Source organism: Triticum urartu, chromosome 5 (genome assembly GCF_003073215.2).
Source record: "Triticum urartu cultivar G1812 chromosome 5, Tu2.1, whole genome shotgun sequence".
Lineage (NCBI taxonomy): Eukaryota > Viridiplantae > Streptophyta > Magnoliopsida > Poales > Poaceae > Triticum > Triticum urartu.
In genome coordinates this window covers 370628225-370700313 of record NC_053026.1, presented here as the reverse complement: position 1 = coordinate 370700313, position 72089 = coordinate 370628225, and positions in this window count along the sequence as shown.

Below are 72089 nucleotides of genomic sequence, written 5' to 3'. Positions count from 1 at the left end.
GCTAAGCGGAAGAGACATGTTTAAACCGAAAATACAAGGTGTGGTATATGTTTACTAGCTGCTTGATATTTGTGCAGACAGAGATGTCTGCCCGTTGCTATTTGGCAAACAAACAAAGTGTCCGCAATTTCGGTTGAACTGCACAAGAGAATAGTATAGTCACTACATGCAGTGCCATTTGAAAATAGACATAGAAAGATTGGATAGTCACTTCATGGACTACAGAAAAGTAGTACTATACTATTTATTAGCCAACACTAGGTTCTTCATTGCTTTGGTCTGATTATACAATGGGCATCATTTTGCCTAAGTTAAAGTTTGTATTCCGAAAATAGTCTCGCGATGTGATCGAGAGAAGACCAAATCATATTGCAGTGGATGTTCCTCCATCATGTGTGGTTCATTCTCATGGTTCCAGCTGTTGGTGAAACCACTTACGTTTGCAAGAGGAATTGTAGACTTCACAAACAAATTTGTCTTTCAGTCTGTACTGAATGTTGGCCAAGAGAAGCATCCATGTTAGTAGGAAGAACATATATTTTTTCTATATCTCTGCTTTTGGAGCTACATATTTGTATATGATCTGTGAATCATTGAGATGCATTAACATGTCGATCTTATGTATGGGAATCGCACTAGTTAGTTTCAGTTGCGATGCGAGATCCGAAGTGGCTGATCTTTGCTTTTGGAGCTACATATTTGTATATGATCTGTGAATCATTGAGATGCATGAACAGTTACTTATTTCTGTTCGCTCGGTGTTTACAAGTTACTAATCGATCACTAGCTAGCCTACAAATGCGCTCCTGGTAGTTTTATTTGCAATGCAAGATGCGAAGTGGCAGTTTTTTTGAATAAAATGCCTACCTCTGAAGAAACTGACATGCTTCACTATCGATCCTACACGGATAAAAATGCCTACCTCTGAAGAAACTGACAAGCTACACTATCGATCCTACACGGATAAATAGCGGATCACGCACGTACTACCACCTTTTCGGTTTGCAGGTCTCAATTCAAGAAACGACCTACTTGATCCTACACGAATAAATAGCGGATCACACACGTACTAGTACCTCCTTTCCGGTTAGCAGGGCTTAATTCAAACCTCTCGCCAACCAAGGTACTCCCTCCGTCCGGGATTTATTAGTCCCGTGAGCAAAGCAGCAAGACCAAGGCATGGTGTTGGGGATATAATTATTTACATAAGCCGCCCAGGAGGGGCCGGGTTACGCAAAAAGAAGCCCATCTGAAGCCCAAGACCAAGATGTGAAGATGGTGGTTCAGTAAAGGGTCTAAAGGCCCACAGACGATTTAGGGCCCATGGTGATAAACCGCCATGAGGGCGCGACTTGTATTGTAAGGTAGAAATAACTAGTCACCGAGTCGGACACTGTTTATGAGCCGGCCGGGACTCTGTAAGCTGTAGGGCGTCGACCCATGTATATAAGGGGACGACCAGCTGGCGGCTTAGGGAAGAAGAAACAAGAGATCGAGAACCGGGCATAGCGTATCTCGCTCCCTGGTCATCGAAACCTCAAGCAATTCCAACCCAACTAGACGTAGGCCTTCCTTCACCGTAAGGGGCTGAACTAGTATAAACCTCGTGTGTCCTTTGTCCCGATTAACCCCTTTAAGCTTCCTAGTTGCGATGGCTCCACGATCAAGTCCTTGCAAGAGGACATCTGCCGTGACAATTCCATGACACATGGCAATAATTAACGGCATGCAGAAATTTAAGCCTAATTAATTCCAGCGATTTAAGTGGCTGCATGCGTGCCCTCGGCTATGACTCGTTGCATGCTGCTTCACATACTGCCTGTGAGTGATTCTGAGTGCCTGCATGTAGCCGGTCGTAATTAAGGCAGCTAACTGATGCGAAAAAAGATACGCTTTAAATCCGTGGAATCATTATTGACAAGGAGGGAGATGATTTGAGTGCACTCGTTTGACCGCCATGCCGGCGTGCGACCCAGACGGGACGGGACGGCATAGTCATAATCTCAGTTTCTCTAGTTTTCCACGGCAAGCTGGTGCTCTAAGCCATTATGCATTGAATTCCGATGACCGTTGCGCTACCTTCCGCCTATAAGTACTATTTCCCGGCCTTCTCAGGTGCCACCGTGACCCAACTCGCCATATCCTCATAAGCCCCCACCGGCCCAACGTCGCTCGCCACGTCCGCCATGCCCCCGCCCGTCCGCGGTAGGCAACGCCGGAGGCGGTCACCGCCGGAACTAGTGTTCGGGTTTTCACCGGAAGGCAGACGGAGGGAGGAGGCATTCTATTTGTCTTTAGATGGCAATGCGGAGATCGAGGAGTTGTTGGAGCGCGACCGCATGGCGGAGGAGCAGGAGTTGTTGGAGTGTGACCGCCTGGCGGAGGAGCAGCGTATCGCCGATTTAAGCCGCCAGCAGGACATGGAGCAGCAGCGCACCGACGCTCTGAGTCGCGAGCAGAGCGCCCGCAACTGGGCTGACTACGTGGAGGCCGGCGCCCGAGAAATAGCCCTGGAGGCTATCGGGCACACACGCGTTCGCGACGCTGATTTCTACTACCAGCTCGTCAAGTGGGTTTCCCGCTTGGAAGCCGAAGCTTCGGTGGACCACGCCGGCATGGAAAGGGCCAACGCGCGCGAGCAACGTGCCCTATCGCACCTCTGGCAAGTCCGAGGCGAGGCGAAGGACGCCGGTGCCGGCGTTTAGCATGGACAGCAGATGGCGGCCGGCATCGTCTAGTTAGCTAAGAGTAAGTTAGTACTTGTACGCTACTAGAGTGTTAGTCGGAGTAGATAGTTAACTTGGCTATGATGGTTGTCAACGTGGAAGTTCAGTACTCTATATGTGGATCAGACCTGTTACTTTGCTCTGAATGTTGAACTTTCCGTTTGAACTTATGGAATGGGTTGTTATTTTTTTAAATGGGTTGTATTTGTCCTCCACGGTTTAGAGGCTGACTTGTGGGCCTAGCAAGTTGACGCGTACACAATCAGGAAATGATTGTACGTGGAGAGGATGACAGCAGGGACCCGCCAAGGTCATGGCAGTACGCAAGCAAGTGCCTAATTATTTCAAGCCAATAAAAAATGGCTCCTCCTAGTGGATTTCTGACATCTGGGTCCCATGCCATTGTCAACGTAGTCAATAAACGAGAGAATTGCACAAGGAGCGGCTGACACCAGGGACCCAACAGCTCACCCAATTATTTTTGTTTTGGGTTAATTTGATAAATGCCACTCCAAATCTGGTGTATCCAAGAAATGCCATTGCAATTTTCAAACTTTGAAAAATGCCATTTCATGCCATTTATAGTGGCATTTTTCAAAGTCTGGAGTGGTGTTTTTCAAAGTTTGCAAACTGCAGTGGCGTTTTTCAAAGTTTGCAAAAATTGCAGTGGCATTTTTCAAAGGTTGGAAATTGCAGTGGCATTTTTATGAATCACCATAATTGGAGTGGCATTTATCTGATTTGTTTTTGAGACGGAAGCAGGGTGTCAACTGGGCTGTGCGGGACACTCTGGCCTGTCTAGACAGCCTTTTCTTTTATGTTTACCACAGACCAGCCCAGTAGTTTTTTTTCTTTCTGAAAATGGCTAGCCCAGTTCTTTTGTGATTTGTCAAGTAAGTCGCTTTATCAGGCCTGTTGGGCTGCAAATCTTTCAAGATGAGGGGAGCTTCATTCGGCTGGCCGAGAAAATGGCCTATCAGTAATGAGAAATGGGCTGTACATTTTTAAAACACATCAAACTGGCAATTATTTTCAAATATCTTTTTTTTATTTTGAGATTTTAAATTGTATTGATTTTTATGCATGGACAGTTTATTGGATTTTATATTGATATACATTTATTTTTAAAATCAGTCTGAATGTGACTCAAAATTTCAGGATTAAAAACAGTTCAGACCGCACCGACATATGCAAAATTTCGTATAATTTTTTAACCGTGGCCACAATATGGGCTGTAATGCTAACATAAAGAATATGAGCTCCAAAAAAACCTGTAAGAATTAGCAAATGGGCTGTAAATTATTTGAAATAATGGCAGATGGGCTGTATGCTATTTTCCACAGATTTGAGGCTTTCCACAGATGGCATGTATACTGTTGGATGTCCATCCAACGGCCGTCGTGCTTCTTCAATCTCTGCTCTTCCTAGTCCAGCCGCTCAAACAAGCGCCGGCGGGACTGCCTGCTCCCTCCTCCCCGTGGCCGGCTGTGCTGCCGCGCAGGCCTCACTGCCCCACCGTACTCCCATCGCTGGCCTAGCCATCCCTCTACTCACCCACACTTGCTGTTATTCTCCGGCGATGGCAGACAAACCAGTAAACCCTCGTACAGTCGTACTCCCCTCCGCGTGGGAAACAAAACAACGCCCGAGTCTTCCCTGCCTCCGTGCCGTTCCCTTCCTAGGCCTCGCCGTCGTCCACCGCCCTGGTGCTCTCGGTGTGGCGTGGTCAACATGGTCAACAACCGACATGCATCTGCAGTGGACTGTACGTGGAGAGGCTGATAGCTGGGTCCATGGCCGCACGCAAGGAAATGCCTCCTTATTACATGCAAAATAATGATTTCCTCCACTTGACATCTGGGACCCACCGAAACGGCCTCCGTATTTCGCGAAAAAAACATTACCGCCGCTGACAGCTCGGACCCACTAGCTATATCTTCGCACGCAAGGAAGTGCCTCCTTATTACGCACAAAACAAATGAATACTCCCCCTGCTAGCTGGGACCCAGTATAGTGGGCCTACTAAGTTAACGGGGACGAAGGGCTTTGTCAACTTAGTCAATATGCATGATTCTAGCTTGACTGACCGTACGATGTCCATCCAATGGCCGTAGTGCTTCTTCAACCTCTGTTCTTCTTGCTCCAGCCGCCCAAAGCAGCGCCGGTCGTGCCGCCTGCTCCTGCCTCTCATGGCCGGCTGTGCTGCCGCGGAGGCCTCGACGCCCCCATACTACTCCCACCGCTGGCTAGGCCATCCCTCCACTCCACTCACCCACGCCCCCTGTTATTCTGCGGCGACGGCAGCGCATCCGAACCAGTGAACCCTCATACTCCTCTCCGCGTGGGCATCCACTGCCGCGTCTTCCCCGGCTCCACGTCGTCCCCTTCCTAGGCCTCACCATCGTCCACCACCGTGGTGCTGTCAGCGTGGCATGGTCAATGTGGTCAACAACCGAATTCCATCGGAAGAGTACTGTACGTGGAGAGGCTGACAGCTCGGTCCACGGCAGCCGCAAGGAAGTGCCTCCTTATTACGCGGAAAATAATTATTCGTCCACCTGACAGTAAGGACCCACCGGACGCCCACCAGTATATCGCGAAAAAACGTTTGCCCCTGACTGCTTAGACCCACCCGACGGGCCACCGTATTTCGCAAAAAAAACGTTCCCCCTGCTGTCATCTCGGACCCACCGGAAGTGCCTCCTTATTACGCACAAAAAAATGAATACCCCCTGCTAGTTGGGACCCACCTTGGTGGGAGGCTGACTTGTGGGCCTACTAAGTTGACGGGGATGGAGGGCTTTGTCAACTTAGTCAATATGCACGATTCTAGCTCCAGTGACCATACGATGTCCATCCAACGGCCGTAGTGCTTCTTCAACCTCTGGTCTTCTTGCTCCAGCCACCAAAACCAGCGCCGGTCGTGCCTCGTGCTCCTGCCTCCCATGGTCGGCTGCGATGCGGCGGAGGCCTCACCGCCCCCTACTACTCCCACCGCTAGCCAGAACATCCCTCTACTCACCCACATCCCCTGTTATTCTGCGGCGACGGCAGCCTCACACCGCAGCGAACCAGTGAACCCTCGTACTCCTCTACGCGTGAGCATCCACTTCCGCGTCTTCCCCGGCTCCGCGTCGTCCCCTTCCTAGGCCTCGCCGTCGTCCACCGCCATTGTGCTCTTGGCGAGGCGTGGTCAACGTGGTCAAGGAACGGCTTCCATCGGACGTGGACTGTACGTGGAGAGGCTGATAGCCGGGTCCACGGCCGCAGCAAGGAAGTGCCTCCTTATTACGTGCAAAATAATTATTCCTCCACCTGACAGTGGGGACCCACCGGACGGGCCACCATATTTCTCCCCCTTGACTGCTGGGACCCACCAGCTACATCTTCGCACGCAAGGAAGTGCCTGACAGTCGGGACCCACCTGGTCGAAGCGTACGTAGAGTTATCATTCTGGTCGCGAACATGTACGTACATATATACTGGTAGATGTAGAGGCGCGCACGTGTCGTAGTAGAGGCGGCCAGGGTGCAAGAAAGAAAATACAGCCACGTATGTGTACATACGGGTGGGGTCTCGAACGCCTACTCGCGCATACGTACGGCGAGGGCTCGTTGACATGGCTGGGTCAGAACGGAGAAACAACGTCATCGTCATGTTCACGGGGAGGCAACGGAATGCGTCGTGTTCATGGGGAGGCAATGTAATGCGTCGTGTTCATGGGGAGGCAACAAAATGCGTCGTGTTCATTGGGAGGCAACGGAACGCGTGGGAGCCAACCGACTGGGTCGGAACGGAATGTGTGGTCATGTTCATCGGGAGGGCTTGGACGGAACAGGTGATGGAAACGAGGCCTGGCTTACCGCACAACGGAGGAAACGGACCTCCTACGTTCGGAACGGGGTCCTATTGATCAGGAGGGGTCTGGCGTACAGCAAAACGGAGGAAACGGACCTCCTACGGTCGAAACGGGGGTCCTGTTGATCGGGAGGGGTGTGGCGTACCGCAAAACGGACGAAACGGACTTGTGTTGGAGTGCTACGGTCGAAACAGGGGTCCTGTTCATCGGGAGAGGTGTGGCGTACCGCAAAACGGGACTCCACGGGATACTGTTCATCTCCACCGTCGACCCGCTCCAGCCTCCACGAGCTACTGTTCATCCATCGTCGACCTCCTCCAGCCTCTACCCGCGACTGTTCATCCATGGGCTCCTGTTCATCCAGCCTCCACCGCGCGCTACTCCACCGGCTACTGTTCAACCAACCCTCTCCACGGGCTCATGTTCAACCACCCCTCCACGGGCTACTGTTCATCCTGCCCTCCACCATCTACTGTTCATCCTGCTCTCCACCGTCTACTGTTCATCCTGCCCTCCACGGGGTGGTCCTGTTCATCCAGCCCTCCACGGGGTCCTGTTCATCCAGCCCCAACCGGCTCGATCGATCGGGGTCCTGTTCATCCACCCCCACCGGGAACTGTTCATCCACCCCCCCCCCCCCCCGCAACGCTCACTGTTCATCCAGAGGCAGCATCGATCGGCTTCAGTTAGCAGCAGTAGCGAAGGAATCGCTCGATCGGGTTCAGTTAACAGCCATCGATCGATCGCTCGGGTTCAGTAACGCGTAGCCTGCAGTGCAATCGCTCGGGTTCAGTTAGAGCCCAACGCCTCGCTCGGGTTCAGTTAGAGCCAACGCCTCGCACACAAGCGCATACGTGTACGAGAGAAATGTGCATCGCTCAGCCCCCGATCTCCCACCGTAACCGGGAACTCCCCGAAATTTTCCTCCCCCTCGCTTCTACCACGGTTTTTTCCGTCATGGACGGCCCAAAGAATGTCATGCAGCTGCGTCTCCGGCCCACCCAGGACGAAAAGACCATTTTCTGTCATGATTTTTTGTCATAGAAGTAGGAGCCCACCACATCTATGATGATACCGGGTTTTGTCACAATTATCGTCATAGAAGTGTCATATGTATGACAGAAAAAAAATTCGTTCGGCCCAAAATGTCACGGATGTGTCTTTTTTTGTAGTGGTAGTACGTAGTAAGAGACAAATGCCGCCCAAGAGTTCCCTTCTCGACCTACTTTTGGGTGTTTGGAAGAGTGTATGGAGGGTGCATGAGTCCACACTAGTTTAGCACAAATACACTAGAAGCATGCATGAAGAGAGCATGCATGAAGAGGGGTGTTGAGTTGAGCATGCATGAAGAGGGAACAACTATGCTGAGACGAGAACGCAACCAAACACACCCTATATGCCACGCATGTTCATACCATTTGTGCCTTTCTACTTCACTTACTGCGCTACATTACTCAGGTTTGTACGTCCACTCCTGGGTACATGTTCGTCTCGTAGTTCCAGTCCCACATGTTCTTCATATAGATGGAATGATCCTTGCATAACACGTGCACCTTGATGCTAGATGTCTCGCGTGTTGGCAAAAGGACGAACAAAGCTCACGTAAAAAAATAGAGTGGAAGAACATAGGTTCTGGACGACCAAGAAGGAGCAAGGAACCTCGTGGTGGAGCGTCTGCACTCATAATATTTAATATTACTCAGCGATATAAAATTAACCAATCATCTCCACAGTGGACTGGAAGAGTACGAAACACAGCAGCCTAGTGTAGTATCATACTAGTACATGGCTAACCCACGCTATCACCATATTTCTTGGCTTCCGTGTGACACCTATCTCTAGTAATCCAGCAGCCTGTATCGCTTCTCCCTCGTCGTCTCTATCAAAGTGCGGCGGGCTGGCGTTTCTGCCGTCTATTGAGGTCGGTTAACTATCACATGTTAGCGACATGCCAAGAGCATTCTAAAAAAATTCCTTTCACGTTCCGTTTTCAAAAAGAAAAAATCCTTTCACGTACGAATTTGCATCTATGCTTTGAGCAACTTGCATGTCCTATACTGCTCATGTTTGATACTCTAACTTAGCTAGAGGTTAGACTAACGCATGACTAACCCTGAACTAACTGTAGCCAAAGTGGTGTTTGGGTGACAGGCTTAGATTGACAATAAATGCACTTCATGGAGAGAGAAAAGTGATTTTTCAATGGTCCCAATGAGAACTGTCCCCAGTTAGCACCTCTTGGGTGGGATAGTTTTTTTGGTGGGTTCGGTGCAACTTGCTCCAATTTAAACCCTCATGTTTGGATAGTTTAGGGCTATTTGAGCCCCAACTAGCTCAAACTAACTCTAACCCATGGATCCAAACAGGGCCTATGGCCAGTCTCGACGCGAAGCAGTCGTGTGCACCAGGAAGCGGCGCTCTCTCGGCCGTCGCGCCACTTCAAAGCCAGCGCTAGTGAGAGGTCGCCTCCGCTCTGGCTGGGCATTAATCCGGCACTGACACTCTAGGGTGACGCTGACCGTTTCACGCGGGAAGCGCGAGCTGGCAAGGGAGTATAGGTTTTGAACCGTTTTAGGTAAGTACTGGTAGTTTGCAAAACTACTCAATTATTGCACTCAGTTTCCTAAGAAATTGTGGTAAAAAACGTTACTCCACAGCCCGCTTCCCTTCTCCTTCCTCTTCCACCGCCCGCGCATGTCCGCGGGAAGTGACCGGTCAACCCTTATATAGGAGTGCTAGCACAAAAAGATGCATGCATGACCACTAAAATTTCCATATTAAAGCGCCGCTCCGGCGGGAGTATGGCGTATGTTGTTACCTTTGGCCGGCCCATGGCTACCGGGCGACGGCGACCAGAGAAGAGGCGGCGGGAGGGGAATGAATGCAGCTACTGTTTGGGTTCGCCTTCCGGCTTAAATAAATGCGCAGCATCACGTGTACCTGCGGGTGCACAAATTGTAACATACGTGTCTGCTTAAGTGGGCGTCACGTAACTGGTGTGTGTGTGTGAGAGATTCTGAGAGACAGAGTGCGTGTGTGCAACTCTACTCTTCGGACATGTACTCAACCTTTTGCATCGGGATATAAGTATAATGGTATTTACTTTAGCTAGTGATTTACGTGGCCATGTTAACGTGGTTGTGTCAAAAAAATGTCACTTCCTGCTCGTGATTTGCGTTATATAATTACAAGCAAGATTCTCGTGCATTGCACGGAACATCAATATGCATTTTTTTACAGAACACCTATTGTGATTGACCCATGCAGGAGTAATCCCATGTGTAAAAACTAATGATATCTCAAGAATTTTATCGAAAAACTGGTATCTCGAGAATGTCATCGAAAAAATGAAAGATGAGAGATAAGGCGAGGAGGAGTGGAGCGTGGTGGTGACTGGTGGTCAGAATGGGCGGAGGCATGTGGATGGACGGCGCCGGCAGGCGGCAGCGGCCACCATGCATGCTAGATTGTTCCAGAGACTTATTCCTTTTTAATTGCTGAGCAATGAGGTTGCGAGGGATAATGATGTGGAGAGAGGTGCCGGTATCTTTTGTAAAATTATCATAGTTTGCTTTCTATCCTCAGATATAGATCATACGGTCTGTATTACAAGATGGCAGGCACACCATGACCACCAACTCATTTTTCTATAAGGGTACGTATGATAAGTTTGCTGACTACTAAAGTAAAGTGGAATTTGTCCATGTTATGCAAGTAAATAAAGGTGATTGTTTATCATACGAGTAAGGTTGGATGAAGGGTGGTAGGAACAAATGCTCCGCCAAGAGCATGTGTGTGTGAGATGGAGTCTTAGTGTGTGTGTGGGGGGGTGTGAGAGAGAGAGGAGAGAGAGATGGAGTCTTAGTTTGTGTGTGTGTGAGAGAGAGGGAGAGAGATGGAGTCTTAGTGTGTGTATGGGGGGGGGCGTGCGTGCTTGTGTGTGTGTGTGTGTTTGTGTGTGTGAGAGAGAGATGGAGTCTTAGTGTGTGTGTTGGGGGGTGCGTGTGTGTGTGTGTCGTGGGGTCCTCTGTGGCGGATGTAATTTAAGTGTGCATGGCTTTCATCATAGAGAGGTGATGTGTGTGGCAGAGGCCACCAACGATGAGGTGCGAGAGAGAAAATGCCCGTAGATAGGGAAGAGAAGGTGTGTGCGCGTGAGAGGAGTCGACTTCGAGAGAACGTGTTTGTTCGAGAGACACCGAGGAAGACTACTATATATCGATGGTGCATGTAGGCGGGAATTAAAGTAAGGGATGGTCTTATTGGTTTCGGGGATATAGGGGAAGAGTGAGAGGCGGGGGGGGGGGGGGGGGGGGGGGGGGGGGGGGGGGGGGGGTAGCTAGAAGGAGATTGTTAAGTGTGAGTGTGTGTTTTACCCATCCAGGTGGAAGTTATGTGCACAAAAGAGGAGAACGATTCGATGTGGCATTAGGATTGAGGGTAATTAACTACGTATGGAGACAAAGAGACCTTGAACGTGCATGTGTGAGAGGTATACATGTATACGTGGGATGTGTGTGTGTGCGCGCGCATGATCGAGATAAAAGAAAGAAGACATAAGTCATAAGATCAACAACATGGGAGAGACAGATCGGTATGACAATATGCATGCATGTGAGAATGCATGGAAGAAGTCCCGACAATTGAGCATGTGTTTTTGTCTTTAAGAGATAGTGGTGTGGGCTGGAGCATGCATCTATGGAGAGCAGAGGGAGTGAGGCGCAACGATTGTGCAAAAGAGACCAACCTATAAATGCATATGTATGGAGAGACATATATAGTGTGGGTGATAGGAAGCAAGACTCCGTGCGAGAAAGAAATGTTGACGGAGAAACTACAGATAGATACAGAGATGGATATGCTAGCTAGAGGGACATCCGCTAGTTTGGGTGTTGGAGATGACCGTCGGGTGGTTCAAAGGGTGAAGTTATATATGTGTGTGAGAGGGCACTTGACTGCATGTAGAGAGAAACATATGTAGTGTGCATGATAGGAATCAAGAGTGAGGACGAGAAAGAAGGTTGATGGAGAAACATATAAATAGAAAGATAAAGATGCTAGCTAGTGTGCGTTAGAGATAGGAGTCGAGGGGATCAGAAGGCTGGGTTATGTGTGTGGGTGTGAGAGAGATAGAGAGAGGGTGCGTGTGAGTCACATACAAACAGATATCAGAGAGAAATGAGATCCAGAGAGACGGAGTTTCGTGTCTGCGAGAGAGAAAGATATTTCACAACGAGAGTGATAGCTAGAGAGACATACGAGGGAACGCAAGATATCTCTAGGGAGAGAGGGTGTGTGTGAGCGACATACAAGAGAACAATGGATAAATATAAGACCCTAGGAGACAGAGTTTGTGTTTGTGTGTGAGAAAGAGATATTGAAGAGGAAGAGTCGTAGGTTCTCATATCTAAGGAGCGAAAGACATCTTTGTATGAGGGGTGTGCGAGTGGCACACATGGGAATAGTAGAGAGAAATGAGACCCCCGGAGACAAAGTTTTGTGTTTGTGCGAGAGAAAGAGATTCCACATGGAGAATCATAGTTAGAGACACATAGCAGGGAACGAGATATACTTAGAGAGAGATAGAGTGATGAAGGTCGAGGGAGAGAGTACCGTCAGTGTGTTACGAAGATAAAAGATCATTGTCGACATACAGGTAGCACGAGAGATACCTGAGAGACGATGAACGCGTATAGGTCCAGAGAGATAGTCCTATATAAGCATGAGTGATAGCTATATGAGACGAATATCTGGATTAAAGGGGATTCAAATATTTAAACTGGAGATCACGACATTGATAATATCATAACGCAAATTGGTGTATCAAACATGCATATTCATTTGAATTTGGGCACACATGTAATGTTATATAGTTTATCAATATTGGTGATCCATAGACTCTTCAATTACAAACAATGCATGGTTTATATGCAATTAATGTCTAAACGGGATTACACGATATGTTGCGTGTGTGAAACACATTATACATGTTTGAGAAGTAAAAAAAACCCGCATGAAACACACATTAATTGGAGACAGTTAGCGAGGAATGCATACATTGGATTTCAACATAAAGTGGTTTCAAATATTTGAAAATCCAAATTGACGGATACAACCTTATGAATCTGAGATCATGCCATTTGTAAACCATATTTATGTATAAATGGTGTTGTGCTTTTGAAAGTATATATAAAAAAATGATGTATATAGAATGTAATTCCAATTGAAAATGGATCCCGCCCGAAAAAATAGAATACAAACGGCATTCGAATTGAGTTGGCACGGTAAACGTGCACTCTGCAAAATTTGAACGAAGGGGGGAAAGGCGCAGTAACCGCCCGAAACCAAAATCTGCGAGATGGAAATCACTACTGCCTATCCCTGCCACGCAAAGCCTATCTGCTGGATTTCTATAGGTTTCGATAGGGGTAGGTTTGTAATTTCACCCAAACGTGACGTAACCGCGTCTCACCCGGATTCATACACGGTGGGTGCCAAAACACAGTGTGTCCTCGGCCGAAATCGACTCCCTCCCCGATTCATATTCATACACAGTGGGCGCCAAAAACAAACTCTCGTCGGCAAATATTCGGTGTATGCGAGATTACCGTCCTATCCCCAACCGACTAGTGTTGCTGTGATGTAGTAGAAATTTGAAACGAGGGCTAAGTTTGTAAATTTCCTCGCATTTGAGACAAGCGCGCCCTGAATACATGGTTCCCCGTTTCCTCTCTACCTCCCTTTTCCCCATTCGTACTCCGTGGGCACCAAAACACCCTCTCCACCCCACCCTCCTCCGTCCGCCGCTGTCCACCACCCCATCCACCGCCCTCCTCCTCCACCATGCCGGAGCTGATACCCGAACGCCGCCGTCCATTACAAGAGATCGACCTCTCTCATCCACGGCTTCGGACTGGGATCCTTGCATCCCGTCCTCCCGCTTCATCCCCGCCATCGTCCACCTTGCCGGCGCCGCTCCTACAACCGTCTCGTCCACCGCGCCCCGCCGCCACCGTCTACCCTCCTACATCCGCTTCCACGCTGCCAACAGCCATCGCTACCGCAGCACCGTCAAATTCTCAGCAGATGCATACACGGCGCCGCACCAGAGGCGGTACTCTTTCGTATCTGCTCAACTTATTTATCGCAACAAGAAAATAGATCGCCACTGCTTTACTCTAATTTCTTGTCTTGGTTGCGAAGTTGCCTTTGTCCGGTTTGCACCTTCAGATCCGCCATGGCACGCTCAACACCATACTCGCAATGCTCATGGTTTTCCCCTTTTATATTCCACACTAGTTAAATCACAGTAGACTAAATTTCAAAATTGGATCAGTCGATTTTTCAGAGGTCGCCGGAGTTCGCCGGTGCGATCGAAGGGGCTCGGGTGGGGACGGTGGTTGTGGGGGGCGGTGGTGGGGCCTCGTCGAACGAAGAAAACTCGACGCGGGTGGGGGCGGGGGTGGGGGTGGCGGAGGAACACAGGCGATGGGGCCGGTGGTTCGGTCGGCGGCCCGTGCGGTGTTCTGTATGGGAAGCACAATATGTTCCTTGTCAAGAAGGGGAGCAGGGACATCTGCGGTCAACAACTGATAGAGCTAGCCTGTACGTGATCGATAGGCTTTCAATTACTAGCGGCAATACAACACCGTAATTTCCAGCCAGTTCCACTTTCCCGATTTATATATCCTGGTTATGGTGTACCCCTGTTATATACACTATGGGGCTGTTTGGCTTGTGACTAACTTTAACAAAGATTGCCACACCTAAGGTTAGGCAAGTTTGACCAACTTAGGTGAGTGTTTGGTTCAAGCCACATCTTAGGCAAGCCACACTTGGACCCCACATGGCATACACACAAAAAGTGTGGCAAGATCCCCTTAGGCTTGCCAACTTGTGGCTCTCATTTTGATGAACTAACCTTAGTCAAGTTTGGCAAAAATGTGTGGCAAAGTGTGGCAATGCTAGTCCTAAAACCAAATAACCCCTATGATCTGCCTAGTTGTTGTGTGCTCTTGTTATCATGGTTTGGCAATAAACTCTCTATAGAGTATATTATGAACCTATCATCTGCCAGCTATCCTTACTTCTGGAGCCTATTTTTTCGTGTACTTGTGCCAGATTATATAAATGCACGCACCATATTACAACACACATGAGCTCTCTCATCGGAATCCAGTGATAGCACACAAGTGTTTACAGGGGTGCCCCTATATTAGAATATCATTTGCGTTACAAAGATAATCTCACAACTATTTATGCTTTCATGGTTCTCAGATATTATACGCAATTACAGTGAATATCAGAATCCGCACATCGGAAGAATATTGTGGAACACTGCAATGACTTACAAAATTGGCAGCAAGGCATTGAGTGCCATTTTGGAAGCAATGAAACTCGTACGCTCCCCACCTGTTGATTCTTGTTCAGAATATCATCCTAATGACTATTCTAACCTCGAGGAGTCAAAGGCAGATGGCCTCTCCTGTTCACCCATCAAGGTGCCTGTTCTAATTTGGCAAGGTTTTATTGATTGCGCGTATCTTGCATATGTTGTCTTGCATTTCTTCTACTTTGTTGCACCGCCATCTGCTTAGTTTACTCATCATATATGTTGAGATGCCATGCCCATCCATCATCAATACATATTCCATCTGTCATCATACCATGTTTTTCCACTCAAATGCTGTTCTTGTGCATCAGACATCAAAAAGGAAGAGGGTGATTTCCGAACCTGAAGGAGCACCAGCAAAGTCCTTGAAAAACGTGGTGGTGCCGGAGAAATCAGACAACACCCCACTTATATTGGCTGTACAGCCAGTGACACAAAATGTAGGACCGACTCCAGTAGACTGTACCCATACTTCACTGGCCACACCACTAGCCCCACCACATAGGACCTGCACTCCAGCAAAAGGTATACCGATTTCATTTGCCATAGCACCAGCTGTACCACAGAAAAATCCCACTCCAGCAAAAAGTACAGCAAGTCCACCGGCCGAAGACCTATCCCAACTGCAGAGACGGCCAATTCCTGTAGATTGGAACCCCATTCCATTTATTCCCAGTTTAAAAGACAAATGCTTTCAATGTTGTTAGGGACTACGTGCATATATTCCCATCATGGGAAGATTATTGTGAAGACAAACACAATTTTCACATTTCCTGTCCAACTTACGTGTAAGTGCTATTATCCATGGTTATTATTTTCCTGTTTTTCTGCTGATTGAACACATCAATGATTTACATTACATTGTTGTAACTAGGTGAGGGTCAATCTGGATAGTCATGACGAGCAAAGCTTGCTTGTGCTTTTCAAGGAAGCATTGCAGCAGTATCAGTGTTACCTGAGGAAATCACACTTTGATGGCAAGTCTATAAATGAATTTCTGGTGAAGTCTCCTGTGCTAAATTTAGAAGACATTGAATGGAAAAACCTTGTTATGCATTGGTCTCGTTCCCAGGATGAGGTACTGTCTATGAAATCACATGACAATTTGAACTTCTACTTTTCCGCATGTGCCTTACAGATCTTTCTTGCAGGAAATCTGCTCGAAGAGGAATTCTGGTTTGACAAGAACGATAGGATATCGCAAATATGCTGCCCGCTGCTTTGCTCTTGTTAGTACCTGTTGTCCTGTATCACTGTACTTGCATACATACCTGGTTCATTATGTGACAGCAGTATGCATGATAGCTTGCTTATCAATTGTTCTCTCCAAATTATCTGATCTGTATGAATGGTTACATTAGTGTAGAATATACCAATGCCAATGTTTTTTTAGCTCTGCATTGTTCTTGTAAGTACATGCTGTCCTTTATCAGTGTACTTATAATGACAGGTAGTTGTTCATGTACCATCACTCCGCAACTTGTTTTCCTTTGCCCTCAATTTTTCTACACATCAGATCTATATTTACTCTTACCATAAGGTTGGTACTCAAGAAGTTTAGGTGTGCATTGCTCTTGGCTGTACCTTTTGCCTGTATCGCTACACTTACATTTATAGATACTTGGTTATGTAGCATCACTCTTCATCTTATCTTAAATATTCTCCATTTTTTCGTATATCATCACATCTATATTTACTCTTAACAAAATGTAGAATAAAGGCAATGCTTTTGAAGAAGATTCTATGGTAAACTTCTTGAATTGCCCCCCCCCATCAGCATGGACAAGGCCTTTATAGATCCTATCTTCACCAATAATGTAAGTTTGTCCATTTCAAGCCTTCAAACTTTGTTGTATATATTTGGTTAGGCATGACTGCAATAGCTGTTTATTTTTGGTATTTGCATCAAATTGCTTGTTTAAAGTTTATTATATGTAGTTCATAAACAAAAGTTTGTCCTTTCTCAATTTAAGTTTTCAGTTGTACAACCAAGTTCCTTCTTCATACCATGTAAATTAAACTATACAGAGCAAGTGATCTTCTTTTGCACTACATGTATGCTTCTGTTCTTCATCCGTAATCCAGTGGTATGATGAACCTACCCACTACAGCACAATGTCATATTTTGCAATGTGTTAACTATGAACAATGTCATATCATTCTACTATTATTTAAACCGTCTCTTTATTTGTCAATCTAAAATGGTATAAATTGACAGCACACTAACCATTGATACTTATGAGTTCTTGATCTGTAATCCAGTGGTGTCGTGAAGCTGCCAACTCCTTCACAATGTCATTTCCTGCCATGTCTTGACCTGAACAATACCATATTGTGTTAATGCAAATTTAAAGTGTGTCACTTTATTCGTCAGTAAGAAATGTGATGAATTGTCAGCACTGATACTTTTATGTGCAAAACCTGTCATCTGTCTGCTTGTTTATCTTTCAGAGTGAGGAAGATATAAGTGTTGAACAAGCACAGTCTCATCATCTTGCTCAGCTGCTTGCGCTGCAGCTCCCCAGCAGGGCTAACCTTTCCTGAAATCTATTGAAGTGCTATTGGTTTTGTATATTATTTTGTCAGCGTGTTTATTTGCACTGGTGGCGATCTTTGATGCCCAGTGTATGTAATCTGCTGCCTGCTTGTGCTTTATTATCATAGTGGCGAACTTTGATGCCCAGTGGATGTAATATGCCGTAATTTCTTTATTGTATAGTCTAGGTTTTTTCTTATTCATGATCCTGTAGTTATTTTACTGTATATATATCCTGTCTTCGCAGTAAACCGGCTAACCATAAAATTACGGTACATAATTGGGCCGTCATGCAATCACGATGTAGGTTGGGCATGAAACGTGCCGAACAGCTCATGGGCCGGCAGTAACCCGAAATGAACCCCGGTCCATGATTGTGTGAATCAAATCACATGCTTTTAACTGGCCAAAAAATTGTCTCGGTCCTTGTTTGGCCCAATCAGATATCGGCTGCGAGCAGGCCGGATGCAAACCGGGTCGTAGTTAGGCCCAACTATATGACGGGCTTTTAACAGGCTGAAATTAATATAGGGCCAAAATTTTAAACGGGCCCTTAACAGGGCAAAACTAATATCAGGCCGAATTACTAAGTGGGCCTTTAGCAAGTGGGCCCAAAAGCATAGTGTCCAGTTGACGGGCCGAATCTGATATGGGCCATAATTGAGCCCAAAGCCTCTTAAAGGGCCGGACCTGATCTGGGCCGTAATTTGGCCCAGAACGTGGTAGGCCTTTAACGGGCCGGATCTCATATGGGCCACTATTAGGCCCGGAGCGTGGCCGGCCAATAATGGACCGGATCAAATATGGGCCGACATTTGGCCCAAAATATGGCAGGCAGTTAATGGGTCGGCCTACTAGGGTCCTCAAAATCTTGTGGGCCTATAGCTGGGCCAGCCCATTAATGTCGGCGGAATCTCATGGGCCTTTAGCTGGGCCGACCCATTATGATCCGCAAGAATCTTGTGGGCCTTTACCTGGGTCGGCCCATTACGGCACACAAAAATCTTGTGGGCCTTTACCTGGGCCGACCCATTATGGCCCACAAAATCTTGTGGGCCTTTAGCTGGGCCAGCCCATTATGGTCCGCAAAATCTCGTGGGCCTTTAGCTGGGCCGGCCCATTATGGTCAGCAAAATCTTGTGGGCCTTTAGTTGGGCCGGCCCATTTAAACTTATTGGGTCGTGCCACGTGTTGACGTATCATAGGCGCCTTCTATCCAGTGAGTGGATGACATCTGTCCCGACGATGAGCCGACACGTGTTTCCTCTACCCAATGATGATTTTACACGTGGAAAATCCGCATTGGCCAGGGCTGTTAACGGGTTATCGGATCCAAAACCCGACCCGATAGCTTAACGACGTTCCGTTACGGTGGATGCCACGTGTCTGTCACCCTTGACGAAAGCACTTCTGTGACGCATGATTTATCATCATGGAATTGGACACTTCCATGATGATAATTTTGGTAATGTCATGGAACACTTCTACGACAGCACAGGTATGACTATCTTGATTCTGTCATAAATTTGTCATGGATGCACATGCATGACAAAAAAGCGACCTACTGTGACAAACACGTATCATCACGAAAGTGTATCTTTTTTGTAGTGATCGTATGTCTGCATGGAGTTCCAAGGACCATCGTATCAGATAGAGGGACCCAGTTTACTTCAAATTTTGGAATCAACTGCACTAGACTTTGGGTACCAGACTAGAGTTTAGTACAGCCTTTCATCCGCAGACAGATGGACAGACCGAGAGAGTCAATCAGATTTTGGAGGACATGTTGAGAGCTTGTGCGCTAGATTATGGATCTAATTGGGATGAAAATTTGCCCTACGTGGATTTCTCATGCAACAACAGCTACCGGGCCAGTTTGAAGATGGCACCTTTCGAAGCCTTGTATGGAAGGAGGAGCAGGACACCGTTAATATGGGATGAAGTTGGAGACCGTCAGTTGTTTGGTCCAGATTTGATCAAAGAGTCTGAAGAGAAGGTTAAGTTGATTCGAGATAGACTGAAGGTAGCTCAGTCCAGGCAAAAGAGTTATGCAAATTCAAAACACAAGGATGTAGTCTATGAAATCGGAGACAGAGCATATCTTCGTGTGTCACCTCTATGAGGAGTTAAACGCTTTGGAGTTAAGGGAAAGTTAGCCCCGAGATTTGTAGGACCATACCGAGTCTTGGAACGGATGGGAGAAGTGGCCTACAAGTTGGAGTTACCCGAAGGACTGTCAGGAGTTCACGATGTGTTTCACGTTTCCCAGTTGAAGAAATGTCATGCTGAGATGGCCGATATCCCTCTGAGAGATACAGTGCCCCTGGAAGCAATTCAGTTGGATAGTGATCTGACCTACGAGGAGAAACCCGTCAAGATTCTCGAGTTTGCCAGCCGAGTTACCCGCAACAAGGTTATCAAGTTTTGCAAAGTTCAGTGTGCTGGGTTCTACGATAGGGTGCGTCGACTGCAAATTAAAATTTCCCTACGCGAACAACCAAGAACATGCTACGAGAGATGGATCACAGTTCGTTACCACTAGACGCGCAGTGCCGTGCAGTGGAAGAAGAGTTGGGGCAGCGCGTCCGCGTGGATCGTCTCCTCCTCATCTGATCTCCCTCGTACAGCCGGTAGTCGGTTCCCACGTACAGGTTCACCGGAGCGGCGCAAGTGCACCGCCTCTAACGGTATCCACGCGTGCAGGAGGAATGTCGTGCGGCAGACTGTTAAGTCCGATCACTCAATCGGCGGCGAGTGGAGGTGTCTATTCGCAACACATGCAAACCCTAGTGACAACGCCGAAGCGATCAACCGTGTGAGTGTGCGGCACCTCCACTTTATATAGGCGTGTGGCGCAGGCTCAACACTTGGGCCTTGCACGGACCCTAAAGCCCATAAGTCTACTCGGCCACAATCCGAATATTGCTCGGATCACATCCGACTAGTGTCCACGGATCCGACCTCGTAGGTTCCTTCCCTTGCACGCGACCCCTTAGGTTCAAGCCGGCTTGGTCGCAGTTCGGATCACCTTCGAACTGCACAGTTGGTAGAGGCCTCTAGCAAGGCATGCCGAACACCAAACAGACTATGAAGCTGGTTCGGCGAACCTGTACATCATACTTCCATTCCTTTTGCCACACAATATATGTTGTCAGGCTCAAGGAGAGTCTATCATCCTTGTGCTAGCCCAACCTCTTTCTCGTTCTAGTGATGCCGACCACAAACCAGATTATCTCATAATCCTTGTCGCATGGCCATGCTTATCCTGGTCGGATCACACGAGGGGCCCAGAGTATATCTCTCCTGATCGGAGGGGCAAATCCCATCTTGCTCGACCACGTCTCGCAGCATGGTTCTGGACAAACCCGAAACCTACCTTTATAATTACCCAGTTACGGAGTAGCGTTTGGTCGGCCCAAAGCAAGCCTGTCACCATCCCGAGTACATGCGTCCGCTCAGGTCTTAGGACATAGAACATATGTTGTACTAGATACTCACAGATGACATATCGTTGCGTCTCATAGTTGGGTCTGTCCGACTCAGACCTTATCTCGGCTTGGATCCGACTACGTCGAATCCGACCAGATCCTTCCAAGTCCATATTATCCGGTTAGCATCCAATGCTCCATGGCTAGTGAGACCAAGCCATCGACCGTGTCATATGCTAGTCTAGTTGGCTGCGCGTCCACACAGCCCTTTCGACTAGGGACCTTTTAGGACAATCATCATACAATGCATAGTCCCACAAACAAGTCACGTACTTGCTGATACACATCATTGATAATGTCCAAGGACTATCTTTATTCATAAACACATAGGAAATATCACCATACATGATTGCCTCTAGGGCATATCTCCAACACAGTGGAGCCACCATACCGAGGATGAAACCACCTGGGAGCGAGAGGAAGACCTACGAAAGACCACTCACACCTATTTTCTAACCAACCCGAATCTTGAGGGCGAGATTCATCCTAAGGGGGGTAGGTTTGTAACATCCCAAATTTTCAATTTGAAATGTTATACATAGGTCATCATATGCATATCATATTTTATTTGCATTTAGATTTTGATCCTAGAAATTCTAAGCAACTCAAGGACCCACAGAGAGAGTTGGGGATTTCGTTTATTTTCATATTTGAGTTTTTCTCAAATATTGAAAAGCGGGTCATCTTGGTTTTAATCATTTTTCTCTCCAAATAATATTTCCAATATTAAAAATAAAAGAGAGGAGATAAAATGACTTCTCCAAAATAAAGGAAATATTGGGGGAAAATGTTAAAATCAAATAAATATTTTTATTTGGATTTTTATTGCTATTTTATTCGAATTAGGAAAAATATGCATTTTTAAAGTTGCATTTTTAGGCCAAGAAAATGTTCACTTTGTTCTAACTATTTTATTTAGACGGTGAAAATTGTTTTGGAATTTTTAGATTTTTTTTATTTCTTCAGGATTTTTCCTTCAGCGGAATTTTTTTAAAGAAAAAAAGCCGCGTTGCCCGACTGGGCCAACGGCCTAGCCGAGCGGGCCACAGCCCAGCGCGCCGCCTCCTCCCGCTCTGGCTCGGGAGCGGACTCCCGAGCGCCACCGCCGCCATGGACGCCGTGTCCGTCCCTGACACGCGTCGCCGCCCCCTACCCCAAGTCAGACCACCCCCCCGAGGCCTTTATAACCCCCCGCCGCCACCGCCCCTCCCCACCTCGCCTTGCCAGCAGCCGCTGCAAGCAGCAGCAGCAGCAGCGCCCGCTCCGCCGCCCGCTTCGCCGCCGCCCCGCATCCCCCGCCTGCCGTCGCGCCGCGCCCCACCTCCACAGCCCGCGCCCGCGCCGCCTCACATCGCCCACACGCCAGAGCCGCCGCCGCTCGCCGGATTTCTCGTCACCGGTTTTTTGGTTTTAGGTATAAAACCGCCCGATTTTTATTTACCCTAGATTGGTTTTTTATTTTATTTAGATCGGTTCGGTTTTTCTCGGTTAGTTTATTTTACGAACGTTTGTTCGTTATTCATTTTAACGAACGAATTCGTTCGTTTGCCTCTATTAGCGGACGTTCGTCCGATAGATTTTCCTTTTTCCGTTTTACACCAGGGACCTATCCGTGATTATTTTTATCGCAGATTTGCCCTTGATCTTCAAACCGTCGCAACTTTTTAACCGTTTGTCCAAATCAAGTGAAACCAACGCCAAAATCTTCGTCTCGAAGCCCTCTTTCCAGTTAAACAATTTAAACATGATTTTGACAATTTAAAATTTGGTTTCAAGCAGATTTGAATTCCAAGTTCTTTTGATCGTAGTTTTAGTTCCGTAGCTCCGATTCGATCGATTCTTTTTGCAAATCGAAGCTCTTAAGTTGGAATTTCCAATTTGGATCTTCTTATTTGAGTTTTACCCTTGAATCTATGCTTGAGTTCTTATGTATGCTTTTGTTTGTTTGCGATAGAATTCCCGGAGTGCGAAGCATGCTACTATGAGTCTCTAGGTTTTGCGGATCGTCAGCAAGGCAAATAACACTTTGATCATACCCCTTCATTACCCAGTTTTTATGCATTAGTTTCAATCCTCAAACACTACATGATTAGGATGTGGTTAACATGTGGGTATTTGGGAAGTAGATGATGAGGTAGAACCTATTGCCCTTTTTATTATCAAACCCTTGGGAGTTACTTCTACGTTATGCTTATGTTGTTATGCTATGCTCGTAGACGTGGATAGGGTTTGAGTATATCCATGACACATGTGAGATTTTAATTAATGGTTAACTTAAGGTGGCTAATTAAATACACATCTGGGTGGATTGGTTGCGGGCACCTGGGGATATACCAGTGTTGTCCTTTGGCTCGCCACCCAGGCTCAAAGGGATCATAAGATTATTCATGCTAGAAACTTCCGTGTGCAGCCACAAGCTATTATGGGCTCTAGCATTGTTGAGTATGTTGCATGACCTCTTTCAGTGGTAGAGTAGCAGATGTAGGGGATGTAGGTTGGTACCGTCTACCCCGAGCGAAGAGTTAATGCTTCTGAAAGACTGTGTCTCGGTCATCCGTTTCTCAAACACCATGTAGTGTGAGAAATCCAACGGAGGCGATTGAGTCTTGTGGGGAAAAGTGCGCAAACCTCTACAGAGTGTACAAACTAATCATGGTTAGCTGTGTCCCCGGTTATGGACATCTTGAGTATGTAGTTCTTGGATTATCATGTTGATCTCATCACTCTAAATTAGTTTGTTGGGTTATTAATTACTTTTTAATTAGGATTGAGATGGGGGCACCATTCTCAATGTTTATCAACTACCATTATAGTTAAATAAAAATATATTCCATTGTTGTAGGGAAAAATTGGCTTTTTCCAAAAACATTATAACCATAGAGCCTCCACCAGCCATATATGCATGTAGTGATAGCCTTTACTTGTTTATTGCTTTACTGTATTATTTTGCCAGCATATTCCATGTGCTGACCCATTTCGGGCTGCAACATATCATGTTGCAGACTTTTCAGACGAAGAGTAAGGTGCGCCAGGTCGTTGTCGTGCACTCAGATATGCCGTTGGAATCGATGGACTCACTTTATCTTCCAAGCCTTCCTCTGTTATCTTAATTAGATGGCCTTAAGCCATATTATTGTATTAATTTCTCTCTTGAGACTATCAATGTAATAAGTGTGCGATTGCTACACTGTCATAAATCCTTCGAAGTACTCTGTGTGTCAGCATTACCGATCCAGGGATGACACTTATGCACAGAGATTTGACCGTTTGAGGTTGGATCGCTACAAAGGAGGTCTTGAATCCACGAGGGGATCTTCCCGTGAGGGGTCTTGAATCCAATGTGGATCTTCTCCGTAGAGGTCGCTGTCTCTATCGGGGAGTAGATCTATATGGATGAGCAAAGCTCTATCTCTAAATGAGCTAATCCTTTGCTAACCCTAGACAGGAGGTGGAGGTGGTTTATTTATAGTCTAAGCCACGAAGGGGTAAGTGGGAGAGGGATACAAGGCCAAGGCCCGCGACTGTGCACAGGAAGGTACCGGACGACCGGTGGGGGTCGGACATCCAGCGGCTCAGGACGGTCCGGATGTCCAGCGCGTCGGATGTCCATTGATTCTTCTCGGGTGTAGTGGCACCAGTCGTTCGGTCAGCGCCGGTCGTCCAGGCGCTGGGACTCATCGGACGTCTGGCCGTTGTAGCACTCGTCGCCTGGAGTTCTTCTAGACATCTCGGCTGCGTCAGGTATCGGATGTCCGGTGGCGTCCGGACGTCCTGTGGCTGTAGCTTGTAGCAGCTCCGTTTCTTCCGTCTTCTCTTCCATGCTTCCCTCGCGGATGGTGTAGGTGTTCTTTGGTGCTTGCACTCCTCCTCGTCATCCGTGAGGTTCCGGTAATACCTATGCATGCACACAAGAGGGGCGTCAAGTAGTATACCATCCTCGAAGGGGTCAAGTGAGCACATGTAAAGGGGACGATTCACCTTTGTGTATGTGAAGTAGATGTCGCACGTGTCACTTGCCAAATGGACTCTTGACATGGTGATGTCCATAGGATGCTCTGCATCATCTCCCCTCCCTTGGGAAAGATCCGACCTCGGATCGAAAACCAAATCACCATGGGAAAGAGATGGCTTCACCGTGTAGAAGTGGACGTTCGCCAAGTAGTCATCATGTTCAAGCTTGAAGTGGGCACTCTCCAATGTGGCACCGTCTAGTGATTCCTTCAAAATGAGCAAGGACAACAAATACTTGGAAAAATAAATGTGGTTAGCGTTAGTGCAAAACCAAGCATTCAAGAGGTGATTCACCAAACAAGTGTCGTCATCATGCAAAGCATATGATTTGACAAAGGATAGTGACATGGCATGTAAGCACATAAATTGAGCACAAGCAAAGATATCATGGGGCAAGCATGTAAATGTTAGGTAGTGATGCAAATATGTGTGACAAGAGAATAAGCATCTACCTCAAGGTTATAGCAAGCATGGGCAAAGTGCTCAATGAAAGGTCGATGGTAGGCATAAGAAGCATTCACAACACCAAATAAAATGAAGTGTCTAAAAACATGTGCCAAGTGCAAGACAATCCAGGCATAACATGCATAGGGTGTAGTGAAGATAGTATGGCACTCAACACAATAGAAAGAGCAAGTGTTCATCATGTGTGAGGCAATCAAGGAAAGCATGTAGCAATCAATGGGACATGGCATATGCGAAGAAATAATATTGTTGCAACCAAACATGTGATAGGACCATGTAATCCAAGAATTGGATGCAACACACAAGGCATATATATCATGATGCATGGAATGGTGAAAGTGACAAGTCGAAGCAAGATCTCTAGCATGTGTGCAATCAAGTGATCCAAGATGAACAATAAGTCTCATGGTGCAAGCAACACAAGTAGTATGATCCTCAATATCCATGCTCAAGAAAGATGTCACCTTGAAGGCGTGTCCTTGTCCATTCTTCACAATGCCAAAGCACAAGCAAGTGCGATGTAGAATCGTCATGGTAGAAGGTGGTTCGCTCTCAAAAGCTCGAACGGTCAACTCACGTGAAGTGGAAGTCGATACGAAGTCCAAGTATCCTACACATGCACACAACAAAACAAAGAACGTATGTGCATGGTAGATAAACACATCATCCATCATGATGGTTCTTCGCTCTTGAACATAACCATTAGTAGCACAAGTGCATGAATAATATGATGCAATAATGGCTATATTCATGGCACTAGGTATATGGTGCAAAGAGGCAAGACAAGCATGATTCACAAGAAAAATTTCAAAATCTCCAATCATATGTGAGAATGCTATGGGGGCAATCTCATTAGCAATGCTAAATGTATCATTGCACTCAATACATGGCAAATCATCTAGCATGAGAGAGGCAACATATGGAGATATATGATAAGAAGCAATAACAATCATGTGCAAAGCATGGTAGTGGTTGTCATCAACCGCAAGAAATGAGCAAGTATGAATCATCGGTGATGCAACACAAGCAAGCATATCAATCATGTCGTGCAAACTAGTGTAGCGAAGATGCAACATACTAGGGGAAATCATGGCAATCATGTCACGTGAGCAAATAATAGGCATAGACAATGCACATGACATATCGCAAGCACGAACGCAAAGCAAGATCACAGTATCATCGTAGGCATGGGGCACAAAGCAAACATGGCAATAACAAGTGATATCTCCACCAAGCTTGCAAATACACATACAAGTACTAGAATCAATATATCATCACGTGTAATGCAAAGCATGGGTCACAAATGCATGTCAAAGGCATAGGAATGAGCATATCATGCAAAGTGAACATGGCAAGATAGGCATATAATGTGTAATGGATAATAATCCATAGCCAAGTGAGGGCCATGTAGAAGAAATGCGCGAAGTATTTGTGCGAAGAGAGCGGTGGGAAAGACAATCCATGAGATCCCAAATCATCGTTGCTCTCTAGAGCTCGTTTTGTCACCTAATGGGATTGTGAGGTTGACAAGTATTCATGGGTACCTAGACAACAAATACACAAACGAAAGAAACTATGTGTGTGATAAATGTACACATGAGAGTTAGCACAAGATAAGCATCGCTCAAACAAATTTGATGCATGGTATAAGAACATGTCATCCATCTTGAAAGAATAGTTATTGTGTATAACATGATGGGGATGCAAATTGAGCATACAAGTATAAGGCACAACAATAGCACTTTTATTCATGGGGAGCATATTGTGCACACAAGTATTGGGATCATGCAATGAATGAGATGAATCAAAATCTCCTAAAATGTATGAGGAAACTATGGGGGTCTCCTCATGAGCAATGTTGGAAACATCATATGGAGAAAATGGACAAGATCCAAAGCAATGCATATCCGAAGCTAGGTGGTCATGGCATGGTATATGAGATAGATGATGCAAAGGGAGCATATCAATATCATCACAAGAAAAACAAATGCCAATAACCATGGGCTTGTCATCTATGCCATATGTGCAAATTGGGTTCATTTTAATGGCATATGCATAGTCACTACGATGAGATTGCAAATATGACATATGATGGATCTCATGCATAGCATATGACAAGTCAAGCGGATTGTCAAACATGATGTGACATAAATAATGATCACAAGAAATCCTACGTAACATGGCATCAGAACTAATAGACTACACATGGCAATCATCATACTCATCATAAATGGCTAAATCATCGCATGGGGAAGTCACACTAGCATGAAGCATGGTAATAGGTTGATCAACATCATCCACGCAATCAATGTCAAGAATGTCCACTAGTGGGACTAGAGCATCACCGTCACGTATGTTACCGTTTTCATTCCACTCAAGTGGTGTAGGTGAGGTGGGAAAGACCAAATGGTGTTCATCTTCATCTTGATGGAACCATGTGGGGGTGCATCATATTCCACCATGGCCATCGTCTTGTCCAAAGGGAGGATGAAGTCATCGCGAATCGGCGCGTCATCATAGATGGAACCTAGCACCAAATGAGAAAACACAATAGAGGTAGAGGTCAAGTCGTTAGTGTTGAAAGTGGCCTCACATGACCTATCAACTATCTTACTCTCTCTATGTGGTGGTTCAATCACTCCCTCAAGGTAGGTGCACTCAATATGATATATGGTGGAGTCACTCATCTCACTCAAGTGGTGGGGGTTATGGCTCTCCTCACATGGGAATTTTGGCAACACATCATATATCGGGCTAGTGGTGAAGTCACTCTCACTCTCAATATGGTGGCTAAAGTCACTCAAGTCATCATATGTCGCCGTGGTCAAAGGGAAAATCCCATGCTCAACCGCCTCGTTGTCGTCGCCGTGGATGAAGGCCGAAGATGGCACATCATCACTCTCGCCTCCTAACATGGAAGTCATCCTTGCTCGTCACCATGTCGCTCGCCTCCAAAGCATGTTCCTTGATTGGATCCATAGTCGAGTCGTCTCCACACCATCTTGAAAAAGAGTCGTAGTAGACTCGGCACCATCAATGCTAGAAAGAGAGATGGTGATGAAGTCGAACTTGGGAGCATAATCTTGGAGCTCGTCGGGCTTGGACATCTTGGTTGTACTAGCTCGTTGTCGTAGAGCTTGGTCTTCGAGAAGTGTGCTTGGGGTGGAGAAGCCTTGGCCTTCATGAGTTCTTGTTCCGCCTTGAGAGCACCAATGTAGTAGTCATCGAGGGACTTGTAGTTCTCGAGGAAGAGATTCTTGGAGATGTAGTTGTGAAATCCCATCATGAAGTGGAACTTCATCGAAATGGGGTCATCCACGCCGGCTCATCACAAGGCTTTCTTCATCTCCTTGAAGTACTTGTCGATGGACTTGGATCCTTGGGTGGTGTTCTCCAATTGGTGTAGAAGTTGTTCTGTGTAGGTTGGAGGCACGAACTCTCACCGCATAGCTCTCTTCGTCTTCGGACAACTCATGTCGTAGGTCTCTGAAGGTGTGTGAAGCCACCATGTCGACGCGTAGTCGTGGAAGTTCCTTGTGGCGCACTTCACTTGATCTTCGGGAGGAACTTGATGTAGCTTGAGGTAGTCATCCATCAAACGCTCCCACTCGAGATACTCCTCAGGTTCTAGAGTCCCATCGAAATGAATCTCATGGTCGGTGTCGAGGTCGTAGTAGCTCGTGGAAGTCGCGGACTTGAGCTTGGGGAGCTTCTCTCGAGAGTAGTCTTGAGGTGCTTGTTGGTGAAGATGTCGTATATCCGAAGGCGAAGATGCCCTAAAGTCACTTGGCAAAGATGCCAAGGGAGATCGTGAAGTCGTTGAGCGGTTGTTGGTGTTGAGCTCTTGACCTTCACATTCATGGTGGTCATGGTGTCGATGCCGATGAGACCTTGCCGGAGATGGTGCCTTGGAAGCATGTGTACTTGAGCGTCTTCTCGAAGACGAGGAAGATAGGTTGTAGGACTTGATGAGGGCTTTGATCTCCTCCATTTGAGCTTGCATCTTGGCGTCGGTGGAGGTTTTCTTGGCATCGAACTCGTCGTTGTTGGTGTAGATCGAAGGTGAAATGCCTTGCCTATCCATCACAAGACTCGAGCAAATGTGAATGCGAGAAAGAGAAGAACTAGACCAAATGTACCTTCACCAATGTTGAAGATGGATCAATGATCACTCAATGATGTAACAAGGAAATAGCACAATTGGTACCGATCTTGTCAATTTCTCACACCTACACAAATAAGGCTTGTGGTGGAGCTCGGTGAGGATAGTGGCACAAAAATTTAATGCAAAAGGTTAGCAAGAGTCAATAACGTTGAAAGAGATTCACAAATTCGCAAGTGCAACAAATAGACCAATATCAATATGGGTGGCACAGGGAAACTCACACACGAATAGATAAATGGGGTCGTGCAACCAAGGATGAGCACAAAATGTGGAATCCATGAAAAACGCTCGTGTTGCACAACTCAAGAGAGATGCTAGCACGATTGCTCAATAGGCGGATACGACACTTGTGCACAACCTATAAGATGCAAAATGTATGAGCTTTCTATCCCAAGTATGCTATATATGTATGGTTCCCGGTGTTTCTCTCAAGATGATCCAAGATGATTGGATATGACAATCTTATGTGCAATGTGGTATGATGCTATGGCACTTTCTTACAAGCTTCTTTGCTCTTTCTCTTTTGCTTAAAAGCTTTATTACTTTTTTGTATATGGCCACAATGTGGAATGCACAAACCAAGATAGCGATTGGGTATATGCGGGAACAAACTTGAGGCACACGAGATGATATGATACCAATATGATATGGTATGTATGCAATGGATGGTGTAGATCACTAATGTCCACAAGTAACATTGCCAGCAATACTCAAATGGCTAGTCTCGACAGGCAAGTGACGCAAAATGGGCTAGGGGTTATCAATGCAATTACAAGGGAATATACAACGGAGGGATACCACGATACCAAGATGATATGGAGGTTACCGTCGGGGGTTTCTCGTTTGTAAGCCACAGATGGATGATGGTGATGTGGTCAATGTCTATGATGACCTCGTGGAGATGATGAGTGGCGGTGATCTTGGTGGACATACCAAGATGATGGAGACTCGTCCCTAAGTAGCCGAAACACCTTAGGAAACGGAAAAAATCGCGAACTCAAAATCTCAAATGACAAATGTCAAATGGTGGTAGCGGAATGCGATGGTGGTGTTGCAGAATCTCAATGGGATTGCGGAAATGTAGTGATGGGTTATGCGATTCAATGTTGACGTGACCGTCCCTAAGTAGCCGAAACACCTTAGGAGACGCAAGCCACAACTCAAACAAGCTAAAACAAAATTGGGTTAAGTTGGGGTGGCGGAAGTGTACGGTGGTGGTTGATGAAGAAGCAATGGTCCCTAATTAGCCAAAACACCTTAGGAGACTCGAATCACAACTCCAACAACCTCAAATGCTAAGGGGAACAAAATGGGTTAGGTTGCGGATGTCGGTGGTGGTGTAGCAGATGATGTGGTGGAAGCCCTAGGCAAAGATGCCAAAGTTCCAAAATTTTATGCTGTCAAATGATGAAGGTAGTATTTTTGTTGGAAGGGGGATGTTAAGAGCTTCAAAACTAGCTAAAGAATGTCAAAATCGGAGTTCGGATGAATTAGTTATGGCCGAAACAAGAATCAGTCGAAGTCAGTTTTTACAGGTATCGGACGTCCGTAAATGGACGGATGTCCGGTCGTTGGACGTCCGCTTGGGTCGGTAATCCGCAGTTTCAGCTCGGATTTGGGGTTCTGGACATCCGGTAAGGGTCGGATGTCCGCTGGTTCAAAGGGCTCCAGACGTCCGTAAAAACGTCGGTTGTCCGGTGGGTCTGGGTCAACGCGAGATGCGAGTTTCGGGACGCGATTTTGGGTGGAATTTGGGGATTTTGTGGTCGAAATTGATGAAATTTCGTGGATGGAAAGTGGGGAAACTTGGGGAAATGGTAGATCCACTTGAAACCAAGCAAATCCATGGATCAAAATCAACAAAACTTCATCAAACCAACAAATCACAAAAAAATTGGGGCTATTTTTGGTGGGGATTTTCGAAATTGGGGAAGAACACAATAAAATCAAGCTAGAAAACGAAGAGGGGAGGCTCCGAAATCGTGATCAACGTGGCTCATGATACCAAGATGATGTAGGATGGAACCCTAGATGGGCGGTCTTTCATGAAACGAGCGCATCCCGTAAAGAACACGAGGGGAAATACGAGAGAATCACTCAAACCAACAAGAACGATCACACATGTGCTAGATCCTCGAAACACAAAGAGAGATACACGATCCAAAGTCAACAAAGGACGATACAAGAGGTAACCGGTTCTTCTCCGTAAGGAGGTCTTGAATCCACAAGGGGTTCTTCCCATGAGGGGTCTTAAATCCAAGTTGCATCTTCTCCGTAGAGGCCGCGGTCTCTCTCGTGCAGTATATCCTATGGATGAGCAAAGCTCTATCTATAAATGAGCTAATCCTTTGCTAACCCTAGAAAGGAGGTGGATGTGGTCTATTTATAGTGTAAGCCACGAAGGGGTAAGTGGGAGAGGGATACAAGGCCAAGGCCCGCGGCTGCGCACAGGCAGGTACCGGACGGCCGGTGGGGGTCGGACGTCCGACGGCTTAGGACGGTCCGGACGTCCGGGGCGCGTCGGATGTCCGTTGATTCTTCTCGGGTGTAGTGGCACCGGTTGTCCGGGCGCTGGGACTCGTCGGACGTCCGGTATTCGTCGGACGTCCAGCCGCTGTAGCACTCGTCGCTGGAGTTCTTATGGCCGTCTGGGATGCGTCAGGTACCGGATGTCCAGTGGCGTCCGGACGTCCGGTGGCTGTAGCTTGTAGCAGCTCCGCTTCTTCCATCTTCTCTTCCATGCTTCCCTCGCGGATGGTGTAGGTGTTCTTTGTCGCTTGCACTCCTCCTCATCATCCGTGAGGTTCCGGTAATACCTATGCATGCACACGAGAGGGGTGTCAAGTAGTATACCATCCTCGAAGGGGTCAAGTGAGCACGTGTAAAGGAGATGATTCACCTTTGTGTATGTGAAGTAGATGTCGCACGTGTCACTTGCCAAACAGACTCTTGATATGGTGATGTCCATAGGATGCTCCGCATCAAGAACTAGGAAATATAGCAGTTGTATATGTTTCCCATGTATTAAGTGCAACCAAATTTGATTTATTCCTCACATGCACGACAATACAAAATTCTTCCCATGACAATTGGACATCGCATTGCAGAATTGAACCAAGCAGTTAACTAAAAACCACAACAAATGAACCAAACATTAACTGAGCACCACATTGCATAATATAACATACTCCTAATAAAATATTAGACAGTTAGCCAAACCAAGCATGCTTAGAGCATCTCCAGCCATTCGCCCCGCAGGGCGCCCAAAAAGAGCCTCCTGGGGGTGAGCCGGTGCTAGATTGGCGCGTGGGGGCGACCTAGCTCCCAGTCATGGCCCACAGGACGCCCCGGGTTTGGCGTTCTTGCGTACGAAAATATGTGCAAACTCGGCGAGTTTTGCACGAACTCGGCGAAACTTCATTGAAATTTGAACATAAAACATGAAAACATGCAAACTACGCCTAAACTACGCCTAGCCGCCACTACCGCCGTCGTGTACATGCCGAGAAGCCTGTAGAAGCGGGTGTAGTCGCCGCCGTCGCCGTCATCATCGTCGTCGTCGCGCGGCTGTCTTGGGCCGACACCGTCCCTGCTGCAGCCCTGCCTAGAGTCGCCGAGGCGTTGTGGCGCGCCGGATGACCCGGACTCATCCTCCTCGTTGCTGTCGAGGACGATGACGACGCCCTCCTCGCGCCCACAGTGCTGGGCCTGGAGCTCCGCGTACGTCCGATGGTGGCGGTGGACCTGCTCCTGGACGTAGTCCTCCTTCGCCCACTTAAGGGCGGACTCATCGTCGGGGGCTGCCATCTCGACGTGCTCTGGCTTCACCGGGAGCAGCCCCGGCTTGGGTTTCGGCCGGACCAGGCGGAGGGAGCGCCTCCCCGGAGCCGGAGCAGGTGGAGTGGGCCATGCACCCTCGTTGATGATGAGGGCGCCTCTGCGGGTGCGGCGCCCGAGCGGCGTCTCCTTCGGCTCAAGCTTGACGGGGCGGAGCGCGCCGGTGAGCCGGAGCCCGACGATGAGGACGAGCCCGGCTCCATCCGCCGTGGCGTCCAGGAGCTACCGCGACGGCGAGAGAAGGACGACCGACGTGGGTAGTCGAGGCGCGGCACGTTACCACACTCGATGTGGTTGCGGACGGCCTTGAGGGTGCGGTCGGGCACGTCCCACCACTCGTGTTGCCCGTCGGCGTTGAGGCGGCCCCGTGGGATGAAGCTATTGGTGGAGGCGATCTGCTCCTCGCGGCGGTGTTGGAAGTACATGCTCCAGAGGGGGTGGCTGTCGGCGGCAAAACGCGGCTCGTCCTGCTGCTCCTCGGTCAGGGATGAGTGGATCCGGGCGATCTCGGCCCGCCGCGCCGCCCCTTCGGGCACTGGTGGCACCGGGACACCACTGGCGCTCAGCCACCACGTCCCCGGCACCCGCGTGTCCGGGGGTGCCGTGTACTCGGCCTCGTAGAGCAGGCGCGCCTCGGGCTCTTGGAGGTGGCGGCGGCCGAAGCCGTTCGCCGCCGCGCCATTGCCTGGGTACCTTTCAGCCATCTTTCTCGTCGGCGAGAAGAGGGGAGTGTTGCTATATATGTCGGGGAGGGGGAAAGTGACAACTGTGGCGTCCACCGGCGGGGAGGTCGCCTTTTATAGCCATCGCGGGGCGGCGACGGGCTGCATGCTGGGCTACGCGTGGCTAGATGCCCGTCGCGGTGTGTTCACGCGCGTTCACTGCGTCGCCGGTGAGGCATCAATGGAGGCTCACCGACGCGGCAGCCTTCGCATTGATTCCTGCGGGAACCAAGGCGACGAGGGCGACGATGCGGCTTCTCGCTGACTCGGCGGGCCCATCCGCTTTCGCGCCAAAACCGCTCGCCCCGGTGCCCCCAGGCACCCCCAGCGCGCCGGCTTCGGCCTGGGTCCACCGGCGCCAAATTCGGCCCAAACCGGCAAAAAACGGGCTCCTGGGGGCGCGACTGGGCCGATTTTTGGGCGCCGGCACCGAAAAATCGCCTGGCGAGGGCCTGTTGGGGGCGTGGCTGGAGATGCTCTTGATAACTCGGAAATATAGCAATTGTATTTGTTTCTCATGTATTTAGTACAAAAAATTTGATTTATTTCTCACATGGTATACAATAACAGAATGCACCCACAACAATTGAACACCGCACTACAGAATTGAACCAACCAGTTAACTAAACACCACAACAAATGAACCAAATGTTAACTGAGCACCACATTACACAATATAACATACTCTTAATAGAAGATGAGATAGTTAACCAAACCAAGCATGCTTAACAACTTGGAAATATAGCAATTGTATTTGTTTCTCATGTATTTAGTATAGCCAAATTCGATTTATTTCTCACATGGTATAAAATAATAGAATGCACCCACAACAATTGAACATCGCATTGCAGAATTGAACTAAACAGTTAACTAAACACCACAACAAATGAACCAAACATTGACTGAGCACAACAATTGAACATCGCACCACATACGAGAAGATCAGACAGTTAACCAAACCAAGCATGCTTGACAACTTGGAAATATAGCAATTTTATTTGTTTCTTGTGTATTTTATAAAGAAAAATTTGATTTATTTCTCACATGGAAGACAATACAAAATTGCACCCTGAAGAATTGAACATGACATTTGCATAATTTAACCAAACAATTAATTGAACACGACAACTAATTAACCAACAGTTCATAAGTGAGCACCACATTGCACGACGTATAGAACATACACTGGAGCAACATATTGCATGGTAAAAGTAGATAGCACAATTCACTAGAATTTGTTAAGGAAAGGCAGTAGCTAGCAAACTGAACACGGGTCCTTCTAGTGAGCTAATAAGACAAGCTACTCCTCATTGTCGGAGATATCGATGACGATTGCCTCCTTGGACATGGAAGAGGGCGAGGCCTCCGCATTGTGGGTGCCCTTGTCGTAGTGGTGAGTTGCCTGAGTCGGTCCGGGCACCAACTTGCTGGCTCTCGAGATGAGGTAAGCACGTGCACGCTGAGAAAACACCTCTCATAGTCTTTGTTGAAGGCACCGAGGGTGGGCTCGAGAAAACGCCAGGAACTGTTGTTTAAAGCAGATAACCCACAAGTATAGGGGATCGTTTGTAGCCTTTTTCGATAAATAAGAGTGTCGAACCCAACGAGGAGCTAAAGGCAGAACAAATATTCCCTCAAGTTCTATCGACCACCGATACAACTCTATGCACACTTGACGTTCTCTTCACCGGAAACAAGTATGAAACTAGTTTGTAGGTGTGATGCTAGAACTACTTTGCAATAATAAAACTAGAAGTACTTTATAAGATAATAAAAGTTAGGTGTTTAGTAAAAGGGTTTGTGTCAACAAGAAAGTTATTTGTCCCTAGGCAATCGATAATAAGTACCGGTAATCATTCTTGTAATTTTATATGAGGGAGAGGCATGAGCTAACATACTTTATCTACTTGGATCATATGCACTTATGATTGGAACTCTAGCAAGCATCCGCAACTACTAAAGATTATTAAGGTCGTGAAAGCCAACCATAGCATTAAGTATCAAGTCCTCTTTATTCCTATACGTCATACCCCACCTACTTGGATTTAAGTTTCTGTCACTCTCGCAACCCACCATAAGTGAACCATGAACATATTGCAACACCCTACAGCGAGGGCCCCTCACGTTTGCGCGAGATGGAGGGCACCGTAGGACAGCACCATAAATAAAATACACAATCATACCAACCAAGATCACGATTAACCCACAGGACAAAACGGATCTACTCAAACATCATAGGATAACCATAGATCATTGAGAAATAATATATGGAGTTGAGCACCATGTTTTAAGTAGAGATTACAGCGAGGAGAAGAGGTGTTACACCGCTGCATAGAGGGGAAGAAAGTTGGTTGTGATGGTAGCAAGATTGTTGATGTAGATCGCCGTCCCGATCATTGCCCTGATGGCACTTCAGCGCCACCGGAAGCGAGGGGGAGAGAGCCCCTCCTCCTTCTTCTTCCTTGGCATCCCCCTAGATGGGAGGAGAGTTCCCCCTCTGGTCCATGGCCTCCATGGCCGTGGAGGGGTAGGAGCCCCTCCGAGATTGGATCTCCCTCTCTGTTCTCTTCTGCTTCGCGTTCCCCAGATCTGGCCAAAAACCGTTTCTTATATTCCCTGAGATCTGTAACTCCGATTGCGCTGAGATTTTAACACGATTTTTTTCGGATATAAGCTTCCTTGCGCCTGAAGTAGAGCCCCAACCGACGTACGTGGTGAGCACAACCCACCACGCCACGCCTGGCTCCGGGACCGCACCCTGGTGAGTTGTGCCCACCTCGGGCCTCCATTTGCGGTGATTCCAACTCCCAAAAATCACATATATACCAAAATAATTCTCCATGAAATTTTATTGCATTTGGACTTTGTTTGATATGGATACTCTGTGATACAAAAAACATGCAGAAAACAAGAACTGGCACTGGGCACTGGATCAATAGGTTAGTCCAATAAATCATATAAAAATTGCCAAAAGTATGTAAAAGTTGTATATATTGGCATGAAATAATCAAAATTTATAGATACGATGGAGACGTATCAAAAGCAACCAACTGCGTCGCGGCGCCAGCGCATGAGGCGTCGATGGTGGCCTCGACGATGAGGTGCTCCTCCAAGATCCGAGGGTCGGCAAGAACGACAGCCATCGCGACCTCATCCGCGCGTGCGGCCGCAATTTGCTTCTCCGCTGCCAAATGCTCCTTAAAATCCTGGCTATACTGCGTGCACCATGGCTTAGGATGGCGCTTATTTGGTGGAGGGTCGGTAATTTGGGTGGAAGGTGTCGCGTTGGCGGTCGGGCATGTGGGATGTGGAAGGAGGAGGAGGATAGGGGTCGGGTGTGGATTACCTGCCTGGATAGGCGAGGCCGAGCAGCGTGAAGGAGGGTCGCCGGCGAGGAAGCGGCAATGGAAGCAAGGAGTGAAGGTTTCATCTTGGAAAAGGAAGGCGGAAATAGGGGAAATGTGGCTCTTGGTAAGAGGGAGGGGGCGGGGAGGTAGATATTTCCATGGAAGCCGGAAATTTTAAATCCGTTCAGCGAAAAAACTGACGCGCAAAGTGTCATCTGGCGGTGCTCCAGGTTATTTTGTACTGCATCTCACATGGTTGGTGATAATAAACTGTGTGGGGTCTACTTGATTTTTCATCTTGATTTGAATTACATAATGGGGTCACAACGGCAACGGACGGTGTTTGAATTTCTAGAACTTTTATCTGCAGTGAACATGCAACTATATGTGTGTCATAAAAGAATTGAAATTATTCAGGGTTCGTTTGGACATTTTATACGTTAAATTGGTTATCTAGCCATTTCAGGTGCACAATTCGAAATTAAACTACATGCACATGCGCTGGTGCAACAACATGGGTTGTAAAATTTTATATGTGTCCATGGGTTTATGCTTATGTCCCATGCAAGAAATGGGGATGAATTTTGGGGATCGTTTCGACATTTTTATACGTTAACTGAGTTTTCTAGGCATTTATGTGCATAATTCAAAATTGAACTACATGCACATGTTCCAGTCCATAAAAACGGGTTGCAAAATCAAATGTTTGTCCTTGGTTGCAAGCTTAGGTGACATGCAAGAAATGAGAATGAATGTCAAACACCTTGACACTGTCGCTCGGCCGCTAACATTGAGATACATGGTTTAAAAAATTTAGTAAATCGAAAACTCGTCTGAAATTCATGAAACTTGACATGATATCATGGAACGGCATCGGCATGCCATGGTAAGAATATTGTCCCATTTGGGGTAGGTTTGGGTATAAGCTTCTCTCAAACCAGAGCTTCTCTCACAACAAGCCTGATGGTTTCGGTAGGGAACGTGCCACCTTGGGGGACGAAATGATATCTGTTGCCTCTTCTTACTTTCAAACTTTTTCTTGTGCGAACATAGAACAACATGACTGTCGTGTCAATTTTTGGGATTTTTTTGGGGTTTGCTTGGACATTTTTGTACATTAACTGAGTTTTCTGGGCATTCATGTGCATAATTCAAATTTGAACTACATGCACATGCTCCAATGCATATAAATTGGTTCAAAATTGGAATGTGTGTCCTTGGTTACATGCTTAAGTCCCATGCAAGAAATGAGAATGAATGTCAAACACCCTGCCACTGTCGCTCGGCCTCTAACATTGAGATACATGGTTTCTAAATTCTAGTAAATCAAAAACGCGGCTGAAATTTATGAAACTTGACATGCTAGCATGGAACGACATCAACATGTAATGGAAAAATATTGTCCCATTTGGGGTAGGTTGGGCTATATAAGCTTCTCACAAACCAGAGTTTCTCACAACAAGCCTGTTGGTTACGGTAGGGAACATTTCACCTTTCTGGACGAAACGATATCCGTTGCCTCTTCTTGATTTCAATATTTTTTCTAGTGTCAACATAGAACAACATGAGTGGTGTTAATTTTAGGAATTTTTCGGGGCTCGTGTGGATATTTTTATACATTGACTAAGTTTTCTATGCATTTATGTGCATAATTCAAATTTGAACTATAGGTACATGCTCTAATGCATATCTATTGGTTGAAAATTCAAATATGTGTCCTTGGTTGCATGCTTAGGTCCCATGCAAGAAATGAGAATGAATGTCAAACACCCTGCCACCGTCACTCGGCCGCAAACATTGAGATACCTGGTTTTTAAATTCTAGTAAATGCAAAACTCGTCTAAAATTCATGAAACTTGGCATGCTATCATGGAGCGGCATCAACATGCCGTGGTAAAAAAATTGTCCCATTTCGGGCAGGTTTGGGTATAAGCTTCTCACAATAAGCCTGATGGTTTTGGTAGGGAACGTTTCACCTTTGGGTACGAAACAATATCCGTTGCCTCTTCTTGATTACAATTTTTTCTCTAGTGTCAACATAGAACAACATAAGTGTTGTGTTAATTTTTGGAATTTTTTGGGGTTCATCTGGACATTTTTATACATTAACTAGATTTTCTAGGAATTTTATGTGCATAATTCAAATTTGAACTACATGCACGTGCTCAAGTGCATATAAATTGGTTGAAAAATCAAATATGTGTCCTTGGGTGCATGCTTAGGTCCCATACAAGAAATGTGAATGAATTTCAAACACCAGGGTACCGTCACTCGGCCGCAAACATTAAGATGCCTGGTTTTTAAATTCTACTAAATCCAAAACTCGTCCAAAATTCATGAAACTTGGCATGCTATCATGGAGCGGCATCAACAAGCCGTGGCAAAAAATTTGTCCCATTCGGGGCATGTTTGGGCATAAATTTCTCACAAATTAGAGCGGCTCACAACAAGCCTGATGTTTTTGGTAGGGAACGCTTCACCTTTGGGGACGAAACAACATTCGTTGCCTCTTCTTGATTTCAGTTTTTTCTCTAGTGTCAACATAGAACAACATGAGTGTTGTGTTACATTTTGGAATTTTGGGGTTCGTTTGAACATTTTTATACATTAATTGATTTTTAATGCTTTTATGTGCATAATTCAAATTTGAACTACATGCACATGCTCTGATGCATATAAATTGGTTGAAAAATCAAATCTATGTCCTTGGGTGCATGCTTAGGTCCCATGCAAGAAATGTGAATCAATTTCAAACACCAAGGCACTGTTGATTGCCGGCAAAACATTAAGATACTTTGTTTTTAAATTCTAGTAAATCCAAAACTCGTCTGAAATTCATGAAACTTGGCATGCTATATGGAATGGCACCCGACATGCTGTGGTCTTTTCGTGTCCATTTTGAGAGAAGGCGCACTCAAATAACAACCAACAAAGGCATTTTAAAAAAATAGCTTCCACTTTAATATCTCAAACATTTGTATAATTCAAATTATGTGTGTTTTGTTAACCATTCATGTGACGCCATGTGTCTTGGTTTTTATGGCTATAGGAGGTGCCGTGCGGACAACTGCTTGACTGAACGGGAGGCGTGTGAGCGCAGTCCGATGCGCAGGCTGACTGAGAGGCGTGCAAGCTGTCCTCCAATGCGCAGGCTCACCCAGAAGCATGCGGGTTGTACGCTGCGCAGGCTCACTGTCGCAGGATGTCCGCGGCCACCTATGGGACCAGGAGGCTCCTTGCTGGTTCGATAGGGGGACGTCGCATTGCACAAAGAGCAGACCAGCGTACGGCAGCATGGCAGAGAGCACACAAGCAATTTACCTAGGTTCGAGCCATCGCAAGGCGTAAAACCCTACTCCTGCTTTGGCGGATTGTTGGTGGAATGGAGGTGGTGAAGCATAGTACACTTGCCCGACAGGAGTTGCCTTAGGGCAGCAGTGACTACGCGCATATGGGGGTGTGGGTTCATTGACTTTTCAACCCTTTCTACGGTTGCGATGTGCCTCCTTTTATAGATTAAGGGGTCACCACAATGGCAAAGTAGTCATTATGCACTGATATGATAGCAAATAGTGCTATCATACCTAACTCTGCAGGCTGACAGGGCGCATTAAATGCACCGCTTAGTGTCACATCACTGGTTGCCCGGCAAGGCCTGCCGGGCTATCTTGCCAGCTCCGCGCCTGTTCTCTTGACACGTTGTAGGACGGGTGTCATCTCTGGGTTCCTTCTGTAGGAAATTGCTGCCATGTGGCGAATCGCTGCCACTTAATCATCTTGTGGCTTCACACCGCAGTGATCGAGGACGTGGGTCGTGTTGGAGTGGTTGGTGAGCTGGTTTTGCCTCCGCAAGCCCCGGCAGGGCCCTGCCGGGGCGTCTTGGTTGTCTGCTTCTGGGGGTGGCCTTGCCCCTTGTAGGGCTTGCATGTCCGGCAAGGGAGGCCCTTCTCTCGGTGATATCTTGCTTCTCTGGTTTGGCCTTAGTCTCTCTGAGCTGCATGTTGGTTCTTCGAATCTCTAGGTTTCTTGTACCCTGACTTGGGCTGGTGCATCAATCTTATTCTTGCGCCTGTTCACAGTCTGGGCAACAGACCCAGGGTTTGTTGCACCGACAGAAGCCCCCGGGCCTACGCCGAACGCGTTGCTGAACGTCGTTGGGGTAGGGCCTAATAAGTGCACATGTAGGGTTGCTGAAGGGTCTGGTCTCTTGAGGTCTTCATTGCTTCTTCATCAACCTTGATTTTGGGCCAGTTTCCAGTTTCCCCGCGCGTGGTGTAAAGCTAATGGTGGTGGGGCTGCTCTAGTGGTGGCCCGTGAATGATTTTAACGCATGGGGTAGAACCTGCCAATTTACTCTTCCCACAACGCGCCCTTATCCTTGGCCACGTATGCTGCATGCATCACGCAGGGTAGGTAACGGAGGCGCGTGGTGCGGGAGGGCATCATGGTGAGGGCCCGGACGTCTTGAATTGGCGGAGGAGGACGGTGGCCGCTCGTTGACGGAGCAGCTGCCCTCCCTGTCCGGCCTATAAAAGGGAGGGGCGGAGGAGGGTGGAGTTATCCATCTTTGCATTCCTCCTCTTTTTATCTTTCGCTCCTACTGGCTATGTCGGAGAGAGGGGCCTGGGGCCAACCCCCAGGTTGCGGCTTGGGGCTATAGTTGCCTTATGTTGGTGATGATGCTTGGGGAGTGAGCCCGGTCCTTGGCGTGGCGAACCTCTTGGTCTCTTTGCGGCTCGCCCGAGAAGAGAGGCAGGAGATCACTGGTAATCCCAGCACTACCCCTCCTGGAGGTCTTGGGGCTGATGTCAACGAGTGGCGCGCCTTCCTACCTGCCAAGGTGGGGTGCGGCACGCCTTGAGTTATCTTGGTAGCGGAGCTAGGGGTTGATGCTGAAGAAGACGCCCTCTCCTAGCCTGTCAAGACGACGGTAGCGTCGCATGCCCTTGTGGGCGATGCCGCTACCTTTTTTTGGGAGGGGCGATGGGCCTTGCTTGTCACCTTGTGTAGCTCCTGGGTGTGCGCCATCTGCGTACCACAGCGGGTAGCCGCTCCGCTGGTCCCTTCATTACCTCCTTCTTTTAAGTGCTTCCTTTATTCTTATCTCCCTCTTGTCTCAATATCCTAGGGAGCAGGAGCAGAGAAAGGAAAATAAGGGTTACGGGGCACTTATCTTTTCTCAATCTTAAATTTGTAGGCAATCGCCAAACTTTAATTCAAATAATGTAATCCCTCATGTCCGTCTTTGTGTTCTGTAATGCTTGTACTTGTATTAGCATATGAATGAAAAATACGAAACTTGTCGGGAGCTCACGCATGTGTATGTCCATGCAGAAGTGAGATGCCTCTTTAATGTAAATAAACAAGTTTTCCTCGGCAGGCTGTCCTACCGGTACCCTTTTCGTCTGTCGGGGAGCTGCGTCTGCCGGGGAACAGACAGAGGGTCCAGCCCCCGCCAAATCCTTTTCGCCAAAGGCCACTACAACCATCCTAACCAAAGCAGCATTCGAGTCATGGATGGGAGCACCTAAATTTCAAAAGAGAGGCGAGGTTTTCTAATGCACAAGTTGTAGCTTTACAGAACCCTAACGGACAGGAGGTAGAACTTATCTGTTTGGCTTGCCGAGGATCGGGCAATCTTCTCAACTCCTTGACGAAGACAAGTTCACGGCAGGAACTTGCAACTTCATGTAGATGAGAATGAATGCATGATGCGATCCTATCTATATACATATGCAAATGATCATTAAATGCTTATGCAGTGATCTTGGTGTGCTCATGCATGCATGCAATCTTAGTTGGGGCCCCCCTACAACACTTTTTTATTTTGTCTTGCATGGGGTCATCGCCCCGGCTTTGTACAAGGGGTTGCATACAGCTGAGGCAAGGCATGTACAAAAGGGTGGCTACCGGGCAGGGCCCGACAGCTGCGCCTTACGGCTAGTACTCGCGGAGATGCTCAGTATTCCATGAATTTTGCAACTGAGTGCCATCTTCGGTCTCCATATGGACTGCGCTAGGTCTGGTGACTCGTACCACCTGATAAGGGCCTTCCCACTTCGGTGACAGCTTGTTTGTTCCCTTCGCGGACTGAACACGCCTAAGGACAGGGTCACCTTCCTCAAAACACCGGGCATGAATCCTGTGGCTGTGATAGCGACGCAGGGCTTGCTAGTAGCATGCAGCATGCGTAGTAGCCTGAAGACGGCTCTCCTCGAGTAGCACAGCGTCGTCACGTCGGTGCTGATCTTGCGCTACTTCATCATAGACAAGCACTTGAGGGGACCCATAAATGAGTTTCGTGGGGATAACTGCTTCTACCCCGTAGACCAGGGAGAAGGGAGTCTTCCCGGAAGCTCGGTTAGCTGTCGTTCTGAGGGACCAGAGAACTACGAGCAGCTCCTCGATCCACCGCCTGCCGTGCTTCTGCAATGTATCAAAAGTTCTTGTCTTGAGTCCACGTAGCACTTCAGCGTTCGCCTCTCAGCTTGTCCATTGCTCCGGGGGTGTGCCACAGAGGCAAATGAGATCTTGCATCTGAGGGTACGAACATACTGCATGAAGGCATGGCTCGTGAACTGGGTGCCATTGTCGTTGATGATCCTTGCCGGAACTCCAAAATGACACACTAATTCTTTCAAGAACTAGATAGATGACTGATCAGTCACCTTTCTCATGGCAGTCACTTCCGTTCACTTTGTAAACTTGTCGATGGCAACGAACAAGAATTCAAAGCCCTTGATTGCTCGGGGGAAGGGGCCAAGGATATTGAGCCCCCAGACCAAAAATGGCCATGATAGAGGGATTGTCTGAAGGGCTTGGGCAGGCAGGTGTGTTTTCTCGGAATGGAACTGGCAAGCTTCACATGTCGTGATGAGCTTCAGCGCATCTTGGAGGGCTGTGGGCCAATAGAATCCTTGCCAGAATGCTTTCCCAACTAATGCCCTTGATCCAATGTGGGAGCTGCACATTCCTCTGTGAATCTCAGCTAGCAGTTCCTTTCCATCCTCGCGGCAGACACACTCTAATTTCACACCATTGGGCCTCCTTCTATATAGAGTGTCATCAACAAACTGATGCATACTGGCCCTTCGGGCTACTTTTTCAGCTTCATCTTGGTCGCCGGGGAGTTCTTCAGTGTGGAGGAAGTTGTCGGCATTCTGGGAACGGGGGTCCCTGGACTTGCCTACCTGCGGCCCACGACGTGGCTCTGCGAGTGGGCCCGTACAACCCATCTTCACCAGCAATGACTCAAGACGCTCGCAGAGGCCAAGCCTCCTGAGGCGGACGTCCCAAGACCTCCTCAGGAGCGGCCTCACCAGGCTTGCTTACGAGGGGCGGAGAGTTCAAGGCCAGGCAAACCTCGCGAGGTTCTAGTGACGTGAGCCATGACGATCAAAGATAGGCGGGCGCCAGCACGCACAATGTCCTTGTTTCCTCTTTGGTGCTAAGGAAGCAGGCGCATGCGCGGAGTACCGAGGTGTCAAGCAAAGATTTCCATATTGGTGCAATGAGACCAAGCCCAGCAGGACGGCAGGACAGAGGTCACCGTGGAGCTCAAGACGGTGTCACCACCAGAGCCTTTGGCAGGCGAAGACCGCTTTTGTCAGGATAGCTTGTACTAGCTGTCCCCCTTCAAATTGGCCGTTGTGGGATCCCTTCACGCTCAATTGGGAAGAGGACCAATGCCACTATAAATAGGACTAGCCACCACCGTAGCTAGGGCGACCTCATCTTAGACTAGAACTAGTTCATCCTCACAACCACGTCCACCAAGCACACGAACACCTCTCCTCAGGAGGCTGTTCTTCCCCTTGTACTATTCATCCTCAGCCTAAGAGGCAATCCACCACACCACACAGGAGTAGGGTATTACACCACAACGGTGGCCCGAACCAGTATAAATCTTGTGTCCTTTGTGTTACGAGTTCGTCGAGTTCGTCCGTAAGATCTTAGCTGAGTTAGGACGTGGATCGGTAGGGGGAGATCTTCATGCGCACCCCAGTGTTTGAACCTTGAGGGTTTCGCGGGAACCCATGATCTGACATTTGGCGCGCCAGGTAGGGGTGCGCCAGAGTCTTTTTTCCGTCGATTCACGCTCCACCATCTCCACGCCCGCTCCCCATGGTGGGCGCCCCTCCAGCTGGATCTACCGGTGCCCACGGCGGCGCTCGGGGGCTCCGAGCCCTTGCCCCCGCCTTGCGGCAGGTGCAGTGGCCACCCAAGTTCAAGCCGAAGATGCCGCCGCGCTACGACGGCACGGCGGACCCGTCGGCTTTCATGCTGGCGTACGAGGAGGCCATTCTGGAAGGCGGGGGCAACGGCAAGATCATGGCCAACTGGTTCCCAATGGCCCTTGTAGGCGCGCCGCGTGCCTGGCTCCTCCATTTGTCGGAGTCCTCTGTCGCCACCTAGGAGGAGCTGCGCAACCTCTTCATCACACGCTTCGGGGAACCGGCGGCCCCCATCATCGCAGCTCTTCTCGGCGGTTCACAAGCACCACCCTCAGATCGGCATGTCAAGCCGTACTTTCGCCAGATCGGCACCGCTTCCAAGCGCCCGAGGGCTCCGCTGGGCTAGGCCGCACCTGAGGCCGACCTCACCTTCGACTCAAAGGATCATCCTACCTCCACCGTTGGCTCGGGTGCGCTCCCGATGCTGTGCGCGCCCACTATCTGCCACGTATCCATCACCAAGACGCTCATCGACGGCGACGCTGGCCTCAATGTGCTCTCCGTCGAGGCCTTTAGCCTCCTTCACGTACCGTTTGAGCGGCTCCGCCCCAGCAAGCCGTTCTCAGGGGTTGGCGGAGGCTCCGCCCGCTCCCTGTGCCAGGTACGCCTCCCCATGACCTTGGGCACGTGCGACAACTACCGCACCGAGCTCATCGACTTCGACATCGCCCGCATTGGCCTCCCGTACAATGCCATCCTTGGGTACCCAGCTCTGGCCCAGTTCATGGCAGCATCCCATCCTTCTTACAACCTCATGAAGATGCCGGGGAGCGAAGGTGCCCTCACCATCAAGGGGGACACTAAGGAGGCCCTGGCGGCGCTCAAGCTTGCCCTCAGGACCGCTGCGACAGCATGACCCGCCGACGCGGACACCTCCAAGGCCAAGGGAGCCGCACCAACCAAGAAGAAGCAGTTTTTCACTCATGACAAGGTAGAAACCAAGCAAGTGTCGGTCGAGGAGGACGGGTCCTCAGGGGCAACCTTTACCATAGGCGCCAACCTTGAGCCTGGTCAGGAGGAGGCGCTAGTGAAGTTTTTGCGTGCAAACAAGGGAGTGTTCGCCTGGGAGCCCGATCAGCTGGTAGGGGTCCCAAGAGAGGTAATAGAGCACCACCTGAAGGTGTGCCCCGTTGTACGTCCCGTGAAGCAGAAGGCGAGGCGGCGGTCCACGGAGAAGCAAGCTTTTATCGTCAAAGAAACCCGCAAGTTGGAGGCTGCGGGTATCATTTGCGAGGTTCGGTACCCCGAGTGGCTGGCAAACCCCGTCCTCATCCCCAAGAAAGGCAGGAAGGAGCGTATGTGCATCGACTTCACTAACCTCAACAAGGCCTGCCCCCAAGATCCGTTCCCGCTTCCACGCATCGACGAGATCGTCGACTCCACCGCCGAGTGCGACTTGCTATGTTTCCTGGATGCGTTTTCAGGATATCACCAGATCAAGATGGCGGTAGAAGATGTGGAGAAGACGGCCTTCCTGACCCCATGTGGGGTGTACTGCTACACTTGCATGCCGTTCGGGCTGCGCAACGCGGGCGCAACCTTCCAGTGGCTCATGCACATCGCCTTAGGGCCGCAGCTCGGGAGAAACGCTGAAGCCTACATCCACAACATCATGGTGAAGTCTTGGGAGGCGGGGACCTTGATCCAAGACCTGGAGGAGACCTTTGAAAGCCTCCGCCAGGTGGACTTGCGGCTCAACCCGGAGAAATGCATGTTTGGCGTCCCTTCCGGCAAGCTGCTGGGTTTCCTGGTGTCCCACAGGGGAATCGAGGCCAACCCAGAGAAGGTCAAGGCCATTGAAGACATGAGTCCACCGCAGACCCTCAAGGAAATGCAGAAGTTGGTTGGTCGGGTGACTGCATTGGGGAGCTTCATCTCCAAGCTGGGAGAGGGCGCCCTACCCTTCTTCAAGCTGATGAAAAAGAAGTGCCTGTTCCAGTGGACCCCAGAGGCCGACCAAGCTTTTCAAGACCTCAAGAGATATCTGACCAGCCCTCCAGTGATGGTGGCACCGCGACCTCGCGAGCCCCTAGTGCTCTATCTTGCCACCACCCCGTACTCAGCCAGCACGGCTCTGGTGGCGGTTCGGGAAGTACACCAAGACAAGGGCGCATCACGTCGTGCCACGCCTCTAGCAGAGACGACGCAAGACCAGAAGGGCGCCACAAGGGCCGCAGCAGCAGCGGCAGAGGATCAGGCTCGGCAAGACGACACCCCCAAACCCGCGAAGACCTCGGCAAGCGATCAAGCATCGGGGGCTCCACCACCTCAGGAGGCACCCCAGCTTCCGGAAGATGCAAGCCTCATAAGTACGCCTACCCTCGTCGAACACCCGGTATACTTCATCAGCACGGTGTTACGGGACGCAAGAGCACGGTACCCCATGCCTCAGAAGCTCCCGCTCACACTCCTGGTGGCCTCACGAAAGCTGTGGCACTACTTTCAAGGCCACCCCATCAAGGTTGTCTCAGCCTACCCATTGGAAAGAGTGCTGAGGAGCCCCAACTCTGTTGGAAGGGTCGCTGAGTGGAACATCGAGTTGCAAGCATTCCAGTTGGAGTTCAGTACTACCAGGGTCATCAAGGGAGCCACGCTCGCTGATTTCATGGCAGAATGGACAGACGCCCCGGCGCTTGAAGTAGGCGAAGACTGGTCCCTCTCACCGGGAAACGAGGCGCCGATGGTTGGGTCATTTATTTTGATGGTGCCTTCATGCGCCAGGGCGCGGGGGCTGGAGTAGTGCTCATCTCGTCCTCTTAGGACAAGCTCTACTATGCCGTCTAGCTCTGCTTCCAGCAGGGCGAGAAGGTCTCCAACAACATTGCAGAATACGAAGGCCTCATAGTCGGCCTGAAGGCTGCAGTGGCACTAGGGGTAAAGCGCCTCACCGTCAGGGGCAACTCGCAGCTCCTCGTCAACTTCTCCAACAAGATATATGAGCCAAGGGACGAACACATGGAAGCATACCTCGCGGAGGTGCGCAAGATGGAGAAACAATTCCAGGGCCTGGAGTTGCAGCACGTGCCCCGTGGCACCAACAAGGAAGCTGATGACATTGCCAGAAGAGCATCCAAGCGATAGCCCCAGGAGCCTGGCGTCTTTGAGGAGCGGCTCTTCAAGCCATCAGCAACGACACCGCTCTCAAGAACAGCTCAGCCTCAGGAGGAACTCCTGCGGCCGCCAGCCACAGGAGCCCAGGCCTGTGGCCCGGCCTCGGGAGCGTGCCTACTCCTGGCGCTCGAGCCTCAGGAGGGATGCTGGACCAAGGAATTCAAAGAATACCTGATGCAAGGGACGTTGCCAGAGAAGGAAGAGGACGCGGAGCGCGTGGCCCGTCAGGCCACAACATACCGCATCCGGGACGGTGAGTTATACAGGAAGCGACCAAATGACGTTTCACTGCGTTGTATCTCCAGGGAATAGGGGAAAGAGCTGATAGCCGACATACACGGCGGGGACTGCGGGCACCACTCGTCGTCGCGAACCCTCGTCGGCAAGGCATTCCGAAGTGGAATCTACTGGCCTACGATGCTCAACAACGCAGTTGAGCTGGTGAAGTCCTGTGAGGCCTACCAATTCCATGCCAAGCAGATCCATCAGCCAGCTCAGGGCCTCCAGATCATTCCACTCATGGCCATTCGTAGTCTGGGGGCTGGATATTATGGGCCCGTTTCCTCGGGCGCCTGGGGGGCTATCAATAACTCTACGTCGCCATCGACAAGTTCACTAAGTGGCCGGAGGTTGAAGCCGTCCGCGCCATCCCAGCTGGCTCTGCGGTCAAGTTCAACAAGGGCCTCGTGAGCCATTTGGGGACCCCAACTGCATCATCACCGATAACGGCTCGCAGTTCACTAGTAATCTCTTCAAGTCATATTGTTCTAACCTTGGAACGCAGATCTGCTACGCCTCGGTAGCACACACCAGGAGCAATGGCCAGGCCGAACGTGCCAACGCGGAGGTCCTGAGGGGCCTCAAGACGAGGACCTTCAAGAAGAAGCTCGAAGCCTGCGGCAGGGGCTGGCGCGACGAGATCCAGTTCGTGCTGTGGTCGATCCGCACCACTGCCACCAAGCCAACGGGCGAAACCCTGTTCTTCCTCGTCTACGGAGCAGAAGCAGTTCTCCCTCACGAGGTCAATCATCACTCCGCACGGGTCCTGGCGTTTGATGAGACGCAGTAGGACGCCACGCGAGGGATGGACCTCGCGCTGTGGGAGGAATGTCGCCGCGAAGCTGCACTACGGGCAGCAAGATACCAGCAGGCGCTGCAGAGGTACCACTGTCGCAGCATCCGCTCCATGACTCTTGAGGTGGATGACTTCGTCCTGAGGCGGGTGCTCTCCAGGGAGGGGCTGCATAAGCTCTCACCCATGTGGGAGGGCCCGTTCAAGGTCGTCCACGTCTCCAGGCCTGGCGCCGCGCGCCTGGGGACACAGGACGGGGTACCCGTCCAGAACGCCTGGAACATCCAACACCTCCGGAAGTTCTACCCATGAAGAAAGGCCCAGCGCCTGTGAAGAAGACCTGGTGCCTGTGAAGAAAGGCCCAGTGCCTGTGAAGCAAGGCCCTGTGCCTATGAAGAATCGCCGCCCGTGACACTCTCACGTAATAACGAGTGGGGTTGTACACGCCCCGGAGCCTCAAGAGTGCCACCCTTGGGCCTCGGGGGCTCCCTCCCACGTCGAGTGGTAGCACTTAGCTCCGCGCTAGCGAGAAGACGTCGAAGACTAGACTAGGTGCCGGACGCGGCTTTTCATTTGCCTGCCGAAGTTGGCTCGCCCCTCTTTTAATTGAAATTTTCTTTCTGGTGTCTCTTGCTGGTCCCGTTTTATCGCTTTCTGCCTCTGTTTCTGCCTTCGCCTCTTTGGTCGACCTGTACTCTCCCTCGCATCCCTCGCGAGGGGGCTGAACAGGTACCTTTGTGAGCTTCCTCCTTCTGTCTTTTCATGAGGCACCCTTGTTCGAGCCCACAAGCTGGCCCAACTCTCCTAATCCGTGCCCCATGGGTATCGCGATGCGGAGCGCCTCAAGGCCAACGGCGCCTATGACCAAGCCCCGGGTGAACGATAAACCTCTTGACGAATTTTTTGCAGTTCCTAAGCGCATATCAGGTCAAGGAGGCCCCGACAGGTACCAGGAAGCAAGCGCCTCGTGAGGAGGAGGCCACTCAAAACAAGTCAAGCTAAGTTATCCCTACATAAAACGATGATGTCGTGACACAGCACAGGAATGACAGACATAACATAACAATTAAGATCATAGTTTGGCACACGCCCCTCCGGGGCCCATTCTGGTTTCTTTCTGATGCAGGAAGGAAAAGAAGAACAAAATAAAAGTGGCGCCTACAGCGGTCCACGGGGGCAGGCCCCAACGCCTTCCTGAGCTCAGCCGGACCCCTCCTCGCGCTTCACGGAGGCGTGGCGACGAGACGACCCACCACCGTCTTTGAAGCGGGCACGACGGCGTGGCGGCTGGTCGTAGCCGCCACTCCTGGAGCTGTCGCTGGGGGAAGAGCTGCCATAGCCGGACAAGACGCGGTCGGCACCAAGGGCAGGTTCGCCCTCATCCTCGTCGCGGCCGTCGCCAAGGCCGAGCACCTCCTCGCCGTCGTTCACCTCGGGGCAGCACCCGGTGCGGCGACCATCTTCCCCAAACACCCTCACATAGAGGGTCGCGTCGCCGTCGTACTTGAAGTGGAGGGTGCACCGCCTGCCCAGGCCGCGCGCGCGGGTGAACGTCTGCCAACCGTGGGCCAGAGCTATATTTCCCATGGCGGAGACCTCGACCGCGACCCAGAAAGCCCTACTGCAGCAGCCGTCTGCCTGTAGCCAAAGCCCGCCTGGACCCGAGGCCTGCAACTCGTCGATGAAGAAGCGCGGGAGCTGAAGCCAGTTGCCGGCCGGGTTCTCCGACCAGACGACGAACTCCGGCAGCATCTCCGCCAAGTGGAAGCACGGCCGGGGAGGCCACGCGACCACGGCACGTCTCCCTTCATCAATGAGACCGCCACGACCAGAGCGACCCCTGCCCCGCGAAGTGGGACCACCATGGCCGTGCGGGGCCACGACGGGGGTCATGGTGTGCTTGTGGGGACGGCCGCGTCCATGCTTGGGCACCGGAGAGCCGGGACCCTCGCGAGGGGCCTTCCCCTTCTCCGCAGCAGTGAACCTCCTCGACGGTGCCATTGGAAGTAGGAGTGGAGCAAGGAAGGAGAAGAAGCAGAAGAGGCAGAGGAAAGATGGGCGATGGGGGCTCCGCCCTCCTCCCATTTATACCAAGAGAAGGCCAACCAGCACCCCCCACGATCACAGGTAATGATGGCTTTCCTTGCATGTCGCAGGGACTTGTCAAGTCGGACTGTTGCCGAGGCAGCATGGGGAAGCGGAGACGCCCACGTCCAATCAACCGCCACGGGTCGACCAAGGCCGCAGGCTATTGGGGCCGCGGCACTCCGCACTTGGCCTTTGGCTTCGCTTCGAAGCCAAGCCCGAGTGCGCCTTGGGCCCGGGGGCTACTATCGGTGTTCTGGGAACGGGGGTCCCCAGACTTGCCTGCCTGCAGCCCTTGGCATGCCTCTGTGTGCGGGCCCATACAGCCCATCTCCACCAGCAATGACTCAAGACCCTCGCGAGGGGCCAAGCCTCGCGAGGCGGACGACACAAGACCTCCTCAAGAGCGGCCTCACTAGGCTGGCTCGCGAGTGGCGGAGAGTTCAAGGCCAGGCAAACCTTGCGAGGTTCTAGTGATGTGAGCCATGACGACCAAAGACAGCCGGGCGCTAGCACGCACAGTGTCCTTTTTTCCCTCTTCGGTGCTAAGGAAGCAAGCGTAGGCGCGGAGTACCGAGGCGTCAAGCAGAGGTATCCATATTGGTGCAATGATACCAAGACCAGCAGGACAGCAAGACGGAGGTCACCGTGGAGCCCAAGATGGCGTCACCACCAGAGCCTTTGGCAGGCGAAGACCGCTTTTGTCAGGATAGCTTGTACTAGCTGTCCCCCTTCAAATTGACCGTTGTGGGATCCCTTCCCGCTCAATATTTGGGAAGAGGACCAATGCCCCTATAAATAGGACTAGCCACCACTGTAGCTAGGGCGACCTCATCTTAGACTAGAACTAGTTCATCCTCACAACCACGTCCACCAAGCACACGAACACCTCTCCTCAGGAGGCTGTTCTTCCCCTTGTACTATTCATCCTCAGCCCAAGAGGCAATCCACCACACCACACTGGAGTAGGGTATTATACGACAACGGTGGCCCGAACCAGTATAAATCTTGTGTCCTTTGTGTTACGAGTTCGTCGAGTTAGTCCGTAAGATCTTAGCTAAGTTAGGACGTGGATCGGTAGGGGGAGATCTTCATGCGCACCCCAGTGTTTGAACCTTGAGGGTTTCGCGGGAACCCGTGATCCGACAGAAATGGACGATGTGCCTTGCCCATGTTGGAGCCTGAGGCTCGACAACTCCTCTGCTGCGGGAGCATCAGCCTCGTTCACGGGGTCCATGGGCCCGGCTCGTGTGGGTGGTCTGGCGGGCTGTGAGGAGTTGTTTCCGGCAAGTTCTCTGCCGGGAGCGGACGGCTCGACCGGGAGAGGCTTACCGTAGTCCAACTTTCTCCTTTTTCGGGCCATTGTTGCTAGTGATACGAAGGGTTGAGTGAGACGGAGAACAAAAGTTCCTGGTTCCACAAGAAGCTTCTGCGCAGCACACTTTGACAGGTGATCCGCTATGCTGTTTTCTGCACGGGGTACATGCTCTGTTTGCAACACGTCAAAGTGCTCGTCCGATATCCTCACTTCCTCGATGTATGCCTCCATCAATGGACTTTGATAATCCTCGTTGACTTGTCTCACCACAAGCTGTGAATCTCCTCGAAGGGAACAAGAAGCAACAAGAAGCACGCCAGCCCCTGCACCTTGTAGGGAAAAAGCACCATCAAAATATATAATCCATTCTTGGGGTGATTCCTTGCAGGGATAGCTGTCTCTGTCATTTCCTCATTAGGGGTGGCGTCCATTCTACAATAAACTCTACCAGTGCCCTGCTCTGAATAGTTGATGTGCTCTCAAACTTCAAACCAAAGCTAGATAACTCCAAAGCCCAGTCCACTATTCTGCCAGTAGCCTCAGGGTTTCGGAGTATCCTTTGTAGTAGAAAATGAGTGACAACCGTGATCTCGTGGGCTTGGAAGTAGTGGCGCAGTTTCCTAGGCCATAATGAGACCAAAGATCAACTTTTGCACACCATAGTACCTCGATCTAGCCCCATGTAACAAGGAGCTAACGAAGTACATGACACGTCCATTTTGCATCATGTTTTATTACTGTTATTTATAATTTTATTATCCATAGTAATGCTTTTTGGAGTAATTCTAATGCCTTTTATCTCATAATTTACAAGGAACACACCAAGATGGAGAATTCCGGCAGATGGAAATTTGTACCTGGAAAAGCTACGTCAGGCCACCTATTCTGCACAAGTCCAAATGGGCTGAAACTTTACGGAGAATATTTATGAATTATTGAGGAATATTGGAGCCAATAAACACCAGAGGAGGGCCACCAGGTAGGCACAACCCACCTGGGTGCGCTAGGCCCCCCTGGCGCGCCCTTTTGGGTTGTGGCCTCCTCGTCCCACCTCCGGTGCCCATATTTTGGTATATAAGTGGTTTTTACCTAGAAAAAATTATAAGAATACTTTCGGGACGGGGTGCCATCGTCTCGAGGCGGAACTGGGGCAGGAGCACTTTTGCCCTCCGACAGAGCGATTCTGCCGGGGGAACTTCCCTCCCGGAGGGGGAAATCATCGTCATCATCATCACCAACAACTCTTCCATCTTGGGGAGGGCAATCTCCATCAACATCTTCACCAGCACCATCTCATCTCAAATCCTAGTTCATCTCTTATATTCAATCTTGTTACTGGAACTAAAGATTGTTGCTAGGGGGTGACTAGTAGTGTTGATTACATCTTGTAGTTGATTACTATATGGTTTATTTGGTGGAAGATTATATGTTAGATCCGTTATGACTATTAATACCCCTCTGATCATGAGCATGTTTGTTGTTTTCAAGTAGTTACCTTTGTTCTTGAGGTCACGGGATAAATCATGTTGCAAGTAATCATGTGAATTTGATATGTGTTCGATATTTTGATAGTATGTATGTTGTGATTCCCTTAGTTGTGTCATGTGAACATCGACTACATGACACTTCACCATATTTGGGCCTAAGGGAGTGCATTGTGGAGTAGTAAATAGATGGTGGGTTACGAGAGTGACAGAAACTTAAACCCCAGTTTATGCACTACTCCGTAAGGGACCGATTGGATCCTAGAGTTTAATGATATGGTTAGAATTTATTGTTAATACTTTTCTCGTAGTTGCGGATGCTTGCAGGAGGGCTAATCATAAGTAGGAGGTTTGTTCAAGTACGAACAGCACCTAAGCACCGGTCCACTCACATATCAAATTATCAAAGTAGCGAACACAAATCAAACCAACATGATGAAAGTGACTAGATGAAATTCCCGTGTACCCTTAAGAACGCTTTGCGCATTGTAATAGACCGTTTTGGCATGTCCTTTGCCTCAAATGGATTAGGCTACCTTGCTGCATACTTGTTACAATCATCATTACTTGCTCACTACAAATTACCTTGCTATCAAACTACTCGCTGCTTACAATTTCAGCACTTGCAGACAATACCTTACTGAAAACTAGTCATTTCCTTCTGCTCCTCGTTAGGTTCGACACTCTTACTTATCGAAAAGAGCTACAATTGATCCCCTATACTTGTGGGTCATCAAGGCTATTTTCTGGCGCCGTTGCCGGGGAGTGAAGCGCCTTTGGTAAGTTGAATTCGGTAAGGAAACATTTATATAGTGTGCTGAAATTTATTGTCACTTGCTACGATGGAAAACAATCCTTTGAGGGGTTTGTTTGGGGTATCTTCACCTCGTCCGGAACCACAATTAATTGCCCCTGAACCTACACCACCAACTGAAAATATCGAATATGAATTTCCTTCTGGTATGATAGAACAACTGCTAGCTAATCCTTATGCAGGAGATGGAACGGAACATCCTGATATACACTTGATACATGTGGAACAAATTTGTGGATTGTTTAAGCTTGCAGGTTTAACCAGGGATGAAGTTAAGAAAAAGGTTTTCCCTTTATCTTTGAAGGGAACAACATTGGCATGGTATAGGCTATGCAATGATATTGGGTCATGGAATTGGAATCGTTTAAAACTGGAGTTTCACCAAAAACATTATCCTATGCATCTAGTCCATCATGATCGGAATTATATATATAATTTTTGGCCTCGTGAAGGAGAAAGTATCGCTCTAACTTGGGGGAGGCTTAAGTCAATGTTATATTCATGCCCCAGTCATGAGCTCCCAAGAGAAATTAGTATTCAGAACTTTTATCCTCGGCTTTCTCATAATGATCAAACCATGATGGATACTTCTTGTGCTAGTTCTTTTATGAAGAAAACTATTAAGTTCCGGGGGAATCTTCTAGAAAGAATTAAACGCAACTCTGAAGATTGGGAACTCGACGAAGGTAAAGAGTCAAGTATAAAGCTTAAGTATGATTGTGTTAAAATCTTTTATGGATACCGATGCTTTTCAAAAGTTTAGCACTAAATATGGACTTGACTCTGAGATACTAGCCTCCTTTTGTGAATCATTTGCTACTAATGTTGAACTCCCTAAATAGGAATGGCTTAAATATCACCCACCTATTAAAGAACCGGTACTAGTTAAAGAAGAAACTATACTTTATAATGTTGATCCAGTTGTTCCTACTGCTTATTTTGTGAAACCCCCTTTTCCTGTTAGGATAAAGGAACATGCTAAAGTTGCAAGCGTGGTTGATAAAAGCTCTGTTAGAACACCTAAAACAGATAAACAAATTAGAGTTGAACCTAATATTGCTATGATTAAAGATCTCTTAGAAGAAGATGTGGATGGGCATGTTATTTACTTCTGTAAAGAAGCTGCTAGAATTGCTAAACCTGATATAAAAGATAAACATAGACCTGGTGTGGGCATGCCTGTCATTTTAGTTAAAATAGATCACTGTTATCATGGTTTATGTGACATGGGTGCTAGTGTGAGTGCTATTCCTTACAAGTTATATCAAGAAATTAGGGAAGACATAGCACCTACAGAGTTAGAAGACATAGATGTTACTATTAAACTTGCTAATAGAGACACCATATCACCTTATGGGATTGTTAGAGATGTTGAAGTCTTGTGCAGGAAAACAAAATATACTACTGATTTTCTTGTTCTTGATACCCCGCAAGATGACTTCTGTCCCATTATCTTTGGTAGACCTTTCTTGAACACACTTAATGCTAAGATAGACTATCAGAAACAAACTGTGGGTGTTAGCTTTGGTGATGAGTCTCACGAGTTTAATTTTTCCAAGTTTAGTAGGAACCATCATGAAAAAGAATTGCCTAGTAAGGATGAATTAATTAGTCTTGCTTCTATTGTTGTGCCACCTACTGATCCTTTAGAACAATATTTGCTAGACCATGAAAATGATTTACATATGCATGAAAGAAATGAAATAGATAATATTTTGTTTGAACAACGTCCTCTACTTAAACACAATTTTCCTATTGAAACTCTAGGAGGTCCTCCTCCACCTAAAGGTGATCCTGTGTTTGAATTAAAACAATTGCCAGACACTTTGAAACATGCTTATCTTGATGAAAAGAGGATATATCATGTTATTATTAGTGCTAACCTTTCAGAACATGAAGAAGAAAGATTATTGAAAGTTCTAAGGAAGCACCGAGCTCTTATTGGATATACTCTTGATGATTTAAAGGGCATTAGTCCCACTCTATGTCAGCACAAAATTAATATGGAACCTGATGCTAAACTAGTTGTTGATCACCAGCGCCGGTTAAATCCGAAGATGAAAGAGGTGGTAAGAACGGAAATATTAAAACTTCTGGAAGTAGGTATAATCTATCCTATAGCTGATAGTAGATGGGTAAGTCATGTTCATTGTGTCCCTAAGAAGGGAGGTATAACTATTGTTCCTAATGATAAGAATGAACTTATTCCACAAAGAATTGTTACAGGTTATAGAATGGTAATTGATTTTAGAAAATTACATAAAGCAACTAGAAAAGATCATTACCCCTTGCCCTTTATTGATCAAATTCTTGAAAGATTATCTAAGAACACACACTTTTGCTTCCTTGATGGATATTCTGGCTTTTCGCAAATACCTGTTTCTCAACCTGGTCAAGAAAAGACCACTTTTACTTGTCCTTTTGGAACCTAGGCTTATAGACGTATGCCTTTTGGTTTATGTAATGCACATGCTACCTTTCAAAGATGTATGATGGCTATATTTTTTGATTTTTGTGAAAAGATTGTTGAGCTTTTCATGGATGACTTTCTGTTTTTGCGAAGTCTTTTGACGATTGTTTAAGCAATCTTGATCGAGTTTTGCAGAGATGTGAACAAACGAATCTTGTCTTAAATTGGGAGAAGTGCCACTTTATGGTAAACGAAGGCATTGTATTGGGTTATAAAATTTCTGAAAGAGGTATTGAAGTGGACAAAGCTATGGTTGATGCCATTGAGAAAATGCCATGTCCCAAGGACATCAAAGGTATTCGTCGTTTCCTAGGCCATGTTGGTTTCTATAGGAGGTTTATTAAAGACTTCTCTAAAATTTCTAGTCCCCTCACTAATCTTTTGCAAATGGATATACCTTTTGTTTCTGATGATGATTTTTTAGAAACCTTTGAAACACTCAAGAAAGCTTTAATTACAGCACCTATTGTCCAACCACCTGATTGGAACTTGCCTTTTGAAATTATGTGTGATGCTAGTGATTATGCTATTGGTGTTGTTCTAGGATAAAGAGTAGATAAAAAATTGAATGTCATTCACTATGCTAGTAAAATCCAGACAATGCTCAAAGAAATTATGCTACTACTGAAAATGAATTCTTAGCAGTGGTGTTTGCTTGTGATAAGTTTAGACCTTATATTGTTGATTCTAAAGTAACTATTCTTACAAACCATGCTGCTATTAAATATCTTATGGAGAAGAAAGATTCTAAACCTAGACTTATACGTTGGGTCCTCTTGTTGCAAGGATTTGATTTGCATATTATTGATAGAAAGGGAGCCGAGAACCCTATAGCTGATAACTTGTCTAGGCTTGAAAATGTGCTTGATGACCCACTTCCTATTGATGATAGTTTTCCTGATGAGCAGTTAGCTGCAATAAATGTTGCTAATGGTACTCTTTGGTAGATTTTTTTTCAAAAATGTGATGACTTTTATAGCAAATTCGGAATCTATAGGTCCTCATGCAAGAAAATCAAAACTAGCACCCCGTCGGCCTGCAGTTGGCCGAAGAGGGGCTCTTCGGCCTGCGGTTGACCGAAGTGGGCTCTTCAACCTCTCGTTGGCCGAAGAGTACCCCAACTGGGCTAAAAAGGACTCTTTTGTCTGCCATAGGCCGAAGAGTACCCTTTGGTCAACCGTAGGCCGAAGAGTACTCTTTGGGGCCTCAGGCCTAGCATAGGCAGAAGAGCGCATCCATGCAGCTTCAGCCTCCCGTTAACACGAAAAGTTGGGGCCCAAGGACTCTTCAGCCTACGGCTGACCAAAGAGTGCTCTTCGGCCTATGGTAGACCAAAGAGTCCTTTTAGGCCTAGTTGGGGCACTCTTCGGCCAATGGGAGGCTGAAGAGGCCACTTCGGTCAAACGTAGGCCGAAGAGCCCCTCTTCGGCCAACTGGAGGCCGACAGGGTACTAGTTTTGATTTTGGTGCGTGAGGACGTATATATTCCGAATTTGCTATAAAAATCATCATAGTTTTAAAAACAAATCCTCCTTGGTATGCTGAATGTGCTAATTACATTGTTGCTAAATATTTACCACCTAGATTTACTTACCAACAAAAGAAAAATTCTTCTATGATTTAAGACATTACTTTTGGCATGACCCACATATTTATAAAGAAGGGATAGATGGTATTATTAGACGTTGTGTACCTGAGCATGAACACGGACAAATCCTATGGAAATGTCACTCCGAAGCTTATGGAGGGCATCATGCTGGAGATAGAACTGCTCACAAGGTATTGCAGTCTGGATTTTATTGGCCTACTCTCTTCAAGGATGCCCGTAAGTTTGTCTCTTCTTGTGATGAATATCAAAGAATAGGTAATATCGGTAAGCATCAAGAAATGCCTATGAATTATTCACTTGCTGTTGAACCTTTTGATGTTTGGGGATTTGATTAAATGGGACCTTTTCCTTCCTCTAATGGGTATACACATATTTTGGTTGATGTTGATTATGTTACCAAATGGGTAGAAGCTATTCCAACTAGTAGTTGTAACATCCCAAATTTGCAATTTGGAATTTTATACACTAGATCATCATGCATATCATATTTTCTTGCATTATGGTCGATCCTAGAAATTTCACGCAACTCAAGGACCCACGGAGAGAGTTGGAGATTTCGTTATTTTCATATTTGAGTTCACTCAAATTTTGGAAAAGAGGATCATTTGATTTATTTATTTCATCTTCAATTATTTTTCCAATATCAAAAATATGACAGAGGGAAATAATATGACTTTTCCCAAATTTAGGAAAAATGAAGATTTAATAAATAAATCAAACTTTTGTTTTTCCGGTGTTTATTCGCATTTTATTTGGATAGGGAAAAATGCGTGTTTTCAAAAATTGCATTTTAGGCCCGGAGAAAAGTTCTTTTTGTTCGGCTCATTTTTAGGAGTCGGAGAAAATTTACTTTAGGAATTTTGGAGTTCATTTAGATTTTCTTTCTTTTGTTTTTCTGCGCGCGGAACTATTTAAAAAAAGAAAAGAGCAGCGCCCCGCCTGGGCCAAGGGCCCAGCCGGCCGGCCCAGCCGCCAGCCGCCCCGCGCGCCAGCCCCGCCGCCTGCCTTGCGCCGCCCCCTAGGCCGAGTCCTAGTAGGACTCTAGGCCGGCCCCCCCTTTTTTTGCTTGCCCCCTCCCCCAAGAAACCCCCCCTCCTAGTATAAATACCCAAGCACCCCCCTCTCCTCCCCAAACCAGCCCCGCCGCCCCAAGCAGCAGCAGCAGCAGCCGCAGCCGCGCCGCTTGCCGCCGCCGCCCTAGCGCCGCCGCCTAGCCGCCGCCGCCCTTGTCCCGCCGCCGCCGGAGTTCCTCCTCGCCGGAGGTAGCCGCACCTCTCTCTTTTTCCTCGCCTTGGTTCGGTTTTTCTTAAAAGAACCGTTCCGTTTTCTTTTCCGGTTCTTTGTTTCGGTTCTTTTCCGAAAACCCTAGATCGGTTTTCGTTCTTCTTTCGGACCGTTCATCTTAACGAACGTGATCACCGATTATTCCCGGTTAACGACGCCCGTTCGTTTAACCGTTCGTCACTTTCTTTTCGTCGGATTTATTTCGCAATCGTGATCTCAGATCCGATCTTCGTTCTAGTCTTTCTTCTCGCTCGTTTATCGGAATCAGGTGATTCAGGCGCCTGGAGTTTCGTTTCGAAACCGCCGTTCCGTCTAATCAACTTGAACAAGTCTTTGCTACAGTAAAATTTGACCTAGTTTCAACTTGCTAGAACCGAGTTGTTTTCTTCCGCCGTTTGTTTTCCGTTTCTTTGTTCGGTTCGTTCTTTCTTTGCAACCGGAGTTCTTAAGTTGAAATTTCTGGTTCGTTCTCTTGTTCGAGTTCTACCTGTGCATTAGATGAGTACTTATTGTGTGCTTGTTGTTTGTCTGTGATAGATCACCCGGATTGCGCCGCTTGTTACTTCGAAACCCTAGGACTCGCGGATCATCACCAAGGCAAGTAACACTTTGATCATACCTTTTCTATAACCCATGTTTTATTGCATTAGATCAATTCTCTCACATTGCATGATTAGGATCTAATTAAATTGTGGGATGGGAAGTAGATGAGGTAGTACCTATTACCTGTTTATTATCAAACCTTTGGGAGTTACTTCTACGTTTGCTTATTATGCCATTCTATGCCAGTAGACGTGGATTGGGTGAGTGATATCCATGACAGATGTGAGATTGATAATTAAGGGTTTATCTAAGGTGGCAACCTAAACACACATCTGGGTGGATTGAGGCACCTGGGGATTCCAGGACTTGCCTGTTTTTATTTTGGACCGCCACCCAGGCTCAAAGGGATCATGAGATTATTCATACTAGAAACTTCCGTGTGCAGCCACAAGCCATTATGGGCTCTGGCATAGTTGGGTAAGACATGCGAACTCTTACAGGGTATCCTAGCAGATGTAGGGGAAAGTAGGTGTACCGGTCTATCCGTCGTAAGGTTCTAGCGCTTCTGAAAGACTATGTCTCGGTCATCCGTCTTCTCAAACACCCTGTAGTGCGAGAAACCAAACGGAGGCGATCGAGTCTTGTGGGGAAAAGTGCGCAAACCTCTGCAGAGTGCACAAACTAATCATGATTAGCTGTGTCCCCGGTTATGGACAACTTGAGTATCTAGTACTTGAATATCATGTGAATCTCATCATGTTACTTCTAATTAATGTTGTTGGGTTTTAATTGTTCACTTAATTGGGATCGGAATGCTGTCAACCATTCTCGATGTTTAACAACCACCATGATAGTTAAATAAATTTATTCCTTTGCAGTAGGGAAAAACTGGCTTTACGCAAAATTGTAACCATAGAGCTTTCCACCAGCCATATATGCATGTAGTATAGCTGTTTCATTCCATTACTCTCTATGTGTTACATTGCCAGCATGTTCCATGTGCTGACCCGTTTTCGGGCTGCAACTTTCATGTTGCAGACTTTTCAGACGACGAGTAAGGTGCTTTTAGGTCGTGGTTCTATACTCAGTGATGCCGCTGGAGTTGATGGACCCATTTATCTTCCGAGTCTTCCGCTGTTATCATTATTAGATGGCCTTAAGCCATATTATTTGTAATAAGTTCTCTTTGAGACAACGATGTAATAAGTGTGTGATTGCCACTCTGCTATAAATCCTCCGATGTACTGTGTGGTGTCAGCATTACTGATCCAGGGATGACACCGGAGCACAGAGCACTTGATCCATTCGTGTCGGGTCGCTACAGAGATGGTATCAGAGCACACGCTGACTATAGGACATGACCACTAAGTTAAAGCCATAGATCACCATTCTCTTCTCATTTTCTAACTCCTCATCTTTTCTACTCTTTTAGGATGACGAACGCGAAGATTAAGTACGCTCAACCGGATGAAGGCACACCATTTGGATTTCACTTGAAGGAAGTCGCCAAGTACCTGAACATTGGATTACCAAGTTTCACGAGAACCTTCAACGCCACTCTGCCTGAAGAGGAGCGCTGGAAGATTCAAGCTCACGTTCCGGGAAGGACATTCGCGCCAATCACGAAGCCCATAGATAGTGTTTTCAATGCACCAACCTGGAGTCTGGGAAGGAGCATGGCAGCTGATATCACCATAGGACGCATTGGATAAGTTTACCAAGAAGACCTCAAGGACACTATCTACCAGATTTGCGGACGCCGAGATGAACAATGGGAGTTAGTCAGCACCAAGAAGGATAGATCCATTGCATCTTTCATCCAGGAGTTAAACCAGCACATTCGACGCCACGAGAACCAGATGTGCAATGATATGATAGAGTTGAAGAATGCGAAGGCAAGGATCATCGAGCTAGAAGGAGAACTGAAGTCTACACGCAAGGACTACATGGACGAGATCGTAGCTCTAGCGAGGCACAATGGCGATCTTAAGCAGGAGATTGAAGACCTCAAGGGGAAGTTAGAATCCAGGAAGGAAGACAAGTACGTCGCATGTCCAGACAACTACATCATCATCGACGACACCGATTCGGATCCAAGTGAACCCGACTTTGAAGACGAAGCTGGAGCAGATATCATGGAGTCTTCCACCGGTTCAAATTTCTAGATGACCACCAGATAGTAGTAGTATTCCCCCATGTAAACATTATAGTTCGAGCACTTTTGCGATAGTTAGACCGACTGTAAGCCCTTGTTTGAGTGAATGAAGTGATTTTGTGTGGCAGTTTTCTCATGTGCATTGGGGTAGTGTTTTCCCTTTAGACCTCACTCTATTCTTAATTCTCGTCTTTTCTAAACCCTCAGATGCCTCCGAGACATGACAATGGATTTCCACCGGAGCTCACTCAGTTGATCCAGCAGCAGAATCAATTGATGCAGATGTTAGTCCAGAACCAGTAGAACAATAACAACAACCCACCACCACCCCCACCACCTGTTGACCACTTAGCCCGTTTCCTTAGGCTAAATCCGCCGGTGTTTTCCAGTAGCACCGAGCCAATAGTAGCAGACGATTGGCTCCGCAAGATAGGAAGGGAGTTGACCACTGCAGGATGCACGGATGGTGAGAAAGTGAAGTTTGCCGCTCACCAGCTTGATGGACCCGCGGCAGCATGGTGGGAGAATTTCACAGCCACTTACCCAGTTGACACTGTCACATGGGATCAGTTTCAGCAAGCTTTCCGCACTGCCCATGTTTCGGCAGGAGCTATGGCCATGAAGAAGCGTGAGTTTCGCAACTTACGCCAAGGAGGAAGGACAGTTGGCCAGTACGTTGACGATTTCAGTAAGTTAGCACGTTATGCCCCAGATGACGTTGCTACGGATGCAGCTAAGCAGGAGAAGTTTCTGGAAGGACTGAATGATGAACTAAGCATGAAGTTGATGGTAGCGAGTTTCAACAACTACCAGGAGTCGGTAGATCGTGCCATCATGATTGAAGGGAAGCAACAGCAGATTGAGAACCGTAAGAGGAAGTATGGACAGGGGAAGTATAACTCTGGAGCCCAGCAGAAGCCCCGTTTTGCCCCTAAACCGGGATTTCAGTTTCAGCATACCCATGGAGGAGGTAGTTCGCACAACCATAATGGCCACAAGAATGGAAAAGGGAATGGAGGAAGCAAAGGACAGAACCGGACCACCCCATCGACCCCAACCAAGAGAGATCTGAGTCAAGTCACTTGTTTCAAGTGTTCCAAGACCGGACATTATGCCAATGAATGTCTTGAAGGCCAGAATGGAAATGGCAATGGAAGCTCTGGGAAAAAGCCGAAGCCTTTCAATAGGGGACAGGTGAACCACGTTAATGTGGAGGAGGTTGAAGATCAGCCTGATGCAGTAATCGGTAAGTTTTTGGTTAAGTCATTTACCGCACTCGTTCTTTTCGATACTGGTGCATCGCATTCATACATATCAAGGGGATTTGTGGAAAAGTATAGCCTGCCCACTAGGATTCATAAAACGCCTATGCTAGTAATCTCGCCAGGAGCAGAGTACATGGCCAGACAAGGATGTTTCCAAGTGCCATTAAGTATAGGAAGGCATGTTTTTCCCAACGGATTTAATTATTCTGGAGTCCCAAGGTTTGGATGTGATTCTTGGTATGGATTGGCTGTCGATGTATGGAGGAAACATCGATTGCGCCAGTAAGACAATTTTGCTTACCACAGCAGAAGGGAGAAGGATCAAGTATGTATCCCGGCATGTGCCAAACAGGACACAAGAAAACTGCCTAACAGGAGTTGTGCAAGAAGAAGTACCAGTGGTAAAGGATTTTCCTGATGTATTTCCTGAGGAATTGCCAGGCATGCCACCGGATAGAGACATTGAGTTTTTGATTGAGTTATTGCCAGGTACAGGCCCAATATCGAAGCAACCGTACCGGATGCCAGCAAAGGATTTGGTAGAAATTAAGAATCAGATTAAGGAGTTATTGGATAAAGGTTACATTCGCCCAAGTTCTTCGCCTTGGGGATCACCCGTACTTCTAGTGGAAAAGAAGGATGGATCATTAAGGATGGTTGTAGATTATCAGGGATTGAATGAAGTAACCATCAAGAACAAGTACCCACTGCCAATGATCAACGATCTGTTTGATCGGTTGCAAGGAGCTAAAGTGTTTTCCAAGATCGATTTGCGATCAGGGTACCATCAATTGAAGATTCGGGAGCAAGACATACCTAAGACAACATTCACCACGAGATATGGACTGTATGAGTATACTGTTATGTCATTTGGATTGACTAATGCACCTGCCTATTTTATGAACCTGATGAACAAAGTGTTTTGGAGTTTTTGGATAAGTTCGTCATAGTGTTCATTGATGACATCCTGGTTTATTCAAAGAATGAAGAGGAGCATAAGGAACATTTGCGTTTGGTTTTGGAGAAACTAAGGGAACATCAGTTATACGCCAAATTCAGCAAATGTGAGTTTTGGTTGAAGGAAGTTGGATTCCTCGGACACGTTATATCCGGAGAAGGTATAGCAGTTGACCCCTCTAAGGTTGAGACCGTAACCGAATGGGAATCACCAACGACAGTTGGAGAGATCCGGAGTTTTCTTGGACTCGCCGAATACTACCGGAGATTCATTGAGAACTTTTCAAAGATTGCAAAGCCTATGACTGAATTGTTGAAGAAGGATACTAAGTTCAATTGGACTGAGGAATGTGAGGCTAGTTTCCAGGAATTGAAGAAACGCTTGGTTACCTCACCAGTATTGATTTTGCTAGATCAGACCAAGGATTATGAGGTGTATTGCGACGCTTCACGTCGAGGACTTGGAGCAGTGCTTATGCAGGAAGGGAGAGTTGTTTCGTATGCTTCACGGCAACTGAAGCCTCATGAGTTGAATTATGCCACGCATGATTTGGAGTTAGCAGCCGTAGTGCATGCATTGAAGACGTGGAGACATTTCCTCATTGGAAATCATTGTGAGGTGTACATGGATCACAAGAGTTTGAAGTATATCTTCACAAAGAAGGAGTTGAACCTCAGACAAAGGAGATGGTTGGAGCTCATCAAGGATTATGACATGAGATTGCATTACCATCCCGGAAAAGCTAATGTGGTAGCTGACGCATTGAGCCATAAGAGCCATGTCCACACCCTAGTGACGGGAGAAGTACCAAAGGAGTTAGCAGAAAACCTTCGTGAGGTATGTTTGGAAATAGTTCCGAGAGGCTATGTAGCAACATTGGAGATTCAATCAACATTGATGGATAAAATCAGAGAAGCTCAGAAATATGACAAGGAGATTGCTGCTATAAAAGAGAAATTGAGCGAAGGAAAAGCAAAGGGATTTCATGAGGATGAGCACGATACCCTATGGTTTGAGGACCGTGTTTATGTGCCAAATGACCCGGAGATCAGGAAGTTGATTTTGCAAGAGGCACATGATTCACTGTATTCGATTCACCCTGGGAATACCAAGATGTATTTGGATTTGAAGGAAACATTCTGGTGGACCGGAATGAAGAAGGATATTACAGCATATGTAGCAGTTTGTGACGTATGCCAGAGAGTAAAGGCAGAGCATCAGAAGCCAGCAGGATTGTTACAACCATTGCCGATACCCGAATGGAAGTGGGATAAGATAGGCATGGATTTTATCACAGGACTACCCAGGACGAAGGCAGGCTACGATTCGATATGGGTAGTAGTTGATCGTTTGACGAAGGTAGCACATTTCATTCCAGTTAAGACCACTTACACCAGTGCTAAGATGGCAAAGATATACATGACTAGGATCATTTGTTTGCATGGAGTTCCGAGGAGTATCGTATCAGATAGAGGAACTCAATTTACCTCGAAATTTTGGAATCAGTTGCATGAACTTTAGGAACCAGACTAGAGTTCAGCACAGCTTTTCATCCGCAGACAGATGGACAGACCGAGAGAGTCAATCAGATTTTGGAAGATATGCTGAGAGCTTGTGCACTAGATTATGGATCTAGCTGGGACGATAACTTGCCGCATGCGGAGTTTTCTTATAACAACAGTTACCAAACCAGTTTGAAGATGGCACCTTTCGAAGCTTTATACGGAAGGAGGTGCAGGACACCGTTGTCATGGGACGAAGTTGGAGACCGCCAATTCTTTGGACCAGATTTGATTAAGGAGTCTGAACGGAAAGTTAAGTTGATTCGTGATAGGCTCAAGGTAGCCCAGTCCAGGCAGAAGAGCTACGCAGATTCTAAACGTAAGGAGACAGTCTACGAAACCGAAGACAGAGTTTATCTTCGAGTATCCCCACTTCGAGGAGTTAAGCGCTTTGGAGTTAAGGGAAAGTTGGCACCGCGTTTCGTTGGACCGTATAAGATCTTGCAACGTATGGGAGAAGTCGCTTATAAGTTGGAATTACCAGAGGGACTGTCAGGAGTTCATGATGTATTCCATGTTTCTCAGCTGAAGAAATGTCATGCCGAGATGGCGGAGGTACCGCTAAGAGATACCGTGCCACTCGAAGCGATTCAGTTGGAGGATGACTTAACATATGAGGAGAAGCCAGTCAAGATTCTCGATTATGCCAGTAGAGTTACCCGCAGCAAGGTTATCAAGTTTTGCAAAGTTCAGTGGAACCACCACTCAGAGGATGAAGCCACCTGGGAAAGAGAAGAAGATTTGCTCAAGGACCACCCTCACCTATTTTCTAGCCAACCCGAATCTCGAGGGCGAGATTCATCTTAAGGGGGGTAGGTTTGTAACATCCCAAATTTGCAATTTGGAATGTTATACACTAGATCATCATGCATATCATATTTTCTTGCATTTTGGTCGATCCTAGAAATTTCACGCAACTCAAGGACCCACGGAGAGAGTTGGAGATTTCATTATTTTCATATTTGAGTTCTCTCAAATTTTGGAAAAGAGGATCATTTGATTTATTTATTTCATCTTCAATTATTTTTCCAATATCAAAAATATGAGAGAGGGAAATAATATGACTTTTCCCAAATTTAGGAAAAATGAAGATTTAATAAATAAATCAAACTTTTGTTTTTCTGGTGTTTATTCGCATTTTATTTGGATAGGGAAAAATGTGTGTTTTCAAAAATTGCATTTTAGGCCCGGAGAAAAGTTCTTTTTGTTCGGCTCATTTTTAGGAGTCGGAGAAAATTTACTTTAGGAATTTTGGAGTTCGTTTAGATTTTCTTTCTTTTGTTTTTCTGCGCGCGGAACTATTTAAAAAAAAAAGAAAAGAGCAGGGCCCCGCCTGGGCCAAGGGCCCAGCCGGCCGGCCCACCCGCCAGCCGCCCCGCGCGCCAGCCCCGCCGCCTGCCTTGCGCCGCCCCCTAGGCCGAGTCCTAGTAGGACTCTAGGCCGCCCCCGTTTTTTTGCTTGCCCCCTCCCCCAAGAAACCCCCCCTCTCCTCCCCACACCAGCCCCGCCGCCCCAAGCAGCAGCAGCCGCAGCCGCGCCGCCTGCCGCCGCCGCCCTAGCGTCGCCGCCGCCGCCTAGCCGCCGCCGCCGCCCTTGTCCCGCCGCCGCCGAAGTTCCGCCTCGCCGGAGGTAGCCGCGCCTCTCTCTTTTTCCTCGCCTCGGTTTGGTTTTTCTTAAAAGAACCGTTCCGTTTCTTTTCCGTTTTCTTTTCCGGTTCTTTGTTTCGGTTCTTTTCCGAAAACCATAGATCGGTTTTCGTTCTTCTTTCGGACCGTTCGTCTTAACGAACGTGATCACCGATTATTCCCGGTTAACGACGCCCGTTCGTTTAACCGTTCGTCTCTTTCTTTTCGTCGGATTTATTTCGCGATCGTGATCTCAGATCCGATCTTCGTTCTAGTCTTTCTTCTCGCTCGTTTATCGGAATCAGGTGATTCAAGCGCCTGGAGTTTCGTTTCGAAACCGCCGTTCCGTCTAATCAACTTGAACAAGTCTTTGCTACAGTAAAATTTGACCTAGTTTCAACTTGCTAGAACCGAGTTGTTTTCTTCCGCCGTTTGTTTTCCGTTTCTTTGTTCGGTTCGTTCTTTCTTTGCAACCGGAGTTCTTAAGTTGAACTTTCTGGTTCGTTCTCTTGTTCGAGTTCTACCTGTGCATTAGATGAGTACTTATTGTGTGCTTGTTGTTTGTCTGCGATAGATCACCCGGATTGCGCCGCTTGTTACTTCGAAACCCTAGGACTCGCGGATCATCACCAAGGCAAGCAACACTTTGATCATACCTTTTCTACAACCCATGTTTTATTGCATTAGATCAATCCTCTCACATTGCATGATTAGGATCTAATTAAATTGTGGGATGGGAAGTAGATGAGGTAGTACCTATTACCTGTTTATTATCAAACCTTTGGGAGTTACTTCTACGTTTGCTTATTATGCCATGCTATGCCAGTAGACGTGGATTGGGTGAGTGATATCCATGACAGATGTGAGATTGATAATTAAGGGTTTATCTAAGGTGGCAACCTAAACACACATCTGGGTGGATTGAGGCACCTGGGGATTCCAGGACTTGCCTGTTTTTATTTTGGACCGCCACCCAGGCTCAAAGGGATCATGAGATTATTCATACTAGAAACTTCCGTGTGCAGCCACAAGCCATTATGGGCTCTGGCATAGTTGAGTAAGACATGCGAACTCTTACAGGGTATCCTAGCAGATGTAGGGGAAAGTAGGTGTACCGGTCTATCCGTCGTAAGGTTCTAGCGCTTCTGAAAGACTGTGTCTCGGTCATCCGTCTTCTCAAACACCCTGTAGTGCGAGAAACCAAACGGAGGCGATCGAGTCTTGTGGGGAAAAGTGCGCAAACCTCTGCAGAGTGGACAAAGTAATCATGATTAGCCGTGTCCCCGGTTATGGACAACTTGAGTATCTAGTACTTGAATATCATGTGAATCTCATCATGTTACTTCTAATTAATGTTGTTGGGTTTTAATTGTTCACTTAATTGGGATCGGAATGCTGTCAACCATTCTCGATGTTTAACAACCACCATGATAGTTAAATAAATTTATTCCTTTGCAGTAGGGAAAAACTGGCTTTACGCAAAACTGTAACCATAGAGCTTTCCACCAGCCATATATGCATGTAGTATAGCTGTTTCATTCCATTACTCTCTATGTGTTACATTGCCAGCATGTTCCATGTGCTGACCCGTTTTCGGGCTGCAACTTTCATGTTGCAGACTTTTCAGACGACGAGTAAGGTGCTTTTAGGTCGTGGTTCTATACTCAGTGATGCCGCTGGAGTTGATGGACCCATTTATCTTCCGAGTCTTCCGCTGTTATCATTATTAGATGGCCTTAAGCCATATTATTTGTAATAAGTTCTCTTTGAGACAATGATGTAATAAGTGTGTGATTGCCACTCTGCTATAAATCCTTCGATGTACTGTGTGGTGTCAGCATTACTGATCCAGGGATGACACCGGAGCACAGAGCACTTGATCCATTCGGGTCGGGTCGCTACAGTAGTGCTGATCACAACACCTCTATTAAAAGGCTTAAGGAAGTTATTTTCCCAAGGTTTGGAGTCCCTAGATATTTAATGACTGATGGTGGTTCACACTTTATTCATGGTGCTTTCCATAAAATGCTTGCCAAGTATCATGTTAACCATAGAATTGCATCACCTTATCATCCTCAGTCTAGTGGTCAAGTGAACTTAGCAATAGAGAAATAAAATTAATTTTGCAAAAGAATGTTAATAGGTCCAGCAAGAATTGGTCTAAGAAATTAGATGATGCACTTTGGGCTTATAGAACATCATATAAAAATCCTATGGGTATGTCTCCTTATAAAATGGTTTATGGAAAAGCTTGTCATTTGCCTCTTGAGTTAGAACACAAAACATTTTGGGCAGTTAAAGAACTCAATTATGATTTGAAACTTGCTGGTGAAAATAGGTTATTTGATATAAGCTCATTTGATGAGTGGAGAACCCAAGCTTATGAAAATGCAAAACTATTCAAAGAAAAAGTTAAAAGATGGCATGACAAAAGAATTCAAAAACGTGAGTTTAAAGTCGGAGAATATGTTCTTTTGTACAACTCTCGTTTTAGATTCTTTGCAGGGAAGCTCCTCTTAAAATGGGAAGGCCCATATGTCATCGAGGAGGTTTACCGGTCAGGTGCCATCAAAATAAATAATTCTGAAGGTACTAACCAAAAGGTTGTCAATGGACAACGAATAAAGCATTATATCTTAGGTACACCTATTAATGTTGAAAGCAATATTATCCAAACTTTGGCACCGGAAGAATACATAAAAGAGTCCTTCCGGAACACCTGGGAATTGTCAAAATAAGGAAGTACGTAGTGCGATAAGCAAACGGACTCTGAAAAATATGCAAAAATATGTTTCATCAGTTTTGGAATATTTTATAAATTCGGAAATAGAGAAACTCCCAGGAAGTGTCCTCCGGTGGGCACAATACACCAGGGCGCGCCAGGCTTTCCTGGCGCGCCCAGGTGGGTTGTGCCCACCTGGGACACCTCCCGTACTCCGTTTTTCTTCCATA